Source organism: Lolium perenne, chromosome 3 (assembly GCF_019359855.2).
Source record: "Lolium perenne isolate Kyuss_39 chromosome 3, Kyuss_2.0, whole genome shotgun sequence".
Taxonomy (NCBI): domain Eukaryota; kingdom Viridiplantae; phylum Streptophyta; class Magnoliopsida; order Poales; family Poaceae; genus Lolium; species Lolium perenne.
Window position 1 is genome coordinate 104535942 of NC_067246.2, and position 72089 is coordinate 104608030.

Genomic DNA, 72089 nt, shown 5'->3' on the forward strand with positions numbered 1-72089 from the left:
ACACATCAACACAAATCAACTAGGGAACCAAATAGGAACACTAGCATGAGATCCCTCAAACAAATGAGGGGGAAATGAAAATCGCTTCGGTGAGGATGTAGATCGGTGGCTTCTCCTTCGAATCTCCAAAGATCAAGAGCTTTGGTTGGGGGAGGAAGGAGATCTTGCAAATCTTGTGTTTCTTGAGGTGGCTCTAATGGGGGTGAAGCTTGGCAGATTCCTTGTGCAATGATTGAGCAAAGGGGAAAGGAAGAAGAAGAGGGGTATAAATACCCCTCCCCAAAATCCAGCCGTTGAGCCTTCCGGGGGGCCGGATAATCCGCCCCCCCGGATAATCCGGCCTCCTGGTACAAAACCAGGACAATGTCCGGGCAATTGTCCGGCCCCTATACTGAGCTGCTTTTCGTCAAGTCCTTAGCCGAAATTCTGGGGGCCGGATATTCTTGAAATGTCCGACCCGGATAATCCGGCCCTGGGACAAAACCGGGACAATATCCGGGCAATTGTCCGGCCCCTATACTGAGCTGCTTTTCCTCAAGTCCTTAGCCGAATTTCTGGGGCCCGGATATTTTGTAAATATCCGGCCCGGATTATCCGGCCTGGTGAACTTTTTGCTGATTCTTTTTGACAGTACTGACCACATCCAACACACATACAAATGTATCTATATAATCCCTGTACCACTTAACCAAACATTAGTGTATCACATATATTGACATCAAACACTCAAAACATAATATGAGAGATGTTCTTTCAGTGGGCCATAAGAACACTGAAATGTCCGTTAGGCCGTCCCGTGTGTCTAGGCCTGCGATGCATGCGCCATGCATGCGCCATGCAGGCGCCACGAAGCTCGCTCGCCAACGCCCCTTTCCACGTACCTCGCTCGCTGATGCCTTTTAATGCATCATCTCAACGTCTCAGCGTTGCCATGGTCTCAACTCACTCGTAGCGCTGCAGCTGTATCAGATTTGCCATCGTCTCAGGTCGTGCCATCGTCTCACGCGTCAATCCCCTTATTTTTTTTTGGAAACGGATAGCCACGCGTAGCCCTGATTCATTAGGAATCCTAATGATGAGCCAACCTCTTTATAAGGGACCTCTCTTCCTCTCCCACACACCAACCGAGCGAGCCTGTCTTCCTCTCCCTCTGCAAAGCACCACGCACCCAAGCGAGCCTCTCTTCCTCTCCGAAGATGCAGCACACGGGAGCGACCTTCCGCCGTCCGCGCACCGCGCCGGAGCTACTCTATCCGGCGGACATCCTCGTCGAGAACATGCTCCATGTGTGGGCGAAGTCAAGGTGGAGGAGCGAGGTCGAGCTCACTCGAGACTTCCTCGACGAGGGCTTCTCCCACCTCCCACCGGGCTCGCCCGTCATGTACTACATCAACGAGTCTCATGAAGGCGTCACCCTCAAGCTGCTCACGGTCACCTTCGCCAACCGGTTTGACGCGTATGCCCTCCTCGGCGAGGTCTTCTGGTGCGGCTGCGAGTCAATCTTCTCCACCAACTACAACATCTTCACCGACTGCGACTCCATCTTCTTCTCCGGGAAACGTATGCACTGCCTCCCGTACCACAAGTGAAGACGGTGATGCGGCGCGGGTGCTGCGGCAGGTGGTGCGGCCACGATGTGTTCTCGTCAAGCTCGTCATGTTTTCTTAGCTTTTCGTTTTTATTTTTTTTCTATGTGGTTCCGTGTCGAGTCGTGTCAAGTCGTGTCACTCAACTTATCTATCTATCTAGGGTACCCATCTATCTATCTAAGTTATTTCCGTGTAACGGTGGAACTAAGCATCTTATATATCAACTTTATCTAAGTTATTTTCCGTGATGATCTGGCTACCAATATTTGCAACTCATATATCTTTGTTTTCTATGATTTCGATGTAATATATCAAAGGTGTATGAATCATGAAATCACAAACACGGATCAAAGTATGAACTTTGATGTAATATAAGTAGGATACCTATATAAGTATGAAACAAAAAATCACAAACACGCAATGCTTGAAATCAGAAAGATGCACCCTTTTTTGTTTGATCATTTTTCCAACCTAAACCACAAACACGTAATGCTTGAAATCACAAAGATGCACCCCTTTTTGTTGTTAAGCAGTGTGCATAAACTAAAAGTACAAACATATGCGTCTTTAAACCCTAAACCAAGTCACGAACTAGAACTAACTATAGCTAGCTTTCTTCCTTTTGCTTTTCAGTATCTTTCCATCCACCCTACTGTTTACCAGAGCAATCATTCACGCTACCAAACCAAGCGGTCTTGGATTCGAGTCCTAACCGCACCCCTTTTTGTTTGTTCATTTTTCACCCTTTTTTTTTAAAGAACCCTTCTCATCTGCCCAAAGCCAAACCTTTGCCACTATCACATTTTGATCAGATTTATTTATTTCAAGCTTGCAAATTCATGCCAAATTCAAGCTTAAAAGTTCATACAATTTGAAGCTTACAAATTCATGACAAAGTCTTGCCTTTCCATACAATGTCAACATTAAACCTAGTGCGGTGACAATACCACCTACAAATGCACAAATGTAATTGCAAATTTTTGATTGATCTTCGAGCTCTCTAATCTTCTGGTTCATCCTCCTTAGCTCAAAAGCTAGCTCTCTGTCAATGCGTGCTCCGCCCTCTGTCTCTTCTGCACTAGCTATCGCGGCGGCTGATGCCGTTTGTGGCAAGATGGGCAACCATTCTTCATGCTCATCTAGCAGCTGATTCATTAGCGTGTGGACCAAAACATCGACCCAAAGGAAAAAAAACATTTTATCTGCAAGCACACGAAACAGATCAACCATATTGAGCACAAAATATCCACAAAATACTGAAATTTCCCCTGTTCTTACCCCTTTCTCGCTGCTGCACACGTAGAACGAACGATTGGTGTTCTTTGATGTGAGCGAAATCCTCTGATCAACGGCCGCCCGGCACCGCGGACAGAGGAGGATCGACATCTCGATGCGCATCGGAAGCTCGAACCGAGAGGTGGCGCGGGAGCTAGAAGAAGACATGAAAAAGGGAGGTGGCGCGGGATCTGAACCATGAGGTGGTTGTAGCAGACGGCTACGCCCTCCACAGCTCCCGCCGTCGACGGCGCTCCCCATCAACGAGGCCCTCTCGGTCGCCCGCGCCGCACCTCTGCGTGTGGCCGCCTCCAACCCTATCGATTTCTGCTCACCGCTGCAAGCTCCGCCACGCGTTTCGGCGGTTTAAAATGGAAGAGCTCCAACGGTTGCCTTATGGGTCCCACGTGAAACGGCCAACAACGGTTCTCTTTTCAAACGCGTCTCCGCCTGGTCCCACCTGAAACGGCCGAGTCAAGGACGTTGACCTGAATGAAATGACAAACTAACGAAAATTGTTACACACAGACTATGGGTAAAACTGAGCACAATTCAAATCTAATGGCAAAATTGGGCACAATTCAGATCTACTGGCAAAACTGAGTGTTCCTCGCGGTGTAGTGGCAAACCAATAATTAACCCATATAGAAAACCGAAAAAGAAGCGGAACAGAGGCACTATGCGGAGAATAAAAAGGGCCAGGCCCAGAACGCAGAGGCGGTGCGCGGTGCTCACGATACCGCCCGCGTTAGGCGGTAAACAGGCTTTATCCTCAACCCAACCCCACGGTCTCGTTACCCAGCCCCGACCCACCCAACCCTAAACCCCCTCCCTCCCCCCCTCAAACCGCCCGGTCTCGCCGGAGCCGCTCGCCCGGCCGGGGGCGCGGCGGAAGCGAGACCCCGGACCCCCTCTGCGGAGGAGAGCACATCCGGTAGGCCGAGCTAGGCCGCAAGGGAGGAGCCAACCAAGATGAGGATCATGATTAAGGGCGGCGTGTGGAAGAACACGGAGGACGAGATCCTCAAGGCGGCCGTCATGAAGTACGGCAAGAACCAGTGGGCGCGCATCTCCTCGCTGCTCGTCCGCAAGTCCGCCAAGCAGTGCAAGGCCCGCTGGTACGAGTGGCTCGACCCCTCCATCAAGAAGGTAATGCGGCTCCCCCTAACCTCCTGTTCCTCGCGTGCTGGTTACTACTAGAAATTAGAGGATCCCGCGCGCAATTGTGATGTGGAGTGATTTGGAAGGAGCCCTAGTTGCAATGTGGTGTTCTGAAACTGGAATTTCATATATAGCTGCCTTGTGAAATAGCTATTCTGTCATCGAATATCTGTCTTTGCACGATGTTAAGCTGTTAACATGTTTTCTGCCATAACATATCATTAAAATATGAACGAGTTATGGTAAAGATGTTAATATACATACCCCACTTGACAACTCTAAATAGGATTTTTAATTCTGTATTAGCATTGTCATCTGATTCTTGAAACTTCAACATTTTGTAAAAACCATGTAGAACTTAACTGAACCGGATTTCAGTTTGTGTGAGGTTTACATTGTTTCATTCAAGTTGGATTGAATGTTTCAAAATAACCGCCAATCTTCTCATGTGATAATGATGCTTCATGCTTCTTTCAGTTGATTACCTGCCCTATTATGGTTTCAGTTGCCTTTGGTATAATAATGGTTTTGTCATTTCTTTCACTTAACTAACTCGTGTCTGTTGACTCCAGACTGAGTGGACAAGGGAGGAAGATGAGAAGCTACTCCACCTTGCTAAGCTCATGCCTACTCAATGGAGGACTATTGCACCTATTGTGGGTCGGACGCCATCTCAGTGTCTTGAGCGGTATGAAAAACTGCTTGATGCTGCCTGTGCTAAGGATGAGAATTATGAGCCTAATGACGACCCAAGAAAGTTGCGACCTGGGGAGATCGATCCAAATCCTGAGTCAAAACCTGCACGCCCAGATGCTGTTGACATGGACGAAGATGAAAAGGAAATGCTTTCTGAGGCAAGGGCTCGCTTAGCTAACACCAGGGGTAAGAAGGCAAAACGAAAGGCAAGAGAAAAACAACTTGAAGAGGCGAGGAGGCTTGCGTCACTGCAAAAAAGGAGGGAACTGAAGGCAGCTGGTATTGACAACCGGCACAAAAAAAGGAAGAGAAAGGGAATTGACTATAATGCTGAGATCCCTTTTGAAAAGAGACCCCCTCCAGGCTTTTATGATACGGTGGGTGAAGACAGGCCACTTGAGCACATACAGTTTCCAACTACTATTGAGGAGCTCGAAGGGAAGAGAAGAGTGGATGTAGAGGCTCAGTTAAGAAAGCAAGACATTGGCAGGAACAAAATTCTGCAGAGGCAGGATGCCCCTGCCGCAATAATGCAAGCAAATAAACTCAACGACCCAGAAGCAGTCACAAGAAGGTCCAAACTAATGCTTCCACCACCCCAAATTTCTGATCATGAATTGGAGGAGATTTCAAAGATGGGTAATGTCGGTGATCTTGCTTTGACCGAGGAGCTTGGTGAAGGAAGTACTGCTACTAGGACATTGCTTGCAAGTTACTCCCAGACTCCAAGGCTTGGTATGACACCATTGCGAACTCCACAACGAACTCCAGGTGGGAAAGGTGACGCTATTATGATGGAGGCAGAGAATCTTGCACGTCTAAGGGAATCACAAACACCTCTTTTAGGAGGCGATAACCCAGAGCTTCATCCATCAGACTTCTCTGGCGTTACACCACGTAAGAAAGAGATACAGACTCCAAATCCCATGGCAACGCCTCTGGCTAGCCCTGGCCCTGGTGTTACCCCAAGGATTGGTCTGACACCCTCCAGAGATGGAAATTCCTTTGGTTTAACTCCAAAAGGTACCCCATTCCGTGATGAGCTCCACATAAATGAAGAGGTGGAAATGCAGGACAGCGCTCAGCTCGAACTTCGTAGGCAAGCTGAGTTGAGAAGAGGTCTGCGATCTGGTTTTGCTTCCATTCCACAGCCTAAGAATGAGTACCAGCTAGTTATGCCACCCATCACAGAGGAGAAGGAAGAATCTGAAGAGAAAATTGAAGAGGATATGTCAGACAGGTTAGCACGAGAGAGGGCTGAGGAACAAGCAAAGCAGGAGGCATTGCTCAGAAAGAGATCAAAAGTGTTGCAGCGGAGTTTGCCTAGGCCACCTGCTGCTTCAGTGGAGATTCTCCGGCAGTCTCTGCTTAAAGGTGGAGAAAGCAGAAGTACCTTTGTGCCTCCTACATCAATTGAACAAGCTGATGAGCTAATAAATGAGGAGCTCCTCAGTCTCCTTGAGCATGATAATGCTAAATATCCTCTTGACGAACAAACTCAAAGAGAGAAAAGGAAAGGGAACAAACGTCAGACGAATGGGGCAGCTTTCATTCCTGAAATTGAAGGTTTCGATGAGCATGAACTGAAAGAGGTACACCTATTTCCCCCCTCCTTTTATTATTGTTATATAAATGTTGAACTGCATGTCCAATTTAGTGATAACATTCATCCATTTTTCTTATAGTATTAGGTACATCAATAATAACTTGAAATCATGTCTGCTCATCAGTATAAATACCTCAGTGAGTAACACAGTAAAATAATACAGCAGGTCTAAACCATTCCTTTTTGGACCCGTGTGATCTTAATTCTGACTGTAATAGCTGGCTATAACTAATCTGTTCGCATTGAATGATACCCTGGAGGGACAAGTAAATTTATATAGTGGGAGCTATATATAGCACTGCACTAACAAGACCATCTTAGTTACATGTTTTAGCTTTCTTAGTACTGTTATTTGTGTATGTCATGTATACCGCCTTTTCAAATCGCTTCATTTCTTTGTTGATAGGCAAGTTCTATGGTTGATGAGGAGATTCAGTATCTTCGTGTGGCCATGGGACATGAGAATGAATCTTTTGTGGATTTCGTGAAGACACATGATGGATGCCAAGAGGACCTTATGTTTTTCCCGATGAATAACAGCTATGGTCTTGCCAGTGTTGCTGGAAATGCTGATAAAATTTCTGCTTTGCAACACGAGTTTGAAATTGTGAAGAAGAGAATGGATGATGAAGCAAAGAAAGCTTCTCGTCTTGAACAGAAGATCAAACTGCTGACACAAGGATACCAGGTTAGCTGGGGATGATGCGTTATTTTCTTTGTAGTATCTCTATTAATTATTACTTTTCTTCAGGCAACATGCTATACAGCCTAACCTGGCTACGCTAAATGCTCATGGTTTCTGCGGCTCATGTATAGCCGACCAAAAAAGCTGTATAGTCGCCATAAGTCGCTGTATAGTCGCGAGTCGCCGTGATTTTTGGAAAACAACTCGGCGACTATACAGCGATTATTCTGCGCCTATACAACGACTCAAACCATTTAAAATGCTTCTCTGTAGTTGGTTTAGGTACACTTCTCTTTCATCTGCCTCCCTTAGGCTGTTATGTTAGCTGCCACTTTAAAATGCACTATATGGAAGCCACTCCAGACTATAAAATACTACCTCTGTCCATAAATAGATGTCTTAGATATGTCAAAATTTGGATGTATCTAGACACTATTTAGTGTATAGATACATCCAAATTAAAAAAATTCTAAGACATCTATTTATAGACGGAGGAGTATTATACTATTATTAGAGCTGTCACAAATCAAACTTGCACAATTTGCAGAGGAATACAACTCTTTAGTAATTGCTCCTGCCTTTGTTTTTTTAACTTGATATTCTGGATTAGTTCTACCGAAACAAAATTGTACGATACTGACCACATATTGTTTCTAGCTTTTCCATGTTGATTTGCAATCCTGATAGTTTGCTTTATTTGCTTTTTGATTCGTCAGGCACGGGCTGCAAAATTGGGATCACAGATCCAAGACACGTTCAAGCAGATGAACACTGCAGCAACGGAACTTGAATGCTTCCAAGAGTTACAAAAACAAGAACAGATGGCTGGTGCCTATCGTGTGAGAAATTTGGCTGAAGAAGTGAATAAACAGAAAGCATTAGAACGTACTCTCCAAAGCCGCTATGGTGATCTGTTGTCTGGTTACCAGAGGATCCAGGAACAATTGGCGGAGTACAAGAAGCAACTTAAGCTGCAGGAGGCGGCAATGGAGGCAGAAAGACGTGCTAAAGAGGAGGCAGTAGAGACAGAAAAACGTGCTGAAGAGGAGTCAGTAGAGGCAGAAAAATGTGCTAAAGAGGAGTCAGTAGAGGCAGAAAAACGTGCTAAAGAGGAGGCAGTAGAGGTGGAAAAACGTGCTGAAGAGGAGGCAGTAGAGGCAGATAAACATGCTAAAGAGGAGGAAGCCGCAGCTCAAAATCATGCTGCTGAGGAGGAAAATGAGAAAAAAAGTCCAAGTGTTGAAGAGGAATCAGGACAAATAACTATGGTTACTGATGAAGAACCTGCAGGATTCACCTAAATTGGGGTGAATTCCATACTACCAAATATCAGCGCAGCCTTAGTTTTGTGCACTGAATATCAGATTCGTGCAGTTTCTCTTTCTGTTTTCCCCCCTTGTGGGTACCAACCCACTAATGGCAAACACCCTGCTGTGGTTGTCAACTGGAACCTGTAATAGGTTTTCTTCCGGTTGAGGCAGTAGGATCTGTTTTTCCTTGTGATTGCCAGAGTCTCACCATGTGCTATAAATGTGAGATTGTATGATGCATAGTATGCCCACAACTCTCCGCAAAGAAGACTACGGTCATAAGCATTGTTCGAACTACACAGGTGTACTGACTCTTTGCGCAGGATAGGAGGCTTTGGATATTTATGTATGTACCATTAAGTTCTCTGCAAGGCTGATAATTTTCTTAGCCTTTTTTACCATTTTACAACCATGAAACTTGTGTTAACATGATTTTTAAAACAAATCTGGAATGCATTCATCCACATATTATTTAGTTGATCCTAGGTCTAGAAAACCTTCTCTCAAGTCTTGACCATGAATCACACCAAATTCATACTACTATATAAGCATGGTAGTCATGCCTCACATAACTTGTCCTACTTTTTTTTTTCTCAGTTCTTCATTGAAGCTAGATTTTTAAATTTAAATTTTGCAGAGCTATGACAAAAGTAAGAAAATGTAAAAATATGAAAAATAAAAGTAAAATAAAAAAGGCAAATGATGTAGGAATACTTCGTGCTCATAGCTGAACCTAAATAGCTTATTGTTTTGCAATTTGTGCTGATTTGATCAAACTTAAACACATTACAAACTGTCTTGGGTTGCTCAAAATATAAAAGCCAAGTTTCATTGCTCATCAAAGTGGCACAGGTTCTATTGCCATGTTCGTGCAGGTACAAGGTAACATGATAAAACCACAAAGAAAGGATGCGAATCTTGTTCATCACATAGATAAAAAATAGCAAGTGCTAAACTACAACCAGCTCTTGAGAGTATTAATAACCTGTTTGATCTGCCAAAACATTTGCTTCTAATATAATTACGTGAACTTTGCAATCCCCAGATATCTTCTGACACAAGAGAATCCTAGCTAGTAGACACAATCTCATCTGTAGAATGTCTCTTCAGTTCCAGCGCACGAAACCTGTTCGCGGCTAGCTCCTTCTTAAGAAGTTCAGTTTGTGCATCCAGGGACTTCTTGAAACGCGCAAAGCACTTGTTGCGGACGTATGTCCGGCCATCTTTGACCAATGATCCAACGATCATGCCAGATGCATATGCACCGCATGCCTCCAGGATGGCCTGCTCCCGCTCATGGAAATGGCACACAATAATGGTCTCAAAATTCTGCAGAAAAACGCGAGGCCTATAAGAATGAGTTCAGTGACTTGAAGAAACAGTGCACCATAGGTATATATCTGAAGGATGCATTTTTACTATGTTAGATAAACCAATTTCTACTCATAATGGGGTGTCGTTGCCTTTAAAAGATTGTACATGATGGTGATGATATCTCGAAAACTCACTCCATTTCTTCTACATTTTATAGAAATACAATGGATATGTTATTTCTTAAAATGTGTAAAACTTGAACTTGGTAAATTAATGTCACAACTCCCAAGAAACATCTCCCCTATGGGTCGTGTGAACTGGCGCTGCTAATATGAGTTTATGGAGATGACAAGTACAATTGATACAATGGGAAATATTCATCAATTAATCAAAACTGAGAGTTGATTATATAACCAACTGTATAAACAACTCCCTAGTATAAAAAATATCCATATAACCGCGATTATATGACCAACTGTATATCTTTTTTTTACTTGATCTAAAAAGAAAAAGTATTTTTTCGGACTTTCCTTGTAAAAGTAATTTATTAAATCCAAATTCTGAAAAAAAGAATAATGTGATTTCAAAGTTCTCTGAAAGAAATAAACATAGAAAATTCGATTTGCTTAAATATGGTAGGAGCTGATTTAAAAATAACACTGACTTTAGATGATTTTGGATCTATGCAGATCATTTTTTGAAAGAGTATCAGAAGTGTCACAGCCATGACACAACTGAAATTCTTCTTTTACAGCATGAAGACTGTTAGGCTAACCAACACAGCACTAATAATACCTTGGCAAGAAATGAGGGTTCTGTGATTACCTTTGGGGGGTTCTGAAGTGAATACAACATTGTCTTGCAGGATAGTAGAAATGCAGTGGTATTATATGCCAGGGAATGCTTCTCTTTCGAGCTGAAGAGAGCTGGCTCATTGAAGTAGGGTTTATCATTCAACACAAGGCCCTGGATGGAGACCAACACCTGCAGCATGGTGGAATTTGACTTTCCCCATTTCTCAGATCCAGAACCCAGCCAAGTGTTCAGAAGGCTATGGCAAACTTTTCCACTCTCGTACAGATTTGGATTTATCCGAAGTCCACCTGAACGGTAATGAACTTTCTGTGCATATTTAATAGGTTTCTGTTACCAGATTGCATCTTGGAACACGGGTGTGAAGGAAATGGTGAAAATAAGTGTGTGTGTATGTGTGTCTGTGGGGGGGGGGGGGGGGTGCTAACATACCGGTGGACATTGAGGATATCCAGGAGGAAAGTGAACATCAAAGAAGAACAGACCATCATGATATGGAGTTCCAGCAGGCCCAATAATAGCAGCCCTAAGTAGATCAATCCTATCCTCATAAACTCGAACATATATAGATTCTGCATAATTGAAACCAAACCCAGATTTAGGGTGCAAATCCTCTAAAAGAAGGACTGGTTGCAAATATGAAACGAAAACGTGACACTAGGACCCATATGGCACACCAGGTTAGGAATTGCAAACAGTTTCCAGCTTTCTCATTCTTCAGAATATGAAATGATTATACTTTCTGGAAAAATGACATATCCACTAAGACAAGATCTTGTGGACAAGGGGAAACAATCCACATGACAAGATTGTATGAAAAAGGGCCAATAAATGCAGGATATAACAATGACATAGAACAGTGCATCCTTTGAAGTTTCTGAGCGACGTTCATGCACATATAAATAGCATTAAGGAAAAACTTAAATAATTTGAGCATGAATTGTGCCAATTTTGGAACTCCGCAGTCAGAAAAAAATTAGCAACCCAATTAAGTTTTGAGAATCAATGAGATAATGCTACAGTTATGGGCAAGTGTTTACAGGTCTTTTTTAGGGACGATGGTGGCATACAGTCCAGTGACATTCTTACAGACAAAAATGGAGTCAAGGAATGTTTGAACACATTCGAGGGGAGCATGAACAACGCCATGAGTAAATTTGGGACCCAACAGCCATGTCAAAACTCACACCAACACAACCAAGTTAGAAGAATCAATAAATATATGCTGATCAGATTTAGATAGTGTTTTGAATTGTGATATACCTTCTAGTTAACACATAATTGATATAATATATTTATTGGGGAAATTAATAAGATATAATCAGCATAAACAACAGCTTGGTGACAATAATAAAGGACATGTAGAGGCTATTCCTAGTCAATGCACGGATAGTCTGATCAAAACAAATGTACTTGTTTTATCATATATAAAGGTATGTACCAACCTGGTAGATCTCTCTGTAGAAGCTTCCATTCATTTTGTATTGTTTTCGCCCAATCTTTCGTGGCCTGCTCACATATTGGAGGTGCGAAGTTAGTTCACAGTTGCGTCAAAAGAAGCAGGGTTCAAGAGCATACCTTCCCCGGTGAAGTCTTTGCATAGTGGTGGTCTGAGTAATGTTGAACAACATCAAATTGGTTAAATGAATTGTAATCGTCATTCTCAGATCCATGTGCTTCCTTTATCATGGAGATGTTACTTGAACATTCAGGATCATGCTTTTGCAGTGATAGTGTCGTACCAGCCCCACTTGAAGAGGGATCCAATTGACTGTTGTTTGCAAAGATATTAAGAGTAGAGTGTGGAGCAGCACCTGCAATCCAATGGACTGTGGACCAATGACGACATTATCACTAAATTTGTACGTACTCTCAGAGTTTAGGACAGGGATACAGAATGGGATCACATCTAATGCAGACTATAGCACATATCTTGTTCAGATTCACTGTGATAATGCCACTGTTACTCGAAAAGAATACCACGGATAAAGAAACTGCATTTTGGAAATTCATCTGAGCATAACGTACTAGTACTAGGTACTTCATAACCAGCCTGTTTCCGGTCTTATATATTCCAGTTTGCAATTTTCAGTGCTTTTGTTATTTATAGCTTTGGCCTCAAAGTATTGTGTCTCTTTTTCGTTAGTACTAAGGTATTGTTAAAATTAATATTAGTACGAGAGCACGAAATTTCAACCTAGTAATACTAGTATTTTTGTATCCCTGCTTTCAGTACTAACGAACGTAAGCTAGTTTACGTGTCAACTTTTGTGAAAGTTGGGTGCTTTTTTTAGAAAATCTTCAGTATCTATAAAACTAGTACTACATGTAACTGTAAACTAAAATTAGTTGTTATTTCCACATGCAGTGAATACGACAAGTAATTCAATCTTCATTTACATACAGCACCAAAGTAACTGCTTCCGTATACCAACCCTCCAGACCCCATGAACTCTTAAGTGGCTGCAATTCTTTTAGATATTGGAAGTACAGCTGTCCAGGTAGCTGTACCCGGTGTCATTCTTTGCATTCAGTAAGACACAGAGTATTTATTAGTCAAGATTATCAAAGTCCTAGATCCATTTCAGGGCGTGCTTTACTGAGTACTCAAATAACTGAAAGTGCCCATTTTCAGATCACAGCTGATACTGTTTAAATTTAAAATACAGGAGGAGAAAAATGTTTTTCTAATAAAGGATGGGTTTGATGTAGAGTAACAAACTTCGAAGTTTGTTGATGAATTGATCACAGGGAGACATGGATTCATGATGCCATTTCACATCCAACCAAACTCTAAAATGAATGGGATGGCTAGGAGGAACTAGCCAACCAAAAGTAAATGGCATTGTCGAAATTCAATCTGAAGCCACCCACGGCATGTGGTGCTTAGCCTGTAATAGAACCCTAGGCTTCCTTCATCCAACCAAACTATAGCAGCTCTGTAATTCTATCTAGATATCAACAAATGTGGTAGATGTGGTGTGATCCTCACTGGAGTATTTGGTACAATATAAATTGCGCAAACCATTGTGAGCCCTTTGTTTTGACTTGTAAAAGAAAATGCTTCTAAGCTCATCATATCTCAACTGAGTACTTGTTGGCTTCCTAAAAGTTAATACATACGGTTCAATAACAAAATGACTGCAAAGATGTAAATATCCAACCATCCTGATACAACTATATATCTGGACCATACAGCCGCCAGACTATCTGAAGATTTCAGTCCATTACGACTGCTCAACTAGATATGCAGTATCCCTACACCCCAGCTGGTGGAAGAAAGAGTGACATCACCACGCCATCAACACCAAGAGAGAAACATATCCAATAAATAAACAAAGCCCAGTCCACAATAAATAAATAAAGCCCAATATTTACCAGACTACCAGTGATGAATAAATCGTGTTAATTGGGGAAAGGTACATCACCTTTCTTCTTGTCATCCTTCTTGTTCTTCTTGCCTACTCCAAACAGCTGAAGCAGCTTCTTCAGAACCATACTTTAGCAGGAAAAAAAAAGCACCTGAAAAGCATGAGACGCCATCAGTGTGGAAAGGTTCTATCACATTCATGACAGTAAAGAATATTTGTTTTTCTTTCGTTTCAATTCAAGAACTCGTGTTCATCGGCCCCTTGTTCATGGACGGAATCTCAGGAGTCCAATCAGCGCATGAGTGACGCCATGGTGGGAACAATGGATCCGGGACACCCCACCAAACCCAAGAACAGGCAAAAAAAAAGAAAAGAAAAGAAACAGAGCAAAGCAAGAAAACCCCAGGAGCCAAGAAAATCTTGGTTGCAGGCCAGAAAACCCCAGAAGTCAAGAATTATCAAGATCATCAACAAAACTCCAGCGATAGATTGCAGGCAGAGTACACAAAAAGAAAAAAAGAAGAAGATTTGGGAGCATGCATCTCGGATGACACCATCATCAAGATTAAGCCCTCCACAAGTCAAGAAACAAGAAAAGAGATGAGCACGATCAAGAAGAAGAGAGCAGAGCAGGACGGAACGGACGCGGAGGAGGGGGGAGACCGGAACCCTCGCCTGTTCTTTCCTGGTGCCGCTGAAATCGAGTCGAGTCGAGCTCGTGCTGGGGAAGGAAGGGAGGAAGGGAGGGAGGGGTTTAGTAGGCGAGGTCTGCGGAGGGGAATGGAGGGTCACACCACACGGATGGAATGGACTAGGCTACGGCGACATTCTTAGGGACTTAAGGTGAACACCTCGCGTGCCAGGGAGGGAGGAAAAGCTCGTATCTTCTTCCGATTGATCGCACCACAAAGGTTAACAAATCTGGCCGCGGAAGTCACGCCCCGGCCCGTGACTGACTGCCAATCCAGGATATGTAAGGCCATTTTCCTCCCTGATTTGCCTGCTTCTTCGTCTCAGGAAACCAAGAGAGGGCAATGGCAACCGGCACCAACGGCCCTACCGACTGCGCTGCTAGCAAAATTTTGCGTAAATGGCCGGATCGGGGAGAGCGCCCCGCACTTCCTTTTCCGCGTACAGTCGTAAATGGCCGTAAACACGACATACAAACGAAGGCAGCATGTCACATGCGTCGCGGTGTCACAACCTGAAGCTACTGCTGAATTTCCATGTGTTGTCGGCAACAGGGAAGGGTTCAGTTAACCAACGGTCAAGATCGTCAGAACTTCATGGGACGGCTCCATTTCAATTCTGTTTGAACTGTCGCATGTGACAAGTTATCTTCAGTTTGTAAGGCTACTTTAATCCGAATCGCGGCTCCTCTAGGTACTCTATATAATCAGGGAGAGTGGGTGGCTGGGTGGCGCGATCAATGAAAAACCCTAATTCCTATTCCAGTTTATCAGTTCTTCCTTTTACAACACCTGTGATCAGGTCAGGTTATGGAAGGATCCGACGGTTCAGTTTTGTATTGACCATTTGACTCTGATCCAAAATTGTTTCACGATGAGTTAATAACACCAGCGCTACACCAACTTGTTTTGGACGTGCATTTCACACACAAACTACAAGTTGTGGTACGGTGGTAGTACATAAACTTGATTTTTGGGTGCAATATGGCAGCCTTGGATCATGACGTCCATCATGCCGTCCTCATTGTAGTAGGCATCATCGGCTGGCATGGGAGCCAGCTGGATCGGGAGAGGCTCCTGCATGGTGGGCGGCATCGTGAGCGGGTAACTCATGGGTGCCAAATGAACCGGAGGAGGCTGCATGGTCGCTGCCATGAAGTCCGCCATGGATGCCGACTGCATAGTTGTCAGGTCAAACTAGCACAACATTTAGGTTCCAGGCACCTGGCATGGAGCCAGCGGGCACCACCTGTGGGGTCTTCGAGCAAAGCGCCATCACGTGGCTCAGGTCCAGGGAGCCCGGTGAGGGCCCCGTCATTCGCACAACCCGTCTCGTGGCGAGTAGGAGAACTGGGCTGGTGCTACCATTTACTCGAAAGTGGAGGGCGCATGCCCGAGCCCGTACACACACGGCTGCACGGCCGATCTTGGAGGCAGCAAGCGTGATGCAGCCCGCCCTACGGACGATACTCCATCAAGGCCACCAAGTTCCCGAGTGGACCCATGACACGAGCACACACCAAAGCCATACAAGTCGAGGTGAATTCGCTCCTCTCCACGCTCGACCTCGACAAACCATTGAACGGCGTGCTATCTCAACCCAACTACTTATGTGTGCTTAGGTACGAACCACGAGAAGATTGGCACAGCCGCCAGGAGGGGCCGGCACTGCCGCTCAGGGGTAGCGGCACTGCCGCCCTGCACCTCGCTACCAGGAGAAGACTGGCACTATCGCCAGCATGGGCCGGGACTGTCGCTGCCCCAGTGCCACCCTACACCTCACCACCAGGAGAAGACCGACACTACCGCCCAGGCTGATACTGTCGCTGTGACAAGGGCGGCACTACTGCCTAGTAGTTCGAACTCCAGATATGAACCGTTATTGGCCCATTGTGTGGGTGTGTTTATTCCGCACGAAAGTACCAAAATACCCTTAAGTCGAATCTTGTCTCTATGAGCAACCGTACCAGCCATTTCTAGGGTTAGACAAAACATTTGGAGATTATCCCTTGAGCTTATCTTCCTCGTCCCTTCGGGATTATGACTCCTTTGTAGTCCAAGGCATTCTTTGTAGAATTTGGAACATCTTGTGTGTGATTCTAGTGGTCTCCCCACGTATTTGTCTGTTGTTCTTCATCGATCTCGTGATTCTACCCCAAGGTCTCTCTCACTTGATTCTATCGGGGTGGTTATCGAGCCACTAAGAGTAAATTTGATTTGTATCGGGTTGTGAAGTGTGTGAGTTCGTTGTATTCTTCGTGGTCTTGGTGTTTCCCTTCTCACCCCCACCCCCCCCCACCCATGGTCAGTTCGTGGGATTGGGCACAAATCCGTGACTCAAGTCACATTAGGGCGGGTCACAGTCTCACCGATGACCCACATCTCAGCACTGTTGGCGCTCGTCGCGGCAATCTGCGTGAGCATATTCCGGTTGATCATCAAGAGGGCCTGATGCGCGACCGAGTTTGCAAGGGCATACACGCTGGCATTGGACTGCATGGCTTGGAGATGCTCCGCCTCCTTCCTTCGTTCCTCGGTTGCGGCGGCCTTGAGCCTCCGCGTCTTTGCTGCTTTCCTCTGGTCCACCCGATTCTTGATCTTGTTGGCCTTCTCCTTCGCCGTCAGCTCGAGCTTTGGCTTCTTGGTCGTCGTCGTGACGGTGGGAGGCGTCGCGACGCCTGCGGGAGGTGCGTTGGCCATCTCTCCCTAGGTTTCTGGGAGTGTATTGGATTTTGGAGACTAACTGACGGTTCAGAGGCCTACGACGTCTACGTTTTGTTTGCGGTCATGTAAAGCAGGCATAGATTTTGGCCGGCTTTAAATCCGCCGCGAACGAAACTTGATTTGAGTCTTGAGGTTGGGCCAGGATTTTGTCCCCGACAATCTATTCGGACGCGCTGGGACGGATCACGGATGGCCGCCATGACGCCAGCGGCTAGGATTTGCGCGACGCTTTGACCGTTGCCTTTTGCTTGTTGCGTGAGCGGGCGAGCTCCGAACATCTCTCACGGTCTCACCGGCATATCCGGGACGGGACATCTTATACAGTATTTTTTCTTTTAATTTGTGACTCGAATGACGCTTTCAAAAGTCAGTTGCAAGTATAGGGTCACCGAGGAATATTCCGTCGCAATCATAGTGTAACTAAAAAAGAATAACAATAACAAAAGTAAATCCGGTTACAACCTATAGAATAATCTGAAAAATACATATTGCAACTGGCCTACGCGAAATCACCGCGGAACATCCAACGGATAAGGAGCTGATTGATTGAGCTCTAAGCTATTTTTCATTCCTCTAAGGGTTAATAAAAACCTAAAAAAATTAGCGGAAATTCAAAACAGAACGTAAAAAAGGCTTAGCCAGCATATAGATAAAAAATAACAAAAGGTGGCGCACCAGTTGGCAAAACGGAGAAATTAGATCAAGGGAAACATGCACTATCTCATAGAACCAAAATTTTGTTCCAAATTTAGAAGCTTTTTTCGTCAATCTTAAAGACCCATCAACCAGTTTCTTGGACTTAGTCTTTCGAAGATATCCATAGAGATAGGGTGCCTATGCGTTCATAGGGACGAGTGCATATGCGTATTTCGCAAAAAGGGTAAATAAAAATTATAACAATACAATTGACATAAAAATAACAATAACATTTTGACATAAAAATAAATTTTTAATTTCAGGAGAAGCGGAAGTTCATCAGAATTCGATGCTCTAAAACTCACGAAATTCATACTCCTACATTCTAAAATAAATGCTGCACCTTTTCTTTATAGATATAAATATATCTACACACTAAAATTCGTCTACATACATCTATATGTAAGCAAAGCTGGGGCACTTATTTTAAGACGGAGGTAGTACTTGGGAAAACAAACTTATTAAACGGTGTAGCCACCCATCCAAGCTCACAGTAAGGTTAACCTGCCGCTGAATCGATCCCGAAACCCCCTGAGTCGTTCCCCATCCCATATTCCCCGCACACCACCACCACCAATCCTAAAATCCTCACTCTCACGTCTCGCTAGCCATGGAGGAGAAGAGGCGGTGTCTGCCAAGGAGGCAGCACTAGTAGGGAAAAACCTACCAATCGCGTGCCATTTTTGGCTACCAGCCGCAGGCTCTGGCTCGCTACTGGTACCTCGCCATTTGTAAGGTCCTACTAGTCGCGTGCGTACCCAACACACGACTAGTATGTCAGGTACTAGTCGCGTGCGCACCCGGCACGCTGCCAATAAGTTACTAGTCGCATGCTCTTGTCCGGTCCGCTGCCAGTTATTTTTTTGGCTATTAAAAAAAAGCTGGGACCAGTGCCTAGTTGTCCATGTGATTTTTCACAAAACACCCTACAAGAAAAAAAAATAAAGCAATCGAGTCCATGTCGCCTCTTTGTGGCGTTGACGAGATCTAGGAGAGGATCCGGTCGCTAGCGCAGGGCATCGGCGGTGGCGAAGCAGGGCGTGGGAGGTGGGTGTTGGAGGTGGTCGCCATCGTATGAGAGGAGCAGGTCATCGACGGTAACGGAGCGGTGGTGGAGCAGGGCGTCGAAGGTGGTTGTCGGAGAGGAGATGGTTGCCGTTGTCGGAGAGGAGGTCACCGCTATTCGTTGCCGGAGAGGAGGTGGTCCCCAGAGGTGGTGGTCATCTTTGGGTAGAGGAGGAGGGAAAAAATGGGAAGATGAGGAGGGGAGAAGGTGGAGGAGAGGAGAATGGACAGAATGGAAAGAGGAGGAGGGATAAAGTGGAGAAGGTGGAGAGAAGGAATTTTTTTGAAAATTTTCATGGAAATGCAAAACCTGAAAAAACTCTGTTTTCCTTTTCGATTTTTTGGAATCTAAAAAGTCTCTAAACACCTGAAGGGCGTTGAAATCGGATGTAAAATTTTGCGTAGATACATTTTCATATAAAGTTTTTTTTTTCCATCGGAGGTCGTTTGCAACCAGAAAAGCTATTTTACCCAAACATGACGCCATTTTGCATACTATATCGAAATTTATGTTTCTTAATTTTCCTTAAAACTAGATGGCATAACACATGGCCATCTCAAAGGATTTTATTTTTTGAATTTTCCCATTTTGAAAACGGCTAGTATTTTGCCGGATTCGCACCTGTCAGCCTAATATATTGGGAGCGGACGGACAAAGGCACACGCGACTGGTATGGAGGAGTGGGTACTTTATGAACCCGAGTACAACTTGGTCCCACATACTATTCGTGTGCGCTACCCTCCGCTACGTTGCCATTACGCGCCTACCAGTCGCGTGCGTATTTTTGGCACGCGACTACTAATACCAGTCACGTGCGTTTAGATGGGTGCACTGCCAATGAACGTTTTCCTATACCGTTTTCCCTACTAGTCCGACATTCACCGCTTCAGCTGCGGTGGCGGTAGCTGCGAAGGAGGCGGCGGTGGCTACAACGACTACCAAGGGGGCGACGGGGGCCGCGAAGGATGCGGCTGCAGTGGTGTTGACTACGGTGTTAAATGCCAACAAGACTATCACGACGATTTGGGACATGGCGTTAAACGCGAAGGACACTACTGCGGCGGTGATGCAAGCTTCCAAGAAGCGTAAGTTCCATCTTATTGACGAGGACCATAATCCACCGGGTAGTGGAGACTTTGATGATGGGGAGAGTGGAGATGTCGACGATGGGGGGGGGGGGGGGGGGAGTGGAGACGTTGACCATGGGGGGGAGAGTCCATCTAATTAATCAGTTGGCTCCCCAATGCCGTTCTCGGCGAATGTGGTGGAGTGAGCCCAAAACCTTAGGGTTTGGGGGTGCGGGTGCTAGAGAAGAACTGCCCAATGGCGGAGGTTAGATGGATCGCCTAGGGCGGCAGCCGAATGACAGAGGATGAGATTTGAGGAGGGAAGGGTGGCAGGCGGCATGGGAGCCTCGCTGGCCACAGATGGTGATGGCTGGTGGTTTGGCCGGTGCTGACGACGAGGGAGATGGAGGTCGTCTCCGGTGGTGCAGCAGGGTGTTAGCGTTCTCCTTCCGCCTACTCTCTACCGGCAGGCCTGCAGTGTTGTTCTTCCACAACTCCGGCATACACATGTTCTTCTTCCCCACCTTCTCCTCCTCTTCTCACTTCTCTGTGACAGGTATAGCTTTCCGGAAATCATCAACTCTTGCTTTTTGAGCATGTTTTTACCAATCTGGTATCCGCTGATGATCCATATTCTAAGATACCCACTTTCTTTACGACAATATCTTGTATGCTGACAAGATCCATGAAGTAAAAGAGGGGTATGGACTCCATCCTATAAATTAAATGTATAGAGGCTACTCCGGAAACCGGAGGTACAGTCAATCGTAAACTAGGATCCAACATAACATAAAAGTCCACAAAGGAGCAAGTCACTTCGATGCGTAGTTTTTTTTTTTTTTTTTGCTAAGGGGCATCTATGGTACATAAGTGTCACCCGATGTAACAAGATTATTTGAACGCCTGTGTGCATCTTAGCTATGCAGAGATCGGTGTAATTGTTTTCATAAGTAATAAAGCGCTCATTATTAAAAGAAAGTGTCACCCGATGTAACGACTCCTCATGCATGTATTTTTTCAGTAAGCCTTCTAGACCTTGTGGCCCAGACATCTTTAATAATTTCCATGGCTTAATTTATGCTTGCTAGAGTTGTATATATTCATCTACTATTTAGATTTTTGTTCATACCTTCATATACTTCAACTCTCCCATGACGTTTATATTTTATTCATTTTTTAAATTTTTTTATCCATTTTCATTGTAATTTTCTAATTTTTCTTATGCAGGTTGGTCAATGGTTTGACCAAGGTTATGAGTCCAAGATGTCTGTTCACTCACAAAATTTGAATTGACCAATAGTTAAGAGGACATAAATATTCCCCCGCAAAAAAAGGGGACACAAATTTGTTTTACATAATAATTTCCTATTGTCTGGCAATTTCAAAACTATGAATAACCCGTGTTAGCATGGTTTTTAAAACAAATCTGGAAGGCATTCATCCACATGGTATTATATTGCCGACACACAGCTAATCCTAGGTCTAGAAAACATTTTCTTGACCATGAAATCGCATCAAATTCATACCATATATATGCACTTGTGTCAAAATATAAGCACCAAGTACTAAACTTTAGTTGTTAGAGTCATGCCTCACATAGCTCCTAGTTTTGTTCTCAGTTCTTCGTTTAAGCTGATTTTTTAAATTAAAGTTTCACAGAGCTATAATAAAATTAAGAAAATGTAAAAATATGATTAAAAAACTTAAAAAAAGCTTGATGATGTAGGAATACTTGGTGCTGATAGCTGAACCTAATAGCTTATTGTTTTTCAATTTGTGCTGCTTTGATCAAACTTTAAAACATGACAAAATGTCTTGAGTTGCTAAAAAATAAAGCAAAGTACTTTCATTGCTCATCAAAGTGGCACAGGTTCTACTGCCATGTTCATGCAGGCACCAAGGTCGCATGATAAAACCACGAAGAAAGGAAGCAAATCTTGTCCATCACATAGCTAACAAATAGCAAGCGCTAAACTACAGCCAATTGTTATAGCACCATCTCTTAAGAGTATTACTAACGTGTGTGATCTACAAACCGACTTTCAATTTTAATTTAATTACGTGAACTTTGCAATCGTCAGATATCTTCTGACAGAAGAGAATCTTAGCTGGTAGACACGATCTCATCTGTAGAATCTCTCTTCACTTCTAGCGCACGAATCCTGTTCGCGGCTAGCTCCTTCGCAAGAAGTTCGGTCTGTGCCTCCAGGGACTCCTTAAAACGCCCAAAGCACTTGTTGGGGGTGTATGTCCGGCCATCCTTGACCGATGATCCAACGATCTTGCCAGATGCATATGCACCACATGCCTCCAGGATGGCCCGCTCACGCTCATGGAAATGGCGCATGATAATGGTCTCAAAATGCTGCAGAACAAAAAGGTAAGGCCTATAAGATTGAATTCAGTGACTTGAAGAATGCACCAAGGTGTATATCTGAAGGATGTATTTTTACTATGCAAAAGAAACCAATTCTACTCGGAATGGGGTGTCGTTTCCTTTGAAGGAGTGTACATGATGGTGGTGATATCTCGAAAATAATTTTAATACTCCATTTCTTCTACATTCTGTAAAAATACGTCGACGGTTCTCTCAGAAAAAGAACTCTTTGTCGGCGAAATCCTCAAAAAAAAGCATTCTGTAAAAATACAGTGGAGATCGTTGTTTCTTAGAAGTGTTATGAAAATGTGTAAAACTTGAAGTTGGTAATTTCATGTCACAACTCGCAAGAAACGTCTCCTCTTTGGGCCGGGTGCACTGAGCTGCTAATAAGAGTTTACATAGATGACAAGTATAATTGATACAATGGGAATCTGTCAAATTAATTAGAATAAAAATAAAGATGGTACAAAAGTCTATAAGAAATAAAAGATTTAGTTAAATATGGTAGGAGCTGATTTGAACGCAACACTGAATTTATATGCATTTGAATCTATGCAAATTATTTTCTGAACGACTATCTTGGAGTTATGTAACCGTGACAACCGAATATCTTCCTTTGAAGCATGAAGATGATTAGAGTAAGTCTAACCAAGACAAAACCTTGGCGAGCAATGAGGGTTCTGTAATTACCTTTGGGGGCTTCTGAAGTGAATACAACATTGTCTTGCAGGATAGTACAAACGTGGTCTGATTATATGCCAAGGAATGCTTTTCTCTACGGATAAGGATGGCTGGCTCATTAAAGTATGGTTTAGCATTCAACACTAGGCCCTGGATGGAGACCAACACCTGCAGCATGGTGGACTTTGACTTGCCCCACTTCTCAGATCTAGAACCTGGCCAAGTGTTCAGCAGACTAAGGCATACTTTTCCACTTGCATACAGGTTTGGATTTAGCCGCAGCCCACCCGAATGGTAATGGACTTTCTGTGCATAATTAAAAGGTTTCCGTTAATAGATTGCATCTTGGAAGACTGATGTGAAATGGTAAAAATAAGGGGAAGGCGGGTGTGGAGTGTTAATATACCGGTGGACTTCGCGGGTATTCAGGAGGAAAGTGAACATCAAAGAAGAACAGACCATCATGATATGGAGTTCCAGCAGACCCAACAATAGCAGCCCTAATCAGATCAATCCTATCCTCATAAACTCTAACATATATAGACTCTGCAGAAATGAAACCAAACGCAGATCCAAGTTATTATTAGTACAACAAATCAACTAATGCAAGGCACAACTCCTCTACAAGAAAGACTGCAGATGCAACTATTCAATGACAATGTGACACTGGGACCCCTTTATGGCACATTAGCTTAGAAGTTGAAATAGTTTCCAGTTTCCCGTTCATTTCCAAATATGAAATGACTACTTTCTGAAAACATGATAATCCCATATGAAAAGATTGCATGAAAAAAGGGCAAGATTCCAATATGAAAAAGCCAAGAAATGCAGAAAATTATAATTGTATAGAACAACATTGTGTCCATTGATGTTTGATTAGTGGCAGTTTGTGGGACGTTAGTGCATGCAAAATTAGCATCAATGAACATTCAAATAAGCTGATCATGAATTGGACTCAACATCCATCAAAACTTTTAGCCACGAATTAAGTTCGGAGAATCATTGCTATATCCTAACCAAATTCTGGTAGAGTGCGGTGATACTACCCTCAAAGTCACAAATTTAATATACTTTTAGCAAGAAAATTAATAAGGTATAATCGGCATAAACCAAATTCAGAGAATGATGACTGATTGCCTGTGTATATGGAGTGGAGTTTTCGTAATTTCAGATCGGGGGAATGAGTACACACAAAAAGGTGCATCAAGGAATCTTTGAACACATCGATGCGAGCATGAATAATGACAAGAGTTATTTAGGGCCCAACAGCCATGTCAAAACTCAAACCCACACAATCAAGTGTTGTGAATGGGGATACTACCTTGAAAATTACACAGGTTTGATATAGTTTATTCAGCAGGCCAAATTAATACGATAAAACTCGCTTAAAAAACCATTTGGTGACAATAATAAAGGACCTGTGGATGCTATATACTCCTCGTCAATGTACTTATAATCTGATCAAAACAAATATACTGGTGTTGTCATACAAGATATATACCGACCAGGTAGATCCCGCTGTAGAAGCTTCCATTCATTTTGGATTGTTTTCGCCCAATCTTTGGTGGTCTGGTCACATATTGGAGGTGGCAAATTAACTGACAGATGAATGTATAAGAAACAGAGTTCAAGAGAAGAAATAGCATACATTCCCTGGTGAAGTCTTTGCATAGTGGTGGTCCGAGTAATCTTGAACAACATCAAACTGGTTAACTGGATCGTAGTCCACCATTTCAAATCCATGTACTTCCTTTATCGTCGATATATTGCTTGAAAATTCAGGGCCATGCTTATGCAGTGATAACGCCGTACCAGCTTCACTTGAACAGGGATCCAAATGACTGCTGTTTGCAAGGATGTTAAGAGTAGAATTTGGTGCAGCACCTGAAATCAATGGACTGTTCACTGATGATGACATTATCGCCAAATAGTACGTACATTCTCATAGTCTAGGACAGAGATACAGAATGGGATCCCATCTAATCCAGCCTATACCACTTGTCCTGTTAAGGTTCACTGCAACAATGCCACTGTAGAATTGCAGATTTGCACTGTTCCCTTAAGGAATACCACGAATAAAGAAACTGCATTCAGGAAATTCACCTGAGCTTAACTAGTAGTAGCTGTTACTGGTCTTCTTTTTTCCAGTTTGCAATTTTCATTCTTTTAGTTTTTATAGATTTTTCTTCATACTATTCTGTTACTTTGTCATGAGCACTAACGTATAATTAAAACTATTATTTGTATGAACACATGTTGGCAGGTATAAAATCTATTGGTTCAACCTAGTAAGACTAGTAATCCCTGTTTTTTGTATCCTTTCTCCCAGTCCTAGCGAATGCAAGCTAGTTTTCGTGTAAACGTTTTTGAAAGTTGGATGCCGTTTTAAAGAAATCCTACAGTTTCAATAAAACTAGTACTACATGTAATAGTAACTAAAAAGTTGTGATTTTGTCAAGGAGTGAGTCCGACATGTAATTCAACCCTCATTTACAGAGAGCACCGTACCAAACCTACTGCTTCCTTATACAAGTTCTCCAGACCCCATGAACTAACTGGCTACAATCTCTTTAGATAAATGAAGTACAACTACCCAAGTGGCTGCACCGAGTGTTCAACAATACCACGAGTATTTATTAGTCAAGATTTTCTTAACTCCTAGATCCACTTCAGGGTTTACTTTACTCATTACTCAAATGACTAAAAGTTTCATGTACAATAATTTCAGATGATTTGATACTGTTTAAATTAAAATAAATATTCAGGAGGCACACATGGAATAATTTAAGATTTTACATTGGACATGTAAATGTACCTTGGGAAAGAGGATCGATGGACTTTCCTGCATAAACAGATTCATTTGTTAGAAGAACGTTGAGAAACAGAAACAAAAAAAAAACTTCACATCTTCTTAGCCCAATTTTTGTGATGAGAAGTAGTAGCAGTGTTTAATATATTCCCTTTATCGAAAAAAAGTAGTAGCAGTGTAGATAGCAGTGATGAATTGATCACTAGGGAAAGATACATCACCTTTCTTCTTCTTGTCATCCTTCATCTTCTTGCCTACTCCAAAGAGTTGAAGCAGCTTCTTCAGAACCATCTTTCAGTTTAATCAACCCCACAGAAGAAGAAGAAAAACCCTGATAAGCATGAGACGCCATGAGTGTGGATCTGGAACTGGGACCAACAGGCAAAAAGATGCCTAAACATCATAACATTCACAGTAAGCCCTTCCGAGCCAAGAATAATTATGGCATAAAAGAAAGGGAAAAGAAAGGTAACCAAAACCAAGAAGAACCCTAGGAGATGAGGAAGCGTGAACTTGGGGCCGTCACAATCTAGGAACAGAAAACCCCAAAAGATCGCAAGGAAAACGAAAGATCCGCAAAAGTCGACAAAGAAAACGAAAGAGTGCAGACCGACGGCGCAAGAAAGAAACCCCAGAACGATGAGAAGAGAGCAGAGCAGGACGCAGAACCCTGGCTTGTTCTTCTCGGCGGAGCACCTGCTCCTTCCTTCTCCCTCCTGGTGCCGCTCGAGTTGAGTCAAGTGGAGCTCGTGCTGGGGAGGAATGGGGTTTAGTAGGCGATCTTTGCGGAGGGGAATGCGCGGGTCACACCACACGGATGGGACGGACTAGGCTACGGTAGTCGGTAGGGTGGACACCTCGCGTACCAGGGCAGGGAGGGAGAAAAGGGTCGAGCCAGGCACCAGGAGCTTTTGCCCGCACCGTGCCGTGTCTTCTTCCCATTGGTTGGTCGCACCACAACAAATCTGGCTGCGAAAAAGCACGCCCCGTGACTGTGACTGCCAATCCAGGATATGCAAACGAAATCTCACTCTGAATTCGCCTGCTTCTTTTGTTCAGGGAACCAAGCTAGAGAGAGCAACGGCAACCGGCTCCTGCGGCCCTACCGAGTGCTCTGCCACCAAGTTTCGCGTAAATGGCCCGGATCGGGGAGCGCGAAGGTGCTCACGCAATTCCATTTCCGCGTACACTCGTAAAGGGCCATAAACACGACATACAAACGAAGGCAGCATGCCACATGCGCCGCCTACGGCCTAGAGTTTTCGGCACCAGATCAGGTCATGGAAGGATCAGACGGTTCAGTTTTATATTGAGGCTAACCCGAAAATAAATTACAATCTAATAATGTGGAGAAGTAGTTTTTTTTTTTGCAGGGAAATATGAGAGCTTCATTCAACTAACACCACACCTGACAACCAGAAAATCTGGGATACAATCAAGCCAGCTATCCGTTTCCATCAATGTGCAAGCAAATTTTGCACAAAGGTGGGCTGGGGTATTAGCTGATCTTTATACATGCTGAATATGGAAAGAAATAAAATTTAAAACTAGCTCTCCGATCTCTTGAAGGATAGGTGTCACAACTGAATGTGAACCGTGACGAGAGTTCCAGAGTTCGACTAACTCCAGGCAATCAGTCTCCATCACCACTCTTTGGAAGCCTCGAAGCTTAGCAACAATGACACCCTCACGAAGCGCCAAAGTCTCTGCAATAAGCGGATCATAAATACCCAAGAGAGGTTTACTCCAAGCTCCTAAATAGGTGGAGCGTGATCTTGCAACACCACCAGCGTCACCTTTCCGAGCTTCCATAGACAGTCCACAATCAATATTTATTTTGATAACATCATCTTCTGGTGGCCGCCAACCATGACGAGGGAGGATTTTTGTGAGCTTTCCCGGAACAGCAATCACAGCAAGAGCCTCCTTCGCCATTTTCACCAACTGGATAGGGTCAAAACTGCCCCTATCATGCGCTCAGCTATTCCTCAAACTCAAAATTGCCCACATTGTTGTGATAATTTTGGCACCGCCTAAATCCGAGAATCTTGTGTCGCAGAGTATGTCTCTCGACCAAGTCAGGGGGTGGAGCCTTGGCAATGAAAAGTCCATCCAAGACTGAGCCACATCCCAAAACCTTATTGCATGATCACAAAGTGATCGAAGCATGCAGTAGATCTTCATCCGCTGCAAGGCAGATTTTACATCTACCAATCTAGGACATATGTCTATGCTTCAGTATAGTCTCCACTGGCAGGATACCACACACAACTCTCCACCAGAACACTCGCACCTTTGGCATAACGTTCAGCTTCCATAAGACAGACCACATATGTTTGTCTGTAGTTGAGGTTTCCGTAACCGTCCCTTCGTCTAGAGCAAAATACTCGTTGCGACTCATTCGAGCACGGTACGCAGTGGCGGAGCTAGCTCAGGATCAGAGCCTGGGCAAGATGGGAGGGAAAAAAAAGCGGTCAAACATAGCAGAGTTTGCCCAGCCAAAATACTATTTTAACCAGCTTTCTCTACTTGACCTTCAAAGACATGCACGATGGGAGCCCGGGCAGCTGCCCAGGCTAGTCGGGCCCTGGCTCCGCCCATGACGGTACGCTGACTTTACATAATAGATGCATGTCCTTTCTAGAGACCAAACCCAAAAATCCTCACCTCCATAGCGTCTCAAAGGTATATTCAAAATTGCATCAGCTTCCGGCGCCATGAAGTTATTCCTTATCACATCGATTTTCCAGCACCCCGTTTCATGATCAATAAGATCGGACACCAGATTAATTTATGCCCCTCCCGTCTGCACAGTGGGCTGCATGGAACGACATCCAGGGATCTATTTATCTTGCCACACCGTCAGACCATCTCCAATGCGTTTGAGTAGCCCTTGTTCGAGAGCTCTCCAAGTAGCTGATGAGTTCCTAGGAACTATAGCCTGTAGAAAATCAGTTTCTGGAAAATATTTGCCCTTGAGAACTTTCACACAGAGCGTGTCTGGTTTCATCACCAGTCTCCAGCCATGTTTTCCAAGCAGGGCCAGGTTAAACAACTCTAAATCTCTAAAACCCATGTCACCTTTAATTTTTGGTGCAATAAGAGTGTCCAACGCAACCTAATGAAGCGAACGGCGATCAAGGGAACTACTCCACCAGCATTTTGCAATACATGACCTCAAGTTTTAGCAAACTTTCTTAGTCGGTCTGAAACAACTTATAGAATGAATAGGAATTGCTTGAATTACTGTCTTCAAAAACACTTCTCTTCCAGCACGAGAAAATATCTTTTCACAACCTTGTATTCTTCCCCGGATACGATCAGCAATATGATCGAAGGAACCGCTAAAATACGACCCACAACAGTAAAGTAGCTAGCCACGGTACTCCTGTAAAGTTGGTAAACCTAACACAACTTTATACTGTATAAGAGAGTGACACTTAGGATGTGCTTGGTAGCAAAGTATTTTTTAAAAATATTTCAGCAATACTATAGTTTCTCAAAATATCACAGCTTCAAATTCTTTGATGTGTTTGGCTGTGCCTAAAAACCGTGGTATTAATATTATAGAATACCTCTCAAAACTGCTATTTTTGAAGTATTGATAAAACAACTAGACCTCTTTTTCTGAAAATGGAGTATTGCCAGCAAGAAAGTTAAATATTACCCCGTATCCTTTCGGTATGTTTCATTGTTGTTGGATGCTTAGTCTCTAGGCTTGGCGGTGGCGCTTCTGATTTCTCATTTTTCTTTCCAACTTGTAATTTGACTCTGCACTTGAGATTTGGCTGAATATATGCTTATGCTGGCTTATGCCCGTCGTAGTTACAGAAAAAAAAACTACTCCATATGGTTTTGAAATACTTCGGTTTTACGAAGGTTTTGTTACAAAACTAGGCTTCAATTTTATAGATGAAAATATGGACGCGACGGCTACAAAGGACGCGACATCGTCTACGGTGACGGCCAAGGAGGCGACGGATGTCGTGAAGGATGTTGTTGCCGAGGCGTCAACTCCTTCTAAGAGGATCACAAATAATATCACAAGCTAGATAGAAGTTAAACGGGGTTCACCAAAAGTTCTAACTTGCTTCTTAGAGCATCTCCACTTGCACCCCCATAAATCGTCCAACGCTGGTTCATCTAAAATGCATACATGAACTTTGCATTATATTACTTATATTTCAATCATATTTGCATCATATAAGGGTTCTATCATTGTTTTATATTGATTTTAGGGATATTTCACATTTTCCCTATTTTTCTGGAATTAACCCTGCACTGTCAGAAAATCCCTTTTTCTATAGTTTGATGTTTTAGGGACTCAAACGACATCCAAATCACCTGAGATTTTACGAGGATCGGTTTTTAGAAGGAAGAAGGAGTACGAGACAAGGAAGTGCAAAAAAGGAAGTCCGAGGACCAAAAGGGTAGGCCCATGCAGCCAGATTCCTTGGCCGCGTAGGGTGCCCCATCCTGGCCACTCCTTGGCCGTGTGGGGTACCCCATCCTGGCCCTGGAGCCTCCGATGTCGTCCGTTTTCATTTCCGTGCCTCCGTCTTGACCTAAAAACGTCTATAAAAATACTCCCCCGATGCATTCCGGAAGGGAGCGCCGCCGAAACACAGAAACACGAAAACAGAGACCTCGAGCTGCAGATTGGAGGGGGAAAACTCCGGCGTGGCGCTGCCGGCGTGGTCTCCGCCTCCTCCAACCACTCCACCATCGTCACCATGATGAATAGGGAGTAGTCCACCCCTGGACTACGGGTTTGTGGAAGTAACTTATGTATCTTTCCTCTCTTTAAGCTTCACTAATTAGCACCGTATGAGCTGCTAAACATGATTACGGTCATCTATGTAATACCTTTGTGGTGGATCTTTTTATGAGTTAATATATGTTTGAGATTGCAATAGTTTTGTTTCAGTTATGAAAGTAGATGCATATTATGTACCCCGCTCTTGTTTACTTGTTATGATCAAACTTGTGTATGAGGGCGTGTGAGGGGGAACATATGCATTAGATGGAGTAACGAGGGGTGGCTGGTGCGGTGAAAGTGACAGAAATTCCGCGATTCACTCAGGTGTTTACCTTACTTTGTTACCTCACTAGGGATAAAGAGAATACCATGCTACCAGGTATGTGGGGTGACCTTGCACTTCTCCATGAGTAGATCTAGCATGTTCTTATTTTAACTTCATGTCATAGAACTTAATGCTATACTCTGATTTATCTCAATTATTAGGGTGTTATGATTTAGTTCGCATCTTGGTGGAGCATCAGAGAGATTAAAAAATAAAAGATATCTATGTTAGGATGTGATGCCCGTATAACTAGTAACTTATCATGAAACCTTTATTTTGCAATCATATATGTCAATTTTAGTGTTCCATTGTCTACCACTTTATAAAAGAGAGTGCATTTGTGAAACTATGAACCCCAGTCCATTTTTTATCATAAGAAACATCTTTCCAACACTTTATACACACTTTTTTTTTATTTTCAGCCATTCAAAAATCCGAAAATACAAAAACACTTTTATTTCTTGCATTCACAATATAAAACCCAAAAATATCATCCATTATTGTTTCCACCATCCTTGCATATTTATTTACCATCATTTGGATATCAAGTTGTTTTCTGGAGTTGTGCAAGTAGAGAGATCTATCCCACTAGTTCCACACACCACACTGTTTTCTAGCACCGTTACATAACCATTCATATCATTTCATATTTATTTCTTATTTGCATTTATTATCATTTCACATCTTTGCTCACACCTTGTGCTTGACAACCACTTGGTGAGGTTGAGGGCACAAAACATGTTGCTTTGTTTTGCAGGTCTCATTGATGACCCATAGGTATATATAGAGGGTGTATCGTAGTACTTCTGATAAATAAGAGTGTCGAACCGAACGAGGAGCAAAAGGTGTTGACGAGAAGTTTTGATCGAGGATTCACTGTAAACATTAGCAAACAGGTTTGTAGGGGTATTTGGTATCGCAGATAAATAAAATACGAGTAAATAAAATGCAGTAATAATAATTACAGTGAGTGGCCCAATCATTTATAGATCAAAGGACAAGCCGGTTGTTGTACATATGATGACCAAACGTTCATGAGGACACACGGGAATTTCTTCAAGTGCTTCGCTTCACATAGCTGTATAGTCTTCAATGCTTTGGTAAGTGTTGTGTGGGTGAACCTATGCTAATGTACTACCCCATACTTGGACTAATACATATTTTTGATTATACCTATTGCAAGTATCCGCAACTACAAGAAAGTAATTAAGATAAATCTAACCACAGTCTTAAACTTTGAGATCCTACACTCCCTCGTGCACCGATTTCCTAACGTGGGTTTGGGTTTCCGTCTCTCCCGCAACCCCACAATTAGTAGCCAAATACATGATGCATTCCCCTAGGCCCATAAAGGTAAAGTATCATGTAGTCGATGTTCACATGACACTACTAGAAGAATAGCACCACAACTTAAATATCAAATCATTGCATATTACTCAACATAGTTCCACTACTACTTCTCCCATGTCCTCAAGAACTAAACGAACTACTCACGAGACATCATATGGATCATAATCAGAGGTGATATAATGTTTAATAGAAATCTGGACATAAACCTTAATTCAATGGTTTCACTCAATAGCATCAACTACAAGGAGTAATCAACACCGGGAAAGTTTCCCCTATAAACTAGACAAGTATCAAACCTAAGATGTTACAGCGGGACGGCGTGTAGACGGCGGTGATGATGGTGTTGGTGGTGGATATGATGGAGATGATGATCCCGATGAAGTCCAGCTCGATGGCGGTGACGATGGCACCAATTTCCCCTCTCTGGGGAGGAATTTCCCCGGCAGAATTCTGCCTGCCGGAGAGCTTTTCTTTCTCTGTGGTTATCCGCCCTATAGTGGCGGCGGGGTATTTCTCTGGTCGCTCCCCCGATGTTAGGTTTCTCAGGGGTTGAAATACGCGAGGGGGCAACGTCAGAGATGGGCCAGGGCGCCCAGACCATGCCTAGGCGCGGCCAAGGCCTGGCCCGCGCCTAGAGGTAGTCTGGCACCCTCCTGGACCATCTCGGCCTCCCCTTCTAACTTCCTCCGTCATTTGGAAAAATAGGATTTCCTGTATATTTTTTGGGAATTGTTTTTCTCCATAAATATGGTGTCTTGACGGTCCTTTTTCCAGCAGAATTCTGGCTCCGGCGGTTAATTCTCCAATAATCATCAAACATGCAAAAATAGATGGAATGACAAAAGTATTACCTCTAAATATGAAATATATCGATGAATAACAGTAAATTATGATATAGAATAGTGATGAAAGTTGGACGTATCACTCATAAAAGAAGGATAAGAAGATAAACCCTTAACACACAGTTCCCCGAGAGTTAGATATTATCCTCGAGTCACCCTCGTGGGGAAAACATGTCTTCCACATCTACAAACTCTGCACTTGGAGCTCAACCTAAGCGTATACACTCTACGCCCATCAGGGGCGTCACCTTATGGGGGCACCGTCTTAAGAACAACTTATCGGGGGCCGCCGGCTCCCAGCCGCAGCCTCCAAAACACGGCCCCCAAATAATTCAAATAGATCGCCCATCACATATTTTTGGTGCCTACTAACCGATCAAATAGTCTAGACGATCACTGACAAGGGATTAACTTTTCAATACCTACATATTGTAAACTAGGGTTTAGTTGCAAGTAGAGGGCAAGTAGATCTCGAAGGTTTCAGCCGAAAAGTACTCGACGATTAAGAAACTAGGGTTGTATTGACAGTAGATTCGATTTCTTCTTTGTCCCTCGACTCCCCCTTATATAGGAGGCGGAGCCGAGGGATTCGTAGCACACCAGTTACAGAATCCAGGAGGGTTTCTGGCCCGTCCCGTAATAGTTACAAGTCGATATTCCTAATACAATTCTATCTTCCTTAACACTAATTGGGCTTCTAGGCTTCATATTCTTCGACTTGTGGGCCTTCAGTAAACCCCGGCTACCATATTTGGCAGGCCCAATGGGGATGCCTATGTCAGTAGCCCCTGAGATTTTGCTTGAATCGAAGAATCAGGGAAAATCTCCAACTTTATAATCATACAATAACTCTGCCAAGTTTATCACATTTCTTTGGATATGCAATTATATTGTACAGGGATAATGGTAATTGGGGCTAGTTCATCTGACGGATCAGGTACTAGTTAACTGCTCTAGTGGCAATCCGCAAAAACCTACTTCAAGATTGATGGCGCGTGATGCACACGTCCGTTGGGAACCCCAAGAGGAAGGTGTGATGCGCACAGCAGCAAGTTTTCCCTCAGAAAGAAACCAAGGTTATCGAACCAGTAGCAGATAAAGGCCACATGAAGGTTGTTGGTGGAGGAGTGTAGTGCGGCGCAACACCAGGGAGTCCGACGCCAACGTGGAACCTGCACAGCACAATCAAAATACTTTGCCCCAACTTAACAGTGAGGTTGTCAATCTCACCGGCTTGCTGTAAACAAAGGATTAAACATATGGTGTGGAGAATGATGTTTGTTTGCAAAGAGCAGCAGAGAACAATGTTTGCAGTAGATTGTATTTCAGATGTAAAAGAATGGACCGGGGTCCATAGTTCACTAGTGGTGTCTCTCCAATAAGATAAATAGCATGTTGGGTGAACAAATTACAGTTGGACAATTGACAAATAGAGAGGGCATAGCAATGCACATACATATCATGATGACTAATATGAGATTTACTTAGGGCATTACGACAAAGAACATAGACCGCTATCCAGCATGCATCTATGCCTAAAACGTCCACCTTCGGGTTAGCATCCGCACCCCTTCCAGTATTAAGTTGCAAACAACAGACAATTGCATTAAGTACTGTGCGTAATGTAAATAATACAAATATCCTTAGACAAAGCATTGATGTTTTATCCCTAGTGGCAACAGCACATCCATAACCTTAGAACTTTCTGTCACTATCCCAGATTCAATGGAGGCATGAACCCACTATCGAGCATAAATACCCCCTCTTGGAGTTACAAGTATCAACTTGGCCAGAGCCTCTACTAGCAACGGAGAGCATGCAAGATCATAAACAACACATATATGATAGATCATTAATCAACTTGACATAGTATTCCATGTTCATCGGATCCCAACAAACACAACATGTAGCATTACAAATAGATGATCTTGATCATGATAGGCAGCTCACAAGATCTAAACATGATAGCACAAGAGGAGAAGACACCCATCTAGCTACTGCTATGGACCCATAGTCCAAGGATGAACTACTCATGCATCAGTCCGGAGGCGGGCATGGTGATGTAGAGTCCTCCGGGTGATGATTCCCCTCTCCGCCAGGGTGCCGGAGGCGATCTCCTGAATCCCCCGAGATGGGATTGGCGGCGGCGGCGGCGTCTCTGGAACTTTTCTCGTATCGTGGCTCTCGGTACTAGGGTTTTCGCGACGGAGAGAATATATAGGCGAAGGGGCAGAGTCGGGGGACGCTCGAGGGGCCCACCCATAGGGCAGCGCGGCCAGGGGTGGGGCCGCGCCCCCCTAGGGTGTGGCCTCCTCGACGCCCCTCTTCGTCTCCTCTTCGGACTTCTGGAAGGCTCCGTGGAAAATAAGACCATGGGCTTTTGTTTCGTCCAATTCCGAGAATATTTCCTGTGTAGGATTTCTGAAACCAAAAACAGCAGAAAACAGGAACTGGCGCTTCGGCATCTTGTTAATAGGTTAGTGCCGGAAAATGCATAAAAATGATATAAAGTGTATATATAACATGTGAGTATTGTCATAAAACTAGCATGGAACATAAGAAATTATAGATACGTTTGAGACGTATCAAAGATCACGTCCCTGGACATGATCTCGGGATACTGGTATTAACTCGACAGATGCCGCTTAAGGTCTTACCATCTGTCGAGTCCCAGTCATATTTTATCGGGTACCTAACGCGTCCGTTAGGAGTTTTCTTCGTATCTTTTGATACGGAAACAAGTAGCGAACCGACGTCGGAGATGGTGCCACGCCGCTCAGAACGGATCTGGGGTCTTACCTTCGCAAAGTTTTGCGGCATTCAGAGATTATTCGCAACTTAGGCGCTCTGAGAATATATTGTCGAGTGCTCTTTCGGCTGTTGGAATAGCACATTTTATTGAGTCAACGGATGACTTATGTTGCCTTCCCGATGGGAGTATATGTAGTTATTTTTATAACTCGAAATATGCTCACTATACCTTTTATAATTTCATCAGGCACGCGAACAGCGTTCCCGATGGGAGTAGCCCCCGAGGCTACAGCCAAGGACTTGTACTTGGTTGTAGGCTCGACATTTTAACGCCTTATGTCGCTATATTGTCATCCTTTCTTGAGCTTTTTAGTTCTATCGGGTGCGCGACCAGCGCTCCCGATGGGAGTAGCCCCCGAGGCTATGAACAAATGCTTGCTTTTGATCATAGGCTCTCGCCATTTCTATTTTATCATACTCGAAATTTCGTTTTTCCAGAGTAGCCCCCGAGCATTTGATCAAAAACTTGTATTTGCTCAAAGGCTCTCGAGATAATCGATAGCCTCTTACTGTCGCCAATTTCATTTAATCTTCACAGCCGAGATTTTTCCTTGGCAAGGTGACATCATTACTAACGATAGCCACGACCACTGTATCGGGAAGACGCGAGCACTGCCCTTTCTCTGTCCTGCGGGCCCAAAACCCTCATCAATTTGACACGTCGTGCAAGTGGGGGACACACGTCCTCCGATTTTTCTGGCGTGCGTACTGTAGCATCTGTTCCGTTCCTTCACAGTCAAAATACACATTTACCCCTTAGCCAAGTGTACAACATCCATCTCACAATTATTTCATCCAACGGTGCATCGATTCGCCAATTCCCTATATAAAGTCTTCTTCTTCCTCCGTTCATCCTTTCGCTGCGCAACACCTCTGCTCTCTTCTCCAAAATCCCCTATTGCATCCAACTACTCCTGAGCTCCTCCACAATTTCACTTTTGCTTCCGCCATTGTTCATGCCACCACGCACCAGGCTTACCAGGCACAGTACTCCCGAATCCAAGATGGCGGCACCAGATCTCGGGACGACGGAGTGGGAAAGATCCAAGATTTCCAATCAGGACATCAACCTGATGAAAAAGCTTGGATTGATGAAGAAGAAAGAGGCGCTGCGCTTCCCCAGCGAAGAGAGCTATCCTTCGCCTCCTATCGAATATCGGGTCAGTTTCGTTGACCATCTTATCCGCGGCCTCTCTACCCCATTCATGATTTCCTCCGCGGCCTTCTTTTTGTGTACGGGTTGCACCTTCATCAGCTGACTCCCAACTCCATCCTTCATGTCTCTATTTTTATAACTCTCTGCGAGTGCTTCCTCGGAGTCCATCCTAATTGGGCTCTGTGGAAGCGTATCTTCTGCCTCCACCGCAATGGCTCCCACAACATCGCCTACAACATAGGCGGTGTTGTTATTTGCGTTCGCCCTAACGTCGAGTATTTTGACGTCAAATTCCCCGACTCCGTCCAAGGGTGGCGCAAAAGATGGCTTTATGTGCACGAAGAAAGCTCCGACTCGGTGGAGTACAACATTGCTCCTTTCGATGGAGGTGCCAAGATTCTTCGCCGCCAATCCTGGGACGTGGAGGCCACCGAAGAAGGAAAAACGGCGACAGAGGCACTGATGTCCCGTATCCACGAGCTTCAAAATACCCGCGGAAAGGAGCTGCCGGGTATCCAAATTACAGCATATTTCCTTAGGATTAGGGTCCAGCCTCTGCAGGCTCGCAAGAATCCCCTTTGGATGTATGCTGGCGAGGAAGATGTCGACCGGCTCTCCAAAGATCTCGAAGTGAAGGACTTGGAGAAGCTTGTCCGAAGAATCTCCTCGCTGAGCAAAAAAGACTCCGTTCCATCCACCTGCCGCGTGGAGCCGTATAGCGGCGCCAACGCCCTCCCAAAGGTAAATTTTCATCCTTCTGAGTTTTTAATATTTTTCGACTACTATTTTTTATGACTTCCTTTGTGTAATCCTGTTGTCGACATATCTTGCCCTTGTAGAAATACCAAGTTCTGTCTTCTCTTCCTCCTCTTCCTGAAGGCGGGGAAGTCGAAGAATGGACCGTCGTCACTGACGAACAACAGGGCACTTCTCGCCTTGAGAGCGAATTCGCGGGTTCTCACAAATCTGCGGCTTCCTCTGAAAAATGAGTTGAATCTGAAGCTTCCGAATCCACGCATTCCCTCCCTTCTGCTGTTTCTCCAACGAACAAGCGGAAGAGAAATGATGCCGCAGATTCTGGCACCTCCAAAGCCGGCGAACCTTTTGCCGAAGAAGTTGTTCCCGACGAAGAGGGGACAACTTTCAACCCTTATGATGACGCCCTTATTAGCTCTTAAGTTTCTGCCACCCTTTCCTTTTTTGCACCCGATGTTTTTCCTATGTTGTTCCTTTACACTTCTGCTTCTTATTATAGTGGCGAAGATGAGGAAGATCCTCCTATTGTCGTGACTACTCGAACGAGCACGTCTCGAACTTTAGTTATTTCCGAGGCTCGTCCTGATGCGGACGAAACCTCGCCTCCTCAACAAGATATAAGGCATCCGACTCCTGTCGCGAGCCCCCGCGCCTCTTCGCCAGAGAGAGCTAGGATTGAACCGGTCAAAGAGCCTAATCTTTTGACTGGTAGTTCTGCGACTCCTCCGATGGATGATGTAAGTCCCCCTTTTGTGCATGTTCCAAATTTTTGTTAGCACTTTTCGACTCGTCTCTATTTTTTTGCTGCCGAGCTTTTTCTTCCTATGTTGATTTTCTTTTCTCTATTTTCCCTTTCAGCCTCTGATGAAGGAATTTATCCGCCTCGGTACCCAATTCGTCGGGTACCGTGATCATGCTAAGAAGCTTGAAGGTATTCTTTTCTTGCCGCTTTCCATTGAATAGATTCTCCTTCATTATTTTGTCATGACACTTGCTATCCTTTGTTTTGCTAGACACTCTTGCAGAAGCCAACAAACATGCTGATGCTCTTGCTCTTAAGTTAGAGCAAAGCGAAAAAGCTCGCAAGAAAGCTGAGTCAAATGCCACCGCTGTCGAAGATCTTCGAAAAAGACTTCATGACGCGGAAAGTTCTTTAAGTGAAAACTTAGCTCAGCAGTCTGCTCGTGACAAAGAAATTATCACTCGCTTGGAGTCACAGAGTCGACGTTTTGTTAGTAAGTACTCTGATCGTGTCTATTTCTTCGGGTCACCATGTTTTTCCTGGCACGCTTTTTGACAAGCTTTATTTTGCTTCATTAGGGAAGACACATCAAGATTTTGATCTCGAGAATCCTGAGGGTGTTCTCCTTCTCGATGTGCTCTCCCTCCTTGAAATTCATGGAGACGAAGCATGCCAGGGCCTTGCTGACGCTAGATCAGGTCTGTCACGGCTTTTTCCCTACTTCTTCGCGAAGAAGGAAGAACCCGAGACCTTTACTGCCCTGGCCAAGTGCTTCAATTCCCAAGAAGATCTTGGGCTCGGTCTTCGGCAAGAAGGCTTGAAGATTGGGGTTGAAGGCACCATCGCCTTGGTTGCTGACAGCCAACAAAGCGTCGACTGGACGAAAGTCGGAGATGCGAAGAAGATGGAGACGAAGAGGTGGCAGGCTTTGATTAAGGCTGCCAAGCCGAACTCAAAAAAAAAATCCTCTCCTTCCTCGGATGCAAACCAACTCCCGCTCCTAGTTCATCGAAGCTGGAGGTCAAGTAGACCATCTTGTCTCTTCTTTTGTTTTGTTTCTCTCTTGATGTTGCCACCATAGTAGCTTTGGCGACAACTACCCTATTAGTTCACTAGGAACCCTCCTTTGTAATAGTCATGTAAATATCTGACCTTATCAATGAAAAGCTATGTTGCCGAGTTATTGATATCGAAATATTTCTCTCCAGTTGATTTTTGACAACTATACCGTGGTGCCTCCTTCCTCGGATGCTTTGCCCACTGCGTCTTGCTCTAAAAGGTCCCCCGCTATCGAGTTTATTGGAGGTTCTTCGAATGCTGCACAAAATGAAGATTTGGACGAGCTCCGACAACAACTGCAATTGATGAAAAAGCAGGCTCTCGTGATGATGGAACGGTCTCGAAGATCTTCTGAAAGGGAAAAACTTGCTCTTTAACAAGCTCACGAGGCTCTAGCGTTGAAGGAAACCGCTGTTGCTGATGCTGCCGAGGCTGCTTCCCGAGAAAATTATATGCTTCAAATGATGAACGACTCCAGCTTGGATATGATGGGTACGCTTCGTAAACTTGGTCATACTTTATCTTATTCTTCTTGTTTTTTCTTCCTCGCTGATGCTTCCGCTGAAACAGATTCTTTTTGGACACTACTGCCGAAGATCAGCGTGTTGAGGCTCGGTCCAATATGCTGCTCAAGCTTGCGCTGGAGCATGGTTCTAATTTTTGGGTTACACCTGAACGTACTGATACACGTACATCACGCGACCATTGGGAACCCCAAGAGGAAGGTGTGACGCGTACAGCGGCAAGTTTTCCCTCAGTATGAAACCAAGGTTTATCGAACCAGTAGGAGCCAAGAAGCACGTTGAAGGTTGATGGCGGCGAGATGTAGTGCGACGCAACACCAGGGATTCCGGCGCCAACGTGGAACCTGCACAACACAACCAAAGTACTTTGCCCCAACGAAACAGTGAGGTTGTCAATCTCACCGGCTTGCTGTAACAAAAGATTAGATGTATAGTGTGGATGATGATTGTTTGCAGAGAACAGTAGAACAATTGCAGTAGATTGTATTTCAGATGTAAAGAATAGGACCGGGGTCCACAGTTCACTAGAGGTGTCTCTCCCATAAGATAAATAGCATGTTGGGTGAACAAATTACAGTTGGGCAATTGACAAATAGAGAGGGCATGACCATGCACATACATGATATGATGAGTATTGTGAGATTTAATTGGGCATTACGACAAAGTACATAGACCGCTATCCAGCATGCATCTATGCCTAAAAAGTCCACCTTCAGGTTATCATCCGAACCCCTTCCAGTATTAAGTTGCTAACAACAGACAATTGCATTAAGTATGGTGCGTAATGTAATCAATAACTACATCCTCGGACATAGCATCAATGTTTTATCCCTAGTGGCAACAACACATCCGTAATCTTAGAGGTTTCTCTCACTCCCCCAGATTCACGGAGACATGAACCCACTATCGAGCATAAATACTCCATCTTGGAGTTACTAGCATCAACTTGGCCAGAGCCTCTACTAATAACGGAGAGCATGCAAGATCATAAACAACACATAGATATAAATTGATAATCAACATAACATAGTATTATCTATTCATCGGATCCCAACAAACACAACATATAGCATTACAGATAGATGATCTTGATCATGTTCGGCAGCTCACAAGATCCGACAATGAAGCATAATGAGGAGAAGACAACCATCTAGCTACTGCTATGGACCCATAGTCCAGGGGTGAACTACTCACTCATCACTCCGGAGGCGACCATGGCGGTGTAGAGTCCTCCGGGAGGTGAATCCCCTCTCCGGCAGGGTGCCGGAGGCGATCTCCTGAATCCCCCGAGATGGGATTGGCGGCGGCGGCGTCTCTGGAAGGTTTTCCGTATCGTGGCTCTCGGTACTGGGGGTTTCGCGACGAAGGCTATTTGTAGGCGGAAGGGCAGGTCAAGGGGCGTCACGAGGGGCTCACACCATAGGGTGGCGCGGCCAGGGCTTGGGCCGCGCCGCCCTATCATCTGGCCGCCTCGTGGCCCCACTTCGTTAGCTCTCCGGTCTTCTGGAAGCTTCGTGTGAAAATAGGCCCCTGGGCGTTGATTTCGTCCAATTCCGAGAATATTTCCTTACTAGGATTTCTGAAACCAGAAACAGCAGAAAACAACAACTGGCTCTTCGGCATCTCGTTAATAGGTTAGTTCCAAAAAATGCATAAATATGACATAAAGTATGCATAAAACATGTAGATATCATCAATAATGTGGCATGGAACATAAGAAATTATCGATACGTCGGAGACGTATCAGCATCCCCAAGCTTAGTTTCTGCTCGTCCCGAGCAGGTAAACGATAACAAAGATAATTTCTGGAGTGACATGCCATCATAACTTTGATCATACTATTGTAAGCATATGTAGTGAATGCAGCGATCAAAACAATGTAAATGACATGAGTAAACAACTGAATCATATAGCAAAGACTTTTCATGAATAGTACTTCAAGACAAGCATCGATAAGTCTTGCATAAAAGTTAACTCATAAAGCAATAATTCATAGTAGAGGCATTGAAGCAACACAAAAGAAGATGAAGATTTAGCGGTTGCTTTCAACTTATAACATGTATATCTCATGGATATTGTCAATGTAAAGTAATATAACAAGTGCAATATGCAAGTATGTAGGAATCAATGCACAGTTCACACAAGTGTTTGCTTCTTGAGGTGGAGAGAGATAGGTGAACTGACTCAACAATAAAAGTAAAAGAAAGGTCCTTCAAAAAGGAAAGCATCTATTGCTATATTTGTGCTAGAGCTTTGATTTTGAAAACAAGAAACAATTTTGTCAACGGCAGTAATAAAGCATATGTGTTATGTAAATTATATCTTACAAGTTGCAAGCCTCATGCATAGTATACTAATAGTGCCCGCACCTTGTCCTAATTAGCTCGGATTACCTGGATTATCATCGCAATGCACATGTTTTAACCAAGTGTCACAAAGGGGTACCTCTATGCCGCCTGTACAAAGGTCTAAGGAGAAAGCTCGCATCGGATTTCTCGCTATTGATTATTCTCAACTTAGACATCCATACCGGGACAACATAGACAACAGATAATGGACTCCTCTTTTATGCATAAGCATGCAGCAACAATTAATTTTCTCATATGAGATTGAGGATATTTGTCCAAAACTGAAACTTCCACCATGGATCATGGCTTTAGTTAGCGGCCCAATGTTCTTCTCTAACATTATGCAATGCTCTAACCATTTTAGTGGTAAATCTCCCTTACTTCAGACAAGACGAACATGCATAGCAACTCACATGATATTCAACAAAGAGTAGTTGATGGCGTCCCCAGGAACATGGTTATCGCACAACAAGCAACTTAATAAGAGATAAAGTGCATAAGTACATATTCAATACCACAATAGTTTTTAGGCTATTTGTCCCATGAGCTATATATTGTAAAGGTAGAGGATAGAAATTTTAAAGGTAGCACTCAAGCAATTTACTTTGGAATGGCGGAGAAATACCATGTAGTAGGTAGGTATGGTGGACACAAATGGCATAGTGGTTGGCTCAAGGATTTTGGATGCATGAGAAGTATTCCCTCTCGATACAAGGTTTAGGCTAGCAAGGCTTATTTGAAACAAACACAAGGATGAAGCGGTGCAGCAAAACTCACATAAAAGACATATTGTAAACATTATAAGACTCTACACCGTCTTCCTTGTTGTTCAAACTCAATACTAGAAATTATCTAGACTTTTAGAGAGACCAAATATGCAAACCAAATTTTAGCATGCTCTATGTATTTCTTCATTAATGGGTGCAAAGTATATGATGCAAGAGCTTAAACATGAGCACAACAATTGCCAAGTATCACATTACCCAAGACATTATAGCAAATTACTACATGTATCATTTTCCAATTCCAACCATATAACAATTTAACGAAGAAGAAACTTCGCCATGAATATTATGAGTACAGCCTAAGGACTTATTTGTCCATATGCAACAGCGGAGCGTGTCTCTCTCCCACACAATGAATGCTAGGATCCATTTTATTCAAACAAAACAAAAACAAAAACAAACCGACGCTCCAAGCAAAGCACATAAGATGTGATGGAATAAAAATATAGTTTCAGGGGAGGAACCTGATAATGTTGTCGATGAAGAAGGGGATGCCTTGGGCATCCCCAAGCTTAGACGCTTGAGTCTTCTTGATATATGCAGGGGTGAACCACCGGGGCATCCCCAAGCTTAGAGCTTTCACTCTCCTTGATCATGTTGTATCATCTCCCTCTCTTGATCCTTGAAAACTTCCTCCACACCAAACTCAAAACAACTCATTAGAGAGTTAGTGCACAATCAAAATATACATGTTCAGAGGTGACATAATCATTCTTAACACTTCTGGACATTGCACAAAGCTACTGAAAGTCAATGGAATCGAAAAATCCATCAAGCATAGCAAAACAGGCAATGCGAAATAAAAGGCAGAATATGTCAAAACAGAACAGTTCGTAAAGACGAATTTTATTGAGGCACCAGACTTGCTCAAATGAAAATGCTCAAATTTAATGAAAGTTGCGTACATATCTGAGAATCACTCACGTAAATTGGCATAATTTTCTGAGTTACCTACAGAGAATTTGGCCCAGATTCGTGACAGAAAAGAAATCTATTTATGCGCAGTAATCCAAATCTAGTATGAACCTTACTATCAACGACTTTACTTGGCACAACAAAGCACAAAACTAAGATAAGGAGAGGTTGCTACAGTAGTAAACAATTCCAGGACTCAAAATAAAAATAAAGGTACTGTAGTAAAAACATGGGTTGTCTCCCATAAGCGCTTTTCTTTAACGCCTTTCAGCTAGGCGCAGAAAGTGTATATCAAGTATTATCAAGAGACGAAGTGTCAACATCATAATTTGTTCTAATAATAGAATCAAAAGGTAACTTCATTCTCTTTCTAGGGAAGTGTTCCATACCTTTCTTGAGAGGAAATTGATATTTAATATTACCTTCCTTCATATCAATGATAGCACCAACAGTTCGAAGAAAAGGTCTTCCCAATATAATGGGACAAGATGCATTGCATTCAATATCCAAGACAACAAAATCAACGGGGACAAGGTTATTGTTAACGGTAATTCGAACATTATCAACTTTCCCCAAAGGTTTCTTTATAGAATGATCAGCAAGATTAACATCCAAATAACAATTTTTCAATGGTGGCAAGTCAAGCATATTATAGATTTTCTTAGGCATAACGGAAATACTTGCACCAAGATCACATAAAGCATTACAATCAAAGTCATTGACCTTCATCTTAATGATGGGCTCCCAACCATCCTCTAGCTTCCTAGGAATAGAAGCTTCGCGTTCTAATTTCTCTTCTCTAGCTTTTATGAGAGCATTTGTAATATGTTTCGTGAAAGCCAAATTTATAGCACTAGCATTAGGACTCTTAGCAAGTTTTTGTAAGAACTTTATAACTTCAGAGATGTGGCAATCATCAAAATTTAAACCATTATAATCTAAAGCAATGGGATCATCATCCCCAATATTAGAAAAAATTTCAGCAGCTTTATCACAAGCAGTTTCAGCAGTTTTAACAGTTTCAGGCAGTTTTTCGCGCTTTGCATTTGAAGTAGAAACATTGCTAACACCAATTCTTTTACCATTATTAGTAGGAGGTGCAGCAACATGTGTAGCATTAGTATTACTAGTGGTGGTAATAGTCCAAACTTTAGCTATATTATCTTCTTTTTCATTTTCTTCTCTTTCCCACCTAGCACGCAATTCGGCCATCAATCTTATATTCTCATTAATTCTAACTTGGATGGCATTTGCTGTAGTAACAATTTTATCATCAATATCCTCAGGTTTAGCAGCCATTTTATTAATTAAAGAAGATTGTGACGCAAACATGTATGAGATTCGGTTTTCAGCATTTGCAAGTTTAGTTTGCAACCCAGAGATCTCCATATTCAAATTTTCAAGTTGATTTCCTATATTCTTCAACAAGGTAGATTGTTCATTCATAGTTTTAGTAAACAATTTATTTTGCTCATATTGGGATTGCATAAAGCTCTTAGTGGATCTTTCAATTTCTAATATCTTTTCTTCACTAGGTGAAACATATCTACCATAAGAGTTACCATTAGCAGAATATGGCATAGAGTTATCGTAATTGTTATTCTTAACGAAATTCACATCAACATATTCTTTTTGAGCAACCAATGAAGCTAACGGAACATTATTAGGATCAATATTTGTCCTACCATTCACAAGCATAGACATAATAGCATCAATCTTATCACTTAAGGAAGAGGTTTCTTCGACAGAATTTACCTTCTTACCTTGTGGAGCTCTTTCCGTGTGCCATTCAGAGTAATTAATCATCATATTATCAAGAAGCTTTGTTGCTTCACCAAGAGTGATGGACATAAAGATACCTCCAGCAGCTGAATCCAATAAGTTCCGCGAAGAGAAATTCAGTCCTGCATAAAAGGTTTGGATGATCATCCAAGTAGTCAGTCCATGGGTTGGGCAATTTTTAACCAAAGATTTCATTCTCTCCCATGCTTGTGCAACATGCTCATTATCCAATTGTTTAAAATTCATTATGCTACTCCTCAAAGATATAATTTTAGCAGGGGGATAATATCTACCAATAAAAGCATCCTTGCATTTAGTCCATGAATCAATACTATTCTTAGGCTGAGATATCAACCAATCTTTAGCTCTTCCTCTTAGTGAGAAAGGGAACAATTTTAATTTTATAATATCACCATCTACATCTTTATACTTTTGCATTTCACATAATTCAACAAAATTATTAAGATGGGCAGCAGCATCATTAGAACTAACACCAGAAAATTGCTCTCGCATAACAAGATTTAGTAAAGCAGGTTTAATTTCAAAGAATTCCGTTGTAGTAGCAGGTGGAGCAATAGGTGTGCATAATAAATCATTATTATTTGTGGTTGTGAAGTCACACAACTTAGTATTTTTAGGAGTACCCATTTTAGCAACAGTAAATAAAGCAAACTAGATAAAGTAAATGCAAGTAACTAATTTTTTTGTGTTTTTGATATAGCAAACAAGATAGTAAATAAAGTAAAACTAGCAACTAATTTTTTTGTATTTTAATTTAGTGCAGCAAACAAAGTAGTAAATAAAATAAAGCAAGACAAAAACAAAGTAAAGAGATTGGGATGTGGAGACTCCCCTTGCAGCGTGTCTTGATCTCCCCGGCAACGGCGCCAGAAAACAGTCTTGATACGCGTACAACACGCGACCGTTGGGAACCCCAAGAGGAAGGTGTGATGCGTACAGCGGCAAGTTTTCCCTCAGTATGAAACCAAGGTTTATCGAACCAGTAGGAGCCAAGAAGCACGTTGAAGGTTGATGGCGGTGAGATGTAGTGCGGTGGAACACCAGGGATTTCGGCGCCAACGTGGAACCTGCACAACACAACCAAAGTACTTTGCCCCAACGAAACAGTGAGGTTGTCAATCTCACCGGCTTGCTGTAACAAAGGATTAGATGTATAGTGTGGATGATGATTGTTTGCAGAGAACTGTAGAACAATTGCAGTAGATTGTATTTCAGATGTAAAGAATAGGACCGGGGTCCACAGTTCACTAGAGGTGTCTCTCCATAAGATAAATAGCATGTTGGGTGAACAAATTACAGTTGGGCAATTGACAAATAGAGAGGGCATAACCATGCACATACATGATATGATGAGTATTGTGAGATTTAATTGGGCATTACGACAAAGTACATAGACCGCTATCCAGCATGCATCTATGCCTAAAAAGTCCACCTTCAGGTTATCATCTGAACCCCTTCCAGTATTAAGTTGCTAACAACAGACAATTGCATTAAGTATGGTGCGTAATGTAATCAATAACTACATCCTCGGACATAGCATCAATGTTTTATCCCTAGTGACAACATCACATCCATAATCTTAGAGGTTTCTCACACTCCCCCAGATTCACGGAGACATGAACCCACTATCGAGCATAAATAGTCCCTCTTGGAGTTACTAGCATCAACTTGGCCAGAGCCTCTACTAATAACGGAGAGCATGCAAGATCATAAACAACACATAGATATAAATTGATAATCAACATAACATAGTATTATCTATTCATCGGATCCCAACAAACACAACATATAGCATTACAGATAGATGATCTTGATCATGTTCGGCAGCTCACAAGATCCGACAATGAAGCATAATGAGGAGAAGACAACCATCTAGCTACTGCTATGGACCCATAGTCCAGGGGTGAACTACTCACTCATCACTCCGGAGGCGACCATGGCGGTGTAGAGTCCTCCGGGAGGTGAATCCCCTCTCCGGTAGGGTGCCGGAGGCGATCTCCTGAATCCCCCGAGATGGGATTGGCGGCGGCGGCGTCTCTGGAAGGTTTTCCGTATCGTGGCTCTCGGTACTGGGGGTTTCGCGACGAAGACTATTTGTAGGCGGAAGGGCAGGTCAAGGGGCGTCACGAGGGGCCCACACCATAGGGTGGCGCGGCCAGGGCTTGGGCCGCGCCGCCCTATCATCTGGCCACCTCGTGGCCCCACTTCGTTAGCTCTCCGGTCTTCTGGAAGCTTCGTGTGAAAATAGGCCCCTGGGCGTTGATTTCGTCCAATTCCGAGAATATTTCCTTACTAGGATTTCTGAAACCAGAAACAGCAGAAACAAAGAATCGGCTCTTCGGCATCTCGTTAATAGGTTAGTTCCAAAAAATGCATAAATATGACATAAAGTATGCATAAAACATGTAGATATCATCAATAATGTGGCATGGAACATAAGAAATTATCGATACGTCGGAGACGTATCACGTACCCGCCAAATCGTCAGATTTCAAGATCGCGCAGGTCAGGTCCGCGATTTTCTCGACTTCTGCACAAGGACATTGTCCTTAGTTTATAGTACCATGTTTCCGCGCAACAAGACACCAAAAACTCTTCCTGCTTTGATGGATAAGTTCCGAGATGCCCCTCGAATCCATGAATTTGTGCGAGCCCAACTATCCGCTCGAGCAAAGTTTGCCATGATTATGATACAAATCTGCTACCCGAAGTTAGACATGACTCCAATTGTCACCAAGTGTCTGGCTAAGCAGTCGAAGAGGAAGAGGAACATCGATAAAATCAACGACGCTGTGACCCCAATAGCAGAAGAGATGATGGACGAACTGCTTTGGATGGACGCTGAATTTTTCGTGAAAGGTAGCTATGCTGAACATAGAACTGGTGCTGCAAACAACGAACGGGTAAATATAGATGATATACTAGGTGGCGACTAAAAGTTTATTTCTCCTTGTCGAATTTTTTCTTGATGATGAGGTTATATATATTGTAAATATAATCTTATATTGCAAAGCCCCCGAGCCTTTCGTTGGCCGGTGCTCGAGCTATTTTTATGCCACGGTCAATTACTATTTTGTGGGAGTTCATATATATGTTGCCGCGGGTTATGAGCCCCCGAGCCTGTCGACGAAAAGGAGGTATATCACCAATATCTTTTACTATATTGCAGCACCGCGAGCCCGCCTCATTAAAAACCTTTCAGTCCCACTCGGCGCCCTGAAAGGAAAAGAGTGCGTCTGAAAACTCGCGGGAGTTTCAGTACATTGTATGTTTACAAGGACGGCTATATTTTAACTCTAGGCGTAAAAACGCCTGAGTTGCGCCACGTTCCAAGGATTTGGCTCAGCAACCCCTGTCTTCTTGTCCGTTATCCTGTATGCTCCTCTTTTGATTACTTCTGTGACGATGTAAGGTCCAAGCCACGGCGACTCGAGTTTTTCATGGCTTTTTTGTGTGAGCCGAAGAACTAAGTCGCCTACCTGAAAGGATCTTGGGCGCAAACGTCGATTGTGGTAGTTTTTCAGGTCTTGCTGGTACTTAGTGACTCGTGATAACACTTCGTCCCGAGCTTCATCGAGTGCATCGACATCATCCTCCAATGCTTTTCTTGAAGCTTCTTCGTCATATTCCGTTACTCTTGGAGAATCATGTTCTATTTCTATCGGCAGCACTGCCTCAGCTCCATGAACCAGGAAAAATGGAGTTTCTTGTGTCGCTGTATTTGGTGTTGTTCGAATCTCCATAACACACTGGCAGCTCCTCTGGCCAGGTATGTCGAGCTTTTTCCAATGGTGCTAACAGGCGCTTCTTGATACCATTGCAGATGATACCATTGGCTTTCTCGACTTGACCATTGGTCTGCGGGTGCGCAACTGATGCAAAGTATAGTTTGATGCCTACCTCTGCACAATATGCCTTGAATTCCTTGGATGTGAAATTACTACCATTGTCCGTGACGATGCTGTGAGGTACTCCAAACCGGAAGATGATACTTTTTACGAACTTGATTGCGGACGCTCCATCTGGTGAATTTATCGGCTTTGCTTCTATCCACTTTGTGAATTTGTCGACCGCGACGAGCATGTACTCGTATCCTCCTGGCGAGGCTTTGTGTAATTTTCCCACCATATCAAGACCCCACTGAGCAAAAGGCCAAGACAACGGTATTGGCATCAACTCTGCTGCCGGTGAATGAGGTTTTGCGGCAAATCTCTGACACGCGTCGCAAGTACGAACTATGTCTTTTGCATCCTCGATTGCTGTCAACCAATAAAATCCTGCTCTGAAAACCTTGGCTGCTATAGCTCGGCTGCTTGCGTGATGACCACATACTTCTTCGTGTACATCCTTCAGAATGAGCCTTCCCTCCTCAGGTGTGACACATCTTTGTAATACTCCCAAAATACTTCTTTTGTATAGCTCTCCTTTGACCACAGTAAAGGCCTTGGAACGCCTAATAATTCGCCTTGCTTTAACTGGATCGTCGGGTACTTCCTGTCTCAATATATATGCTATGTATGCCTGCATCCATGGAATATGTATCATCATTATTACCTTAGGTTCTTCCTCTTCTCTCGATGTTACTTCTTTAGCCCCCGAGGACTTCTCCTCCTTTTCCTTCTTCTGCTATTTCTTCGCCTTGGTTGATCTTTCGGCTATCTCTTCCCAGAACACTCCAGGTGGTATTGCGAGGCATTGCGACCCTATGTTTGCAAGAACATCGGCTTCATCATTGCTTAGCCTGCTGATGTGATTTACCTCACACCCGTCAAACAGCTTTTCTAGCTCGTTATACACTTCTTTGTATGCTATCATACTATCATTGACTGCATCACATTGATTCATGACTTGCTGAGCCACTAACTGTGAGTCACCGAAGATTTTTAGTCGAGTTGCGCCACTAGCCTTCGCCATCTTCATCCCGTGTATAAGAGCTTCGTATTCTGCCTCATTGTTAGACGCGTTTGGGAATGTCATCCGTAAGACATACTTCAATTTGTTGCCTTGAGGTGATATTAGTATCACGCCTGCTCCAGCTCCCTCTAATCTCTTGGACCCGTCAAAATTCATAGTCCAGGTTCTCGATAAGTCCGGAGGTCCCGTATTTTGTAGCTCCATCCACTCTGCGACGAAGTCTGGTAAAATCTGCGACTTTATTGTTTTTCTTTTTTCGTATGTGATGTCCCGAGGGGAAAGCTCTATTCCCCACAGGGAGACACGACCCAAAGCCTCTGGATTGTTTAATATATTGTATAAAGGCGCCTCATTGACCACTATTATCGGATGCACCGAAAAATAGTGCCGCAGTTTTCTTGCGGTTCTAAACACTCCATATGCTAGCTTCTGGTACTGCGGATACCGCTGTTTTGAGGGCGATAAAACTTCACTGATGTAATATACTGGCCTCTGCACTCCATGGAGTTTTCCTTCTTCCTCTCGTTCGACTACGAGTGATGTACTGACCACCTGAGGTGTGGCTACGATGTATAGCATGAGAGGTTCCTTCTACTTAGGCGCCACCAAGATTGGTGGTGTCGAAATTGTGCGCTTGAGATCCTCGAAAGCTCTGTCTTCCTCTTCGTTCCATTGAAACTTCTCTCCTTGCTTGATTAGAGCATAGAACGGCAACGCCTTTTCTCTTAGCCTGGCGACGAATCTGCTTAAAGCTGCGACTTGCCCAGTCAACTGTTGTATTTCTTTCAACTTTGTTGGCTTCCTCATTGTTACGATAGCTTGAATTTTCTCTAGATTAGCTTCGATTCCTCTTGCTGAAACTAAGAACCCGAGAAGTTCTCCCGCAAGGATGCCAAAAGAGCATTTTGTCGGGTTCAGCTTGAGGCGGAACTTGTCAAGGTTGTCGAAAGTTTCCTTTAAGTCCTCGATCAATGTTGACCCCTTCTTTGTTGTTATGATGACATCGTCAATGTACACTTGTACATTTTTGCCAATCTGTGTTGCAAGACACTTCTGCATCATCCGCTGGTATGTTGCTCCCGCGTTTTTCAGACCAAAAGGCATTGTTTTGTAGCAGAACACGCCATAAGGTGTTATGAACGCTGTTTTGACCTCATCATCTTCTTTTAGTCTGATCTGGTTATAACCAGAATATGCATCCAGGAAGGAAAGACGTTCACATCCAGCCGTGGAGTCAATAATTTGATCGATCCTTGGAAGGGGAAAGTGATCCTTTGGACAGTGTTTATTGAGACACGTAAAGTCGACACACATGCGAAGGACTTTCGTGTTTTTCTTTGGGACCAGCACTGGGTTAGCTACCCACGTGGCCTCTGTATGTAACTCTTTGATAAAACCCGCTTCTCTGAGTCGATTAATCTCTGACAGCATGACTTTGCGGTTTGGTTCCAAAAAACGCCGCAAAGGTTGTTTAATTGGTCTTGCTACTGGATCCAAGTTGGGTGGTGCTCGGCAAGTTCCTTGGGTACTCCTGGCATGTCAGCGGGACACCATGCGAAGATTTTCCAGTGCTCACGGAGGAACTCAACGAGCGCGCTTTCCTATGCGAGGTCCATGTTTGTTGCAATGGACGTCGTTTTCTTGGGATCTGTCGGGTGAATCTGTACTTCCTTAGAATCCTTGGTAGTGTTAAAGGTTGGCTCCCTGAGTGGCCTTCCTGCATCTGGCAACACGTCATAGTCGGTTGTTAGCTTTGACGCCATATATTCTGCTTGCATCTGACAGTCGATGAAAATCCTTGTCGCATTTATCAGCTAACGCGAAACTTCCTTTGACTGTAATCGGTCCCTTGGCCGGGTCCAGGTAGCCTCCACAACAAGTATGTGTAGTGCGGTACCGCCATAAATCTGGCATACGCTGGTCGTCCCAACAAGGCGTGATATTGCGACGGAAAATCGACAACTTTGAACTCCAGCCTTTCTACCCTGTAGTTTTCTCGGGTTCCAAACTGAACGTCGAGATTGATCTTCCCCAGCGGATAACTTGGCTTGTCTGGCATGATACCATGGAAACGCGTGTCGGTTGGTTTTAGGTTTGCCAGGGATAAGTTCATCTTCCTTAGTGTATCTGCATACATAAGGTTTAGACTGCTGCCTCCATCTATGAATACTTGAGACACGTCGAATCCTGCGATCACCGCTGGTAAGATAAGTGCTAACTGCCCTGGTCGAGGAACTTGCTGCGGGTGATCCGCTATTGTGAAGCCAATGTCCTGTCCCGACCAATTCAGGTACTCAATCGTTGGTGGAGGCATCTTTTCTGCCATGAATACTTGACGCGAGATTACTTTCTGGGCCCTGTTAGATGGCCTAGCTTTCTGAATCATCGACACCGCGCCGTTGGCGTTGGTGTCGATATATGGAGGTGGGTGTGGTGCTGCCTCTATTCTGAGCTGGTGCCGATTTTCGTCCGTAATTGCGGGAGGGGGCGGAAGGTTGATCTTGCTCCTGGGCCCCTGGGGATTTCTATTTGCTGCTTGAGCATTGGCTTGCCCTGCAAACCTCAACATTGCTTGAAAATTTCGACAGTCCTTCTGCAGATGTCCTGACTGCCTCTTCCCATTATTGTTGAGATAGAAATGCATCTGACATGGTCCGTTCATCATATCCTCGGGAGATATATATGGTCTTTGGAACCTTGGTCCACTATTTTGTCTGTTGTTACGGGAGTCATCTCTATTGTCGCCTCGCTGCTCGCTACTCCTTTGATATTCATCTCTATTGCTTCCTCCAGTGTTTCCTCGAAAACCAGCCGATATTTGGCCAGGAGCGTCATAACTCGAGAACTACCGAGGAAATCGTCGTCTATTTTGAAAATTTCGACTGCGGTCCTCTTCAGGCGATCCGTGCTGTTTATTGTGAATAGCATCTTCTCCGTCTGCCCACCTGTTTGCTATCTCCATTAATGCCGATACTGTCTTTGGGTTGGTTCTCCCCAAGTCTTCGACAAAATCTCCTCGTCGAATTCCAGCCACAAACGCGTCTATTGCTCTCTCGTCAGATATGTTCTCTGCCGAGTTTTTAATGATGTTCCACCTCTGGATGTACTTTCTCATTGATTCATCATGCTTCTGCCTACAAGCCCTCAACTCTTCTAGTGACACGGGTTTTTTGCATGTGGATCGGAAATTCTTCACAAAGATGTCTTCAAAACTATCCCAACTGTCAATGGACCCTGGAGGCAACTTGTTTATCCATGATCGTGTGGCTCCACTCAAGTGTACTTGGATGCTCTGCTTGGCTGTTGCTCTGGTTCCTCCTATCAGCTTCACCGTCTCGAGATAATCAACTAGCCAATCCTCAGGATCTTGTAAACCATCAATTTTTTTGAAATTATCGGGTAGCTTAAATCCTGACGGGACCCGAGTTTTTCGGACTCGTCTCGTAAAGCACGGAAGTCCACACATATCTGCTTCATCGACTTCTGGTGAATGTCGACGTTCCCTTCTGTCCTGTCGCGCTCTATCCGCCCTTGCCTGAGTCGCTGCATCTCTTGCCCCACTCGCTCTTGGGGGATCTTGAACTACTGCAGTAGGTCACGGACTATTTTGCCTTGCAGATCCTTCGGGAGGTGTAGTGACGAATGCTGTTCCCATGGCTCCAACTCCTGCCATGGCCATGTTATACACTGCTTCTCTTGGATCTCCGGGAGGTCGCCTGGATGCGAGGATAAAAGCTTGCATCGCCATGTACCCAGCTTCCGGTGTTTTAGGAATAATGTTCCCCCTCGTGTCTATTGACATAAAAGACATGTCGAGGTTTTGAACCAAATTCTCCCTATCAGCCTCAGGTATATTCTGCAGCCGAGATCTCGCTCTATTTCGAGCTTCTCTGTGACTATCTCCCGAAGTGCCAGATTGTCGACTCAAATCCGCCCTTCGCCTGCTTGACGCGGAAGCCGCTTCTTGTCTCCTGTCCAGCTCGATTTTTTGTTTCTCGAGCTCCCGCCTGGTACGTGCATGCCTATATTGATACGCTTGTAACTCTTCAGGTGTCGCTGTTATGGTCATTGGCTCTGTACCATTAATAGCTCTTGCTACTCGATCCCATACTGCCTGCGGAAATTGCACCATCTCTCTCGTTCCCGGTCCGATATATTTTGTTCCTAAACCTCGCGTGAGATCTGCGGGATCGACATACGGATTTCCCGCATCATCGAAGTTCTCTGATGTCTCCTCCTGTGGGCGACTTGGTTCTCCAATTGCATAGATCTGATGATATTTTGGATTTTGAACTTTGTCGGGCTTGGTTACACCATCATAGAGATTGGTGAAGACCTCCCCAATAACAGTGGATTTGTCGATGAAGTTGAAGCTGTAGATATTGCTCGAGTCATCGCTTATATCGGAGTCCGCATATGACTCGAGGGACATGCCGCTGAAGATCTTGGCGAGTTTTTCGCTTGCCATAGTGTTGATGAAACGTGGCGGCGAAATCTCCTCGTCGCCTGACTCGATTGACGATGTTGAACCCGAAAAATCGGGATCGACCGCTGATAATCCCGACGAGATTGGAATTTCGAGACGATACGATCCTTCCTTCTCGACGCGAAAGTGGAACTTTCCGAACGTCATCTCCATGGACTCCTCCAGATGCACATATGCAGCCAAACGGGAGGGTGGGTGAGGAACAAAATCGACTAGATCAGTTTCGATCCGTTTACCTCTATCCATCGCGTTGCTTGCTACCGACGAAGTCAACGATCCTGAACGTGCCATCGAGATCAGCTCCTTGACGCCTCTAATTCCCACAGACGGTGCCAATTGACAAGGGATTAACTTGTCAATTCCTATGTATTGTAGACTAGGGTTTAGTTGGAAGTAGAGGGCAAGTAGATCTCGAAGGTTTCAGCCGAAAAGTACTCGACGATTAAGAAACTAGGGTTGTATTGACAGTAGATTCGATTTCTTCTTTGTCCCTCGACTCCCCCTTATATAGGAGGCGGAGCCGAGGGATTCGTAGCACACAAGTTACAGAATCCGGGAGGGTTTCTGACCCGTCCCGTAATAGTTACAAGTCGATATTCCTAATACAATTCTATCTTCCTTAACACTAATTGGGCTTCCAGGCTTCATATTCTTCGACACGTGGGCCTTCAGTAAACCCCGGGTACCATATTTGGCAGGCCCACTAGGGATGCCTATGTCAATCACGTCGTCGCAAATCAATCTCTAGCGACCCAAAAAAGAGCGCACGTCGACCAGCATTACATTCTTGCGGAAATCAAAGGGCGAGATCATCCGCCGGCGTAGAAGGAACCTCGTCCGGTGTTGCCGGTTTTGAGGTCACTGGTGTAGCGGAGGACGACGGTGGTATAGAGGTCGCTGGTGGTGTCGATGTTGCCGGTGGTGAAGTGCTGCTGGGTTGGGGCGCCGGTGGATCTCTCCTCTTCGCTAGGATCATGGCGCGTTGATCCGTGCACTGCACCTTTATGTCGTCGTTGATAACTTCAAGAACACATATCGATTGTGGCTAGTTTCGAAATAAGAGTATCGAACCACGAGTTGCTACTAGTTAGGGTCTTAATGCCCATTGTTACTATTATGTAGGGGGTACTTGTAAGTTATTCTAATTCCAAGATAAAGTATATAAAATTTGTTTGTGTTGATAGCTAAAGTAAATAGAACAGAGAAATAAACTAATGTAGCAAAGAGCTAGAGAGTGTTGGGAGTGTGTTTGTGGTATGGTTGAGGGGTTCTCATTGTAGTTGCCTACTCGACGGTACCTCGGAGGAGGGATCCTCACGAGGGGGAAAAGAAGTAGGGGCCATAGGGCAGAGAGCACTCGGGATGGTGGTACGCGATTTACTCAGCTTCGGAACACCTGCTGGAAGACAGGGCCTACTGCTGCTTGTCTGGAATTATCTGGGTGCTTTCGCGTTGTTACAATGAGTTGTAGTTGTGCCTCTAGGGCTCCCATGATCCGGCTTATAAAGGCGCAAGAATCTAGGGTTACATGGAGAGTCCTAGCCGGATTACAGGTTGCCTAACTACGGTACAATGTCTTGCCGTGTACGTCAAGGATCCGCCTTCCATCTATGTCGTACTGGATCCGGGTTTCTCATGGGCCTCCACGGATCCAGCCTCCTTCGTAGGTCGTTTGGGATCCGGCTCCCTGATCCTGGGCTGGACTTCATCATTCACGATCAACAGCAACTGGGCCACCCGATGGGCCACATGCCACATCACCATCTATGGGCCACCCGGGCTTGCCGGATCTAGGAACTGTCGATGGTACACCCATGAAGTATACCCACAACACTCATGGAGTGTAGGTTCCACCACTAGTATTGCTATTACTTATGATTAGAATGAAATGTATCTTGAAGGAGATATGCCCTAGAGGCAATAATAAAGTGGTTATTATTTATATCTTTATGTTTATGATAAATGTTTATATATCATGCTATAATTGTATTAACCGAAACATTAGTACATGTGTGATATGTAGACAAACAAGAAGTCCCTAGTATGCCTCTTAAACTAGCTTGTTGATTAATGGATGAACATTGGATGTTATTAATAACAAGGTTATATCATTATATGAATGATGTAATGGACACACCCATTTAAGCGTAGCATAAGATCTCGTCATTAAGTTATTTGCTATAAGCTTTCGATACATAGTTACCTAGTCCTTATGACCATGAGATCATGTAAATCACTTATACCGGAAAGGTACTTTGATTACACCAAACACCACTGCGTAAATGGGTGGCTATAAAGGTGGGATTAAGTATCCGGAAAGTATGAGTTGAGGCATACGGATCAACAGTGGGATTTGTCCATCCCGATGACGGATAGATATACTCTGGGCCCTCTCGGTGGAATGTCGTCTAATGTCTTGCAAGCATATGAATGAGTTCATAAGAGACCACATACCACGGTACGAGTAAAGAGTACTTGTCTGGAGATGAGGTTGAACAAGGTATAGAGTGATACCGAAGATCAAACCTCGGACAAGTAAAATATCGCGTGACAAAGGGAATTGGTATCGTATGTGAATGGTTCATTCGATCACTAAAGTCATCATTGAATATGTGGGAGCCATTATGGATCTCCAGATCCCGCTATTGGTTATTGGTCGGAGTGAGTACTCAACCATGTCCACATAGTTCACGAACCGTAGGGTGACACACTTAAAGTTGGATGTTGAAATGGTAGAACTTGAATATGGAATGGAGTTCGAATATTTGTTCGGAGTCCCGGATGAGATCCCGGACATCACGAGGAGTTCCGGAATGGTCCGGAGAATAAGATTCATATATAGGAAGTCATATTCCAAGTTTGGAAATGATCCGGTGCATTTATGGCAGGTTCTAGAAGGTTCTAGAAAAGTCCGGAAGAAATCACCATGGAAAGTAGAGTCCCGGAGGGACTCCACCTTGCATGACCAGCCAACCCTAAAGGGGAGGAGTCCATGGTGGACTCCCCTAGGGTGGCCGGCCAACCCCCCTCATGGAAGGGGGGAATCCCACCCCAAGTGGGATTCCCACCTTGGGTAGGTTTTCCCACATATGGGAGGTTTTAGTGTTGGGGTCTTATTCGAAGACTTGGACTAGAACTCTTGGTGCTTCCACCTATATAATGAGGAGGAGAGGGAGGGGGGCAGCCACTCTTTGGCTCAGCCTTGGCCGCACCCCTTAGAGGGCCGGCGCCCAACCCCCCTCTCTCCCCAAACCCTAGCGGTCTCTCTCCTCCACCACATCCCGCACGCTTAAGCGAAGCTCCGCCGGATTTCTCCACCACCATCGACACCACGCCGTCGTGCTGTCGAATTCAAGAGGAGCTACTACTTCCGCTGCCCGCTGGAACGGGGAGGTGGACGTCGTCTTCATCAACAACCGAACGTGTGACCGAGTACGGAGGTGCTGCCCGTTCGTGGCGCCGGAAGCGATCGTGATCAAGATCTTCTACGCGCTTTTGCAAGCGGCAAGTGAACGTCTACCGCAGCAACAAGAGCCTCATCTTGTAGGCTTTGGAATCTCTTCAAGGGTGAGACTCGATACCCCCTCGTTGCTACCGTCTTCTAGATTGCATCTTGGCTTGGATTGCGTGTTCGCAGTAGGAAATTTTTTTGTTTTCTATGCAACGTTATCCTACAGTGGTATCAGAGCCGTGTCTATGCATAGATGGTTGCACGAGTAGAACACAATGGTTTGTGGGCGTTGATGCTCTTGTTATCTTTAGTTTGAGTACTTTGCATCTTTGTGGCATAGTGGGATGAAGCGGCTCGGACTAACTTTACATGACCGCGTTCATGAGACTTGTTCCTCGTTCGACATGCAACTTGTATTGCATAAGAGGCTTTGCGGGTGTCTGTCTCTCCTACTATAGTGAAGATTCAATTTACTCTTCTATTGACAACATTAGTATCACCGTTGTGGTTCATGTTCGTAGGTAGATTAGATCTCTCTCGAAAACCCTAAACCACGTAAAATATGCAAACCAAATTAGAGAACGTCTAACTTGTTTTTGCAGGGTTTGGTGATGTGATATGGCTATAATGTGATGATGAATATGTATGAGATGATCATTATTGTATTGTGGCAACCGGCAGGAGCCTTATGGTTGTCTTTATTTTTCATGTTGAGTAGTATTTCAAAGTAGTTGTAATAGTTGCTACATGAGGTGAACAACCATGAAGACGGCGTCATGAACCTTGACGCTACGCCGACGATGATGGAGATCATGCCCGTTGATGATGGAGATCATGTCCGTGCTTTGGAGATGAAGATCGAAGGCGCAAAGACTAAAGGGCCATATCATATCACATATGAATTGCATGTGATGTTAATCCTTTATGCATCTTATTTTGCTTAGATCGCGACGGTAGCATTATAAGATGATCCCTCACATTAATATCAAGATAATAAAGTGTTCTCCCCTCGTATGCACCGTTGCCAAAGTTAAATCGTTTCAAAGCATCTCGTGATGATCGGATGTGATAGATTCAACGTTCATATACAACGGGTGTAAGCCATGTTGCACACGCGGAATACTTGGGTTTGCTTGACGAGCCTAGCATGTACAGACATGGCCTCGGGACAACGGAAACCGAAAGGTTGAACACGAGTCATATGGATGATATGATCAACATGTTGATGTTCACCATTGAAGCTACATCATCTCACGTGATGATCGGTTTTGATGTAGTGGATTTGGATCGTGTACCACTTAACAACTATGAGGGATGTTGTATTAAGTGGGAGTTCATTAGTAATTAGATTAAAACATGAACTAATTATCATAAACATAGTCTGAGTAGTATTTTGAATTAATTTTGTAGTATTGGCATCCGTTTTCTACCATGCGCTAGTCTTGTTATTGAGATAGAAATACTGTTAAAATCTGACAAGAAACTTTACGGATTGGTACCGTATTGTTAAAGAATCAAGAATTAATAAGTCCTATTGCAAACTTTTAGTAAACCTCACATTGTTGATTCAAAGAGCTATGGTTTCAATTAGTACCTAAAGTTATCTTGTCTCCGTGAAACTTGAAGTTCAAATCTGTTTGAAAAGTAAGGAGCTGAAAATTTAGTTTTCAGAAATAATCAAGGTATGAGATATATGTGATATCTAAGACCTTATTGCAAGATGATAGAATATAAATTTGGTGAGACTACATAAACTCATAAGTTTTATGGGAATATATGAAGGTTGAAGACGCCAGGCGTCACAATCCTCCAACTATTGGGGCACTAATAATATTCGCATATCCATGAAGTTATCGTCCTTAGTATGCACCGTTGCTAAGACTCGTCGTTTCGAAGCATCACGTGATGATCGGGTGTGATAGATTCTACGTGTGCATACAACGGGTGCAAGCCAGATTTGCACATGCGAATACTGAGGTTAAACTTTACGAGCCTAGCATGTACAGACATGGTCTCGGAAAGTCGTCATGATATAATGGATAAAATTATGAGTGAAATTGTTCATCATATCACAAAGTTACTAATAGTGAAATTTGGAACACTTGTCATATGATGATAAACTTCAAAGTAAGAACCTCAAGGTTATTGGTATTTTACCAACAAACCTAGAAGTTATTGAAGGTGAAGTGTTTTCTGAGAATGAGGAAAGCTAAAAGAGAAACTACAAAAGATATTTTGGCAGAAAGAAAGAAAAGACTAGAAAGTCTAGCTCAGGTGTATATAAATGATATACATGTTATGGATGTATTCCTCATTTGGTCACACAATGAAATTCTTGGGTATTTGTACCATATTGGTTGGTATGAAGTATCATACAAAACAACGCAATACAAGAATACAATGGCCTAAGTGACTGATAAGGAATATGGTAATAATGCACGTCTGGAACATAATAAAGTGTTATTATGTTTGTCGTTGGCATTCTACCTAGCCCTTAGAATTTATAATAAAGAACTTAATAATTGTTATTTTGCTCTGGTCAAATGAAAACAATGAGTTGTTCAAGTTATGACATTACTCCATATACGATGGATAAGTTATTATGAATCTTAATGGTGAAAACACACATACATAACACTGACGCTAAAATGCCATAAGGCAAATGATTTGAATTCCACTTATTTGTGGAACCGCCATTTAGGTCATGTTAGAAAGGAACGCATGAAGGAACTCCATGCAAATGGATTTTTGGAGTCATTTGATTTTTTGAATCGTTTGGCGCTTGCAAATATTTTCTAAAAGAGAAATGACTAAAATACCGTTCATAGGCCAAGAGTTGAACGGGCAACTAACTTAGTGAAAACATACATGATGATGTATGTGGTTCACTGGGCATAGTTGTGTGCGGGAGATTCTTCTACTTCATGAAAACTTCCAACAATGAATTGAGTATATATATGTGGATATATTCGATAAGGAAGAAGTTTGAAACATTTGAATAGCTTCAAATAAATTTCAGCATGAAGTGGAAATCATCGTAATAGAAAAGTCAAATATCTATGATTGGATCATGGTGGAAATATTTGAATTACGAGTTTTAGCGAACATCTAAGAGAGTCATGAAATTGTTCTACAACTCACATTTCTTGGAGTATCATAATGATGATATAGTATCCGAAAAATGTATCCAAACCTTGTTGGATTAATGATGAGATAAAATATTATGACGCCATTTTATTTTTGTGGATTATGCTTTAGTGACTACCGCTTTTACACTGAATAGAGCATCATCATGATCCGTAGAAATGACACCATACGAGTTATGGCATGGGTATAAACCCTAATAGTCCTTTCTTTAAATTTTGGTCTAAAAGTTAACAACCAAAAATGGATGAATGTCTTTGTTGGTTATCCCAGAGAATTGATTGGGAATTCTTCCCACTATGGAGACAAAGACAAAAGTGTTTGTCAATGTTTCTTATTTCCAAGAAATTGTTTCTAGTGAAGTTTTTGAGTGGGAGGACAATATAATTTGATAAGGTTTATGAACCTGAGCATAATGATCAGAGTAGCGCAGCATCGGAATTTGTTTCGGAAGCGGCCACGACGATCATGGCTCCCATGACTACAAAGTGTTTTAGCCATGGAGATCGAAATACATATTGAACCTTGTAGGTATGGTTTACTTTGTGATCAAATAAATGATTTGTGAACAAAGGATTGATTTTGAACAATGATAAACCAACTACAAACAAAGAAGTTATGATGGGCCCTGACTCCGTTAAAATGGCTATACGCCATGAAATCCAAGATAGATAAATACTTTTTGAAAGTAAATGGATCTATTAAATTGATGGACTTGGATGGAATATCCTTAAAAGAAGCTCGACTTGTCGAAAAATTGTTTACGACAAAGTTCAAAGAATTGACTACGATAAGATTAGATCTTCCGTAGTAATGCTTATAGTCTATGTGGATTATTCTAGTAATCACTACATATTTCTTTTATGAGATATGTTAGTAGGATAGCAAAATACACTACTTTACAAAAGTGTGTATTAAAGGTGTATACTAGATACAATGAAGAGTTTTGCTGGTCCGTGGAATACTAGATAGGTATACAAACTTCAATTGGATGAAGTAAGTATCACGGAGTTGGAATCTTCACCAGATGAAATAGTCAAAGAGTTTTTGATTTCATCAGAGATGATGAAGAGGCTTGCGTTTGCAAGAAATTAAGTGGGAGCGCTGAGACATATTTATAATACTTATGTAGATGACATATAGTTGGTTATAAATGATGTAATTATATACTTGATTAAAAGGTTTCATTGAGAAATTAACTTCAATGAAAAGATAATGACTGAAACAAATTTAGTGTCAAGATCTATGAAGATAGATTGAGACACAAAATAAGTTTAAGTCAAAGTACATAGAATGGATATTGAAATAGTTCAATATAGAAATATTAAGAAGATGTTCTTGTCATGTAAAGTTTTAACAAGACTTGAGTGTATCTGACACTCAAAGAGTAAAAACACATGAGTGATTATAGATCACGAATAATATGTACACAATCAGATATCATGTGCTATAAAGTGTTATGAGCATTTACCAGAATGATTCATATGATGATCATTGGACGACAGTAAGAATATCCTTGAGTACTTTAGAAGAACTAAGGATATATATATATATTTTTGTATGAAGAAATGACAAACAAATCGCTGTAAGGTGTTACACCAATATTGTTTTTGTCACATATAAAATATAATTTCAATCTCAATATAGACTAAGTGTTGTTTAAAAGGTAGCACAATGAGCTAGAAGTTGTCTATGCTAGATTTAGAAGAGTTCTAAATATTGTGATGGATTCTACAAAAGAAGGCAGAGTATGTCATTGTTTTGACAATGACAAAGGATGTTAAGTCAAGAGGTTCTTTGAGAACTTGGTGTAGTTAAATGAGTCGAACTTTGAAGCTATATTGTGTGTGACAATATTAGTGACATATTTCAGACCGCGGAATTAAGGTTCCACCAGAAGACCAAACATATTTAAATGCCGACTCATTTGGAAATGAATGATGCGTTGAGACGCAAATGAATTACAAAATACATACGTTTCTGAGCGTGTCAGATCCGTTGACTAAAAACCTCTCCCATGAGCAATACATGATAAAGCACCATAAGGCCAAGGTGTTATATCTTTACAAATGTAAACTAGATTATTGACTCTAGTGCAAGTGGGAGACTGAAGGAGATATGCCCTAGAGGCAATAATAAAGTGGTTATTATTTATATCTTTATGTTTATGATAAATGTTTATATATCATGCTATAATTGTATTAACCGAAACATTAGTACATGTGTGATATGTAGACAAACAAGAAGTCCCTAGTATGCCTCTTAAACTAGCTTGTTGATTAATGGATGAACATTGGATGTTATTAATAACAAGGTTATATCATTATATGAATGATGTAATGGACACACCCATTTAAGCGTAGCATAAGATCTCGTCATTAAGTTATTTGCTATAAGCTTTCGATACATAGTTACCTAGTCCTTATGACCATGAGATCATGTAAATCACTTATACCGGAAAGGTACTTTGATTACACCAAACACCACTGCGTAAATGGGTGGCTATAAAGGTGGGATTAAGTATCCGGAAAGTATGAGTTGAGGCATACGGATCAACAGTGGGATTTGTCCATCCCGATGACGGATAGATATACTCTGGGCCCTCTCGGTGGAATGTCGTCTAATGTCTTGCAAGCATATGAATGAGTTCATAAGAGACCACATACCACGGTACGAGTAAAGAGTACTTGTCTGGAGACGAGGTTGAACAAGGTATAGAGTGATACCGAAGATCAAACCTCGGACAAGTAAAATATCGCGTGACAAAGGGAATTGGTATCGTATGTGAATGGTTCATTCGATCACTAAAGTCATCATTGAATATGTGGGAGCCATTATGGATCTCCAGATCCCGCTATTGGTTATTGGTCGGAGTGAGTACTCAACCATGTCCGCATAGTTCACGAACCGTAGGGTGACACACTTAAAGTTGGATGTTGAAATGGTAGAACTTGAATATGGAATGGAGTTCGAATATTTTTTCGGAGTCCCGGATGAGATCCCGGACATCACGAGGAGTTCCGGAATGGTCCGGAGAATAAGATTCATATATAGGAAGTCATATTCCAAGTTTGGAAATGATCCGGTGCATTTATGGCAGGTTCTAGAAGGTTCTAGAAAAGTCCGGAAGAAATCACCATGGAAAGTAGAGTCCCGGAGGGACTCCACCTTGCATGACCAGCCAACCCTAAAGGGGAGGAGTCCATGGTGGACTCCCCTAGGGTGGCCGGCCAACCCCCCTCATGGAAGGGGGGAATCCCACCCCAAGTGGGATTCCCACCTTGGGTAGGTTTTCCCACATATGGGAGGTTTTAGTGTTGGGGTCTTATTCGAAGACTTGGACTAGAACTCTTGGTGCTTCCACCTATATAATGAGGAGGAGAGGGAGGGGGGCAGCCACTCTTTGGCTCAGCCTTGGCCGCAACCCTTAGAGGGCCGGCGCCCAACCCCCTCTCTCCCCAAACCCTAGCGGTCTCTCTCCTCCACCACATCCCGCACGCTTAAGCGAAGCTCCGCCGGATTTCTCCACCACCATCGACACCACGCCGTCGTGCTGTCGGATTCAAGAGGAGCTACTACTTCCGCTGCCCGCTGGAACGGGGAGGTGGACGTCGTCTTCATCAACAACCGAACGTGTGACCGAGTACGGAGGTGCTGCCCGTTCGTGGCGCCGGAAGCGATCGTGATCAAGATCTTCTACGCGCTTTTGCAAGCGGCAAGTGAACGTCTACCGCAGCAACAAGAGCCTCATCTTGTAGGCTTTGGAATATCTTCAAGGGTGAGACTCGATACCCCCTCGTTGCTACCGTCTTCTAGATTGCATCTTGGCTTGGATTGCGTGTTCGCAGTAGGAATTTTTTTTGTTTTCTATGCAACGTTATCCTACATATCTTTGCCAAGCTATGTGTGGGGAGAGCTCCATAATAAGATGCACCCAGAAAGCCATCGGTCATCGCATCTCTGAATAACCACAACAGCTAGTCTTTTGCAAGCCACATATTGACTATTGCTATTAAGGATTTTACCCTATGGTTATCGATATGAGCTTAGTGAATCCCTCCTTAACCCCATCATCCATGTGTTAGAGCGCCGATACGATAATATCACTTCCCGCAGTTCACTCTACCACACTTCAAAGGATAGTTCCCTCCTTGTCCATAAGACAAATATTATGTGGTGCACTTCACATAACATCAAGAAGAGAACTAACACACATTCATAGATCAAAGGAATAAAACATCTTTATTTCACATCATAATATTACTAGGGTTTCTCCATATCTCCCCAAGAACAAAGAAACTACTCATACATGAAGGGGATCAACATCATGGCAATATGAATACGAAGGTATAATTGCATACAAGTGTAAATCCTAATAGAGTTCTGATCACAACCAAGTAGACAAAGGGGATCGGTGATGGAGACATCGATGATGATGATGATGATGATGATGCTGATAATGATGGGGATCGATGCGTTGCCATTCAAGATCCTAGCCTCCTCCTCCTCTTCTATGGTGGTGGAGATGGTGATGGAGGCGGCAACTATGGAGATGGCGGCGGAGGAGCAGTACGGCTCCGCCCCTAGGGCGTGGATGATGAAGTGGTGCCTCTCCTTGCCTCCTCCCCTCTTAATATAGGCGATGGAGGTCGGTTTCGTGAACCGACAAAGCCTGGGGCCGAATATGCCCATCGGGCCTTCAAAAATGTTGTTCTATTTGACGAAACAGACCCGACGGATCCCGATATGACTGTACGATATGGGTGGGTCTGCCCGTACCGATGGTCGCTAAAACTACTGGGTGCTTTCGTATTCACGACACCATTTCTTCATACGAACTTCGATTTGGATGTTCTTTGGCTCGTTGAACTCGTATAGATGAGTGATACAACACTATGGCCTTAGATCTTAAATATAAGATGTTGGAAAAATATCACTTTTCCCACACCTCATATGGATAAGTCTTGTGCCTGTAATTCTCCCACAATGTGCCCTCTTGTTCCCTTTTGCTCCCTTTTCAATAATCTCCAATAACACCTGAATACATGTCAAAGACAAGAGAAACATAGTATAATCCTACTAAAACTACTAAATATGTGAAGCTCATACGAAAATGAACAATAACTCGTAAGTATGCAAAATAGGCATAGGTGTATCTAGTTGGAGCATGATTGCATGAAATGAGTAACAATTTGAGTAATATTGTACTTAAAAACCTCAGTAAAATAATGCTAAATTTTGAGCTATCAATCATCGATGCCTCTTGTGTCGACCATAAGCATCGTCAGGTCCTCCTTCCTCTTCTTCGCCGCCACGCTCGCGTTGATCAGGTTGTGCTTGACGGCATGCCTCTCGATGACCGATGCCCAACTAGCCACCATGACCACTTCCATCTGCGGAACCTGCTCTACTCACTTGGTGGCGTGTATCACGGCGTCGGCCATGCACACCATGATGGACGGTTGTACCTTCTCGATGGTCGGCACCGCCCCCTCAATGCCTTGGCCTTCTTATTCCCAATGGGACTTCCGTCAGAGGTAGGCGTTAGCACCGATGCAGGGTCGAACAGACATTGGGCCCCCACGTGGTGGGGGTGTACTGGGGTGGGGGTGCTGCCATCCCCGCCATGGAGGCAGCCCTCTGCATTAGGGACGCCTCCATCGCCTCCGCAGCCAGAGCCTTATGCTCCCTCGCCTTCTGCTCGCTCTGTTGGCGGCTAGCATTCTCCACCTTCCTGCGCTGCAGGTCGAAGGCCTACTCAGCGTTGGAAATCCCCTGCGGCCGCTCCTTCTCCGACTTGCCCTTCTTTTTTGGTGGCGCATCCGTCGTTGCCCGGGAGGCTACGTATTTTGTCGGCGCCACGGTGTCGCAGTGGGATCTGGGCTTGGCGGTGGGGGGGGGGGGGAATGGAGGGAGTGGGCGGCGTCCTAGGAGTGAAAATGTGTGTTGTGAAAGAGAATTGGGGGAAATACAATGGTTTTGGAGGGAACACTAGCATTATCGCGCCGATAAGGCTGGCCCGCTAATGAGGGTTAACCTCGGCAATACCCATAAGTATGGACTTGGGTTTAAGGAAAGAGAGAGCGCTGGTGGTTTCATGGACTTGACAGACAAACGAGGTATTCGACGAAAGTAGATTGGAAGCTAAAGTTGTCGATATTGCATTGAAACTAGGGTTTACAATGAGGTGGTATTACAAAAGCTCTGGATCTCCTTCCCGGTGGCTCCTCCTGGCACTTATATAGAGTGCTAGATCTTAGAGTCCAATCCCGAGTCGGTTACATGTTATATGTTGGGCCAACACTTGCCTATTTTTATCTAGTTTCTAGTCTTCGATTTTTCTTGGGCTTCGCGGGCCTTCTGGACTCCCTCTTGGATCCATACAAGTGATAGTAATATCGAGTACCCAATATGGTATACCCGTATCAGCAGTCCCCAAGAGTCTACTCGAGTCACAAACTCGGGTTGAGTCTCAAATCTTGACTTGTTCCTTTGCTCCACAAACCCGAAATTACATTTGAGCCAATATTTTTGACTGTTTTTTATATTAAATTGTCATAGGGATATTGGTAAACAAGCCTGGTGCATCTGATGGATCGGAAACCAGTTAATTGCTCTTGGGAAAAAACATGTGAACCTACTTCAAATTCGAGTCCCCAGATACGAATTTAGATTACTGACATAATTCAGCTCGGGCAGAGGAGGTCTTATCAAGTTCTAAATCCAGCTAAATGTTTTAAGGGTACCCAACGCGTCCATCGGGATTTTTCATCATATCGTCGCTATGGATATTATTCTAGCAGAGTGCACCTTGTGTGATACCAGGCCTCACATGACTGATCTTGGGGTCTTACCTTCATGCTCAAAAGCTAGACATGTTACCACGGCGGACGCGGTCTAGGAGTTTTTTGTCGGATGCCTTGTTTGGTTGTTGCAGTGGTCGAATTTGTAGGGTCATATTTATTAGGTGCGCATTATGCGCTCACGATGGGAGCAAAGGACGAGATTGTGTTCTAAGTGTTTACCGCTAAACATAAACTCGAAACTTTAAATTCTTGTGCTTTCATTCTTCCTTTTTCATGAATATTGCATACTTGCTTTTCTATCGAGTGCTCGATCAGCGCTCCCGATGGGATTAACCCACGAGACTCAAATCTTTATAATTCTTGCATTGAAATATTATATCTTTTTATTGAATAATGTACCTGAGTGATTGAATATTTTCTTTCTATCGGGTGCGCGATCAACGCTCTAGATGGGATTAGCCCCTGAGGCTATGGTCGGGTACTTATAACCGGGCATAGGCTCAAAAGACTTTCCATCCGAGGATTTTCTCGACCCTGGTTCTTCGACCTTGTAACTAAAACTTGTACATTTTTTCCCACTTCTCTTTCTATCGGGTGCGCGATCAGCGCTTCGATGGGAGTAGCCCCCGAGGCTATGCTCGAGTTCCTGCAATCGAGCATACGCTCAGAACCTTTATACACCCGATTATTGTAATCAACTCTAATCTCCAATATTTCCATCATTTGTAAAGTTTTCTAATGCGTTCAAGAACGATGATGGCATGCTCGGTTGCCTCTGTAGAGATGCCTATGTGACCAGACATTAGTGGGCCCTGCACCATGATGACAAACGCGTGGTGACCGCCACAACGTTGATTTGACTGCACGACCGTGCGAGAACCAAAGCTCCCGGCGGAACGATAGAGTAACTTCCTCTTTTTACGCGTAAGTGGGCCTTGCGACACGTGCTTACCTGGGAACACCTAAGACATGAAGTTTTTTACACGAATAAGCCTAACAAGGATCAAGATCTCGATCAGGAAATCTGTGAAATGATCTTGTAGATAGAACAGAGTCACTAAATAAAAGACAGGGTTTCGAACACAATGAAGCATGGCGAGCAATTTGCTCTAAAGCGTCATACGAAAAACCCTCTTATGTAACACAAGATAAGAAAGGAAAAACATATTCACTTTTGAATCCATCTTTTCCCCTAGCTGAACCACAAGTTTTAACCAAGGTTCATACTAAAACAACACACCATGCAAGCATATCTACTTGAGAAGGAGACTACTTAAACAGATAGAATGGAAGGAAGAAATGAAAATTGGGTTAATTATTGGTTTGCCACTACTGTCCGCGCATGACTCAGTTTTGCCACTAGAACAGAATGGTGCTCAGTTTTGCCACCGCTTCTGGCGCAGCTGCTCCATCGAGGCCAAACGGCCAGGCTTCAAACGTTTCCGTCTCTTGCCGTTACTGAAAGTGGGGCCGGATCTTACAGGTAGGACCGCGCAATGACAAATAGGTGAAGACCGAACTACCCCTGCTCCCGCCACACAACCACACACCGATCCACTGCACCCACCACCATCCGCGACGCCACCACCTGCGACGCCACCACCTGCGCCGCCGCGCCGTCCGCGTGGACACCTTCTCCACCGCCACCGCCTCCAAGAGCACCTGCTCTGCCCACCGTCTTGCGACGTAGTCGCTCGCTCGTTCCATGCTGCGCCCTCCACCTGCTCGATGAAATGGCTAGTGGCGGCGACGACCTTACATTCTTATTCAGACAAACTACATGACTGAAATAGGAACATTCTTATTCAGACAAACTACATGCCATGTTTTAACCTTTCCTATGATAAACTTGGCCCTTGTCCTTGCCTCTACCAATCTTCAGTGCCTCTTTCATCTTCTTCATGCCCTTCTTCAGCCAGCACAACATAACTCCAGCCTTCACCTTTTCTTCAAGATTTGGTGACACATGGTACCTTCTCGGTTTGGGAGTAGGTTTTGGTCTGTCTGTTGGAAGTTGGATGACCTGTGTAGTCCTAAAGCACTCACCTAGCTGCTTCAGGGTAACAGCTGCTTGTTGCTCTTCCCTCAGCCTAGCAGCAGCTTCTTCCTCCTCCCTGCGCCTTGCAGCAGCAGCTTCCCTCTCTTCCAAGGTTCTCCTACGATAAACTAGCAATTGCTTGTCTGCCCTAGCCATGGAAGCACTTCTGGACAGAGAGGCATCTCTGGAGCGAGAGGCACCAGTAGAGCCAGTGCTCCTCCTCCAACTCATGGCATTGTCCATCTTTGTTTGCATTTCTGGTTCAGTAGATGGATGCCATTTATAGGATGCAGCACAATGGCATCAGCACATGAGCTGAACAGAAGGCACACTAGCTGAACACATGTAGACAAGTCCATGAGTTTGATCTGTAGTGTCTAGCCAGAAAAGGGAAAAGAATATTCTCTATATTGGGCATAATTAACTTTTCAGTCGACCTGCCATATTCACAAGAATATTCTCTGATTAACATTGTCTCTATATTACAGGGCCTCATCAATGCAGTGAAGAAAATTTTCCCTGATTCAGAACATAGGCACTGTGTGAGACACGTTTACCAGAATTTTCAAAAGAAACACAAAGGGCAAACTCTGAAGAATGATCTATGGGCAGTTGCAAGGTCTACAAATATTCCAACTTGGGAAAGAAATGTGGAAAAAATGAAAGTGGACAGTGCATAAGCTTGGGCATGGGTGGAGGAATTGCAGCCAAATACATGGATTAAAACTTTCTTCAATGATTTCCTAAAATGTGACATGCTTCTGAATAATCATTCTGTAGTATTTAACAGCTACATTCTTGAGGGTAGAGAGTTTCATGTACTATCAATGTTGGAAACCATTTCCTAAGAAGTGCAAGGACCAAGAAGAAGCCGCAACGCTTTGTAGATGATTGAGTGGGAACCAACTAAAGTTCATGAATAATGTTGTATTTCTGTTTGAATGATGTTGGAATGATTAGAGTACATGTTTGAACTATGTTTGAATGATGTTGGAATGATGAGATTACATGTTTTGAGGAACTCATGTCAAAATGTGCTAAAAAAGAGCTCCAAAGTTAGGGTAAATGGCCTCATTTCTAAGCAAGTTTTTTTGATCTTGTCTAAATTGGCCAAATAAGTTCACAACACATCAATTCCATGTA

General features: G+C 43.6%; 3 protein-coding genes across 5 annotated transcripts; 1 reads left to right on the top strand and 2 right to left on the bottom strand.

The window, feature by feature from the left end:
* Window positions 1–3689: 3689 nt before the first annotated feature.
* Window positions 3690–8515, top strand: LOC127342059 (cell division cycle 5-like protein). The gene is made up of 4 exons (XM_051367991.2): window positions 3690–4013; window positions 4598–6313; window positions 6734–7015; window positions 7729–8515. Exons 1-4 carry the CDS (start codon window positions 3837–3839, stop codon window positions 8311–8313), a joined length of 2760 nt encoding a protein of 919 aa, XP_051223951.1. The 5' UTR covers window positions 3690–3836; the 3' UTR covers window positions 8314–8515.
* Window positions 8516–9236: 721 nt separating this feature from the next.
* Window positions 9237–13992, bottom strand: LOC127342060 (putative ubiquitin-conjugating enzyme E2 38). 2 transcript variants are annotated; one of them, XM_051367993.2, is made up of 6 exons: window positions 13878–13992; window positions 12028–12278; window positions 11895–11958; window positions 10882–11021; window positions 10432–10758; window positions 9237–9651 (listed from the first exon to the last, which is right to left on the bottom strand). In XM_051367993.2, exons 1-6 carry the CDS (start codon window positions 13945–13947, stop codon window positions 9391–9393), a joined length of 1113 nt encoding a protein of 370 aa, XP_051223953.1. In that variant the 5' UTR covers window positions 13948–13992; the 3' UTR covers window positions 9237–9390. The 2 variants fall into 2 exon arrangements, with proteins under 2 accessions (XP_051223953.1, XP_051223954.1); XM_051367994.2 differs by having other exon boundaries at window positions 10462–10758; window positions 13878–13990.
* Window positions 13993–22166: 8174 nt separating this feature from the next.
* Window positions 22167–26806, bottom strand: LOC127342061 (putative ubiquitin-conjugating enzyme E2 38). 2 transcript variants are annotated; one of them, XM_051367996.2, is made up of 8 exons: window positions 26602–26806; window positions 26154–26263; window positions 25939–25965; window positions 24772–25007; window positions 24629–24692; window positions 23530–23669; window positions 23133–23429; window positions 22167–22427 (listed from the first exon to the last, which is right to left on the bottom strand). In XM_051367996.2, exons 2-8 carry the CDS (start codon window positions 26221–26223, stop codon window positions 22167–22169), a joined length of 1095 nt encoding a protein of 364 aa, XP_051223956.1. In that variant the 5' UTR covers window positions 26224–26263; window positions 26602–26806. The 2 variants fall into 2 exon arrangements, with proteins under 2 accessions (XP_051223956.1, XP_051223955.1); XM_051367995.2 differs by having other exon boundaries at window positions 26563–26806.
* Window positions 26807–72089: the final 45283 nt, after the last annotated feature.

What these genes read in the sequence shown, in the direction of transcription:
- LOC127342059 (XM_051367991.2), top strand. Translation starts at nt 3,837, where the DNA reads ATGAGGATCATGATTAAGGGCGGCGTGTGGAAGAACACGGAGGACGAG. An exon ending in ATGAGCATGAACTGAAAGAG is followed by an intron (nt 6,314 to 6,733) that starts GTACACCTATTT and finishes CTTTGTTGATAG; the next exon opens with GCAAGTTCTATGGTTGATGA. An exon ending in TGCTGACACAAGGATACCAG is followed by an intron (nt 7,016 to 7,728) that starts GTTAGCTGGGGA and finishes TTGATTCGTCAG; the next exon opens with GCACGGGCTGCAAAATTGGG.
- LOC127342060 (XM_051367993.2), bottom strand. Translation starts at nt 13,947, where the DNA reads ATGGTTCTGAAGAAGCTGCTTCAGCTGTTTGGAGTAGGCAAGAAGAAC. An exon ending in GAAGGATGACAAGAAGAAAG is followed by an intron (nt 12,279 to 13,877) that starts GTGATGTACCTT and finishes ATTGGTCCACAG; the next exon opens with TCCATTGGATTGCAGGTGCT. An exon ending in CAAAGACTTCACCGGGGAAG is followed by an intron (nt 11,959 to 12,027) that starts GTATGCTCTTGA and finishes ATATGTGAGCAG; the next exon opens with GCCACGAAAGATTGGGCGAA.
- LOC127342061 (XM_051367996.2), bottom strand. Translation starts at nt 26,223, where the DNA reads ATGGTTCTGAAGAAGCTGCTTCAACTCTTTGGAGTAGGCAAGAAGATG. An exon ending in TCTACAGCGGGATCTACCTG is followed by an intron (nt 23,670 to 24,628) that starts GTCGGTATATAT and finishes TCATTTCTGCAG; the next exon opens with AGTCTATATATGTTAGAGTT. An exon ending in AATACCCGCGAAGTCCACCG is followed by an intron (nt 23,430 to 23,529) that starts GTATATTAACAC and finishes AATTATGCACAG; the next exon opens with AAAGTCCATTACCATTCGGG.